Source organism: Schistocerca serialis, chromosome 6, assembly GCF_023864345.2.
Source record: "Schistocerca serialis cubense isolate TAMUIC-IGC-003099 chromosome 6, iqSchSeri2.2, whole genome shotgun sequence".
NCBI classification, from domain to species: Eukaryota; Metazoa; Arthropoda; class Insecta; order Orthoptera; family Acrididae; genus Schistocerca; species Schistocerca serialis.
The window spans coordinates 116,565,000-116,637,088 of NC_064643.1; the positions used below are offsets into that span (position 1 = coordinate 116,565,000).

The window sequence follows — 72,089 nt, forward strand, 5'->3', positions numbered from 1 at the left end:
AAGGACTCTCCCAATGAATCTCAACCTGGCACCCGCCTTACCAACAATTAACTTTATATGGTCATTCCACTTCAAATCGTTCCACATGCATAATCCCAGATATTTTACAGAAGTAACTGCTACCAGTGTTTTATCCACTATTATATAATCATACAACAAAGGATCCTTCTTTATATGTATTCGCAATACATTACATTTGTCTATGTTAAGGGTCAGTTGCCACTTCCTGCACCAAGTGCCGATCCGCTGCAGATCTTCCTGCATTTCGCTGCAATTTTCTAATGCTGCAACTTCTCTGTATTCTACAGCATCATCTGCGACAAGCCGCATGGAACTTCCGACACTATCTACTCAGTCAATTATATATATATATTGTGAAAAGCAAGGGTCCCAAACACTCCCCTGTGGCACGCCAGAGGTTACTTTAACGTCTGGAGATGTATCTCCATTCAGAACAACATGCTGTGTTCCGTTTGCTAAAAACTCTTCAATCCAGCCACACAGCTGGTCTGATATTCTGCAGGCTCTTACTTTGTTTATCAGGCGACAGTGCGGAACTGTATCGAACGCCTTCCGAAAGTCAAGGAAAATGGCATCTACCTGGGAGCCTGTATCTAATATTTTCTGGGTCTCATGAACAAATAAAGCGAGTTGGGTCTCACACGATCGCTGTTTCCGGAATCCATGCTGATTCCTACAGAGTAGATTCTGGGTTTCCAAAAACGACATGATACGCGAGCAAAAAACATGTTCTAAAATTCTACAACAGATTGACGTCAGAGATATAGGTCTATAGTTTTGCGCATCTACTCGATGACCCTTCTTGAAGACTGGGACTACCTGTGCTCTTTCCAATCATTTGGAACCTTTCATTCCTCTAGAGACTTGCGGTACACAGCTGTTAGAAGGGGGGCAAGTTCTTTCGCGTTCTCTGTATAGAATCGAATTGGTATCCCGTCAGGTCCAGTGGACTTTCCTCTGTTGAGTGATTCCAGTTGCTTTTCTATTCCTTGGACACTTATTTCGATGTCAGCCATTTTTTCGTTTGTGCGAGGATTTAGAGAAGGAACTGCAGTGCGGTCTTCCTCTGTGAAACAGCTTTGGAAAGAGGTGTTTAGTGTTTCAGCTTTACCCATGTCATCCTGTGTTTCAATGTCATCATCATCCCGGATGATGGCAATACCGATTGCTGCTTGGTCCCCGCATGTCCTGACTTTGCCTCGCACCCATTGAGGTTGTTGCCCTTTCTGTACTTGCCCGAGGCCATCTAACCTAAAAAAAACCCCAGTCCACGCCACACAGCCCCTGCTACCCATGTAGCCACCTGCTGTGTGTAGTGGACTCCTGACCTATCCGGCGGAACCCGAAACCCCACCACCCTATGGTGCAAGTCGAGGAATCTACAGCCCACACGGTCGCAGAACCATCTCAGCCTCTAATTCAGACCCTCCACTCGACTCTGTTGCAAAGGTCCGCAGTCAATCCTGTCAACAATGCTGCAGATGGTGAGCTCTGCTTTCATCCCGCTAGCGAGACTGGCAGTCTTCACCAGATCAGATAGCCGCCGGAAGCCACAGAGAATTTCCTCCGATGGATAGGGACACACATCATTGGTGCCGACATGAGTGACCACCTGCAGATAGGTGCACCCTGTATCCTTTATGGCATCCGGAAGGACCCTTTCCACATCTGGAATGACTCCCCCCGGTACGCACACGGAGTGCACATTGGTTTTCTTCCCCTCTCTTGCTGCCATATCCGTAAGGGGCCCCATTACATGCCTGACGTTGGAGCTCACAGCTACCAGTAAGCCTACCCTCTGTGATCGCCCGGATCTTTCAGACTGAGGGGCAACCTCTGGAACAGGACAAGCAGCCATGTCCGGCCAAAGATAAGTATCAGCCGGAGACAGAGCCTGAAACCGGTTCATCAGTCAAACTGGAGAGGCCTTCCGTTCAGCCCTCCGGAATGTCTTTCGCCCCCTGCCACACCTCGAGACGGGTGAGGGGTCAGCCTCAATGTGGACAGTATCCCGGGCAGCCACAGCCGTAGTCCGATCGGGGGATGGGTGGGACAAGCTGGCTGTCCCCGACAAATCCCCATCCAGACCCCCACAGTGATACCCATTGGCAACCGGCTCAAGCTGTGTGACCGAAGCCAACACTGCCTGAAGCTGGGAGCGAAGGGATGGCAACTCAGCCTGCATCCGAACACAGCAGTCGCAGTCTCTATCCATGCTAAATACTGTTGTGAACTAATCTACAGAGCATGAACAATTCGACACAAAATTTATTAAAATACAAGATTGCCTAGTAAATGCAGTAATGCTGCTACTTGCGCACTGCTGACACACTGCACGGCGGCAGAAGGAGACTATGCGATTTTACACTACTCAGGTACTAAAACGCGATGCTACAACTCTCAAATACTATAATACGCCCAAAATTTATGAATTAAACAATGCAAGTACCCAGTTGATGTAGAATGGGTTGATACGATCCCTACACATATCGCCTCGGTTGCCAGCACAACTGAATGCGCAAATAATGTGTCAGCACTCTAACCATCAACTGCCAAATTACCCTGTGCACCATCACCACCTACACCATCCCAGTAACAGGCAAAACACATACTATCAAAGAGAGAGCCACATGTGAAATGACATATGTCTGTGCCAGCTGTTATGTAAACACTGTTCAGCCTTTTACTTTGGCATGACTATAACCAAGTTAACAGTTAGAATGAATGGGCATAGGCAGAGGGTGTATACTGGCTACACAGAATATCCTGTTGCAGAACATGCTCTACAGCAATACAGTCGTGATCTCGATGCCTGTTTCACCACACGTACCATCTCGATTCTTCAGCAGGTAACGGGTTCTTGGAATTCCACAGGTGGGAACTAGCATTACAACACATCCTTGGTTTACGCCAACTACTTCATCTTAATTTATGTTATTCTTCTGTCTTGGAATTTCTTCTCAGTAACTATTCCTTTCTCCACTTCACCTTTATTTTCGACCTGTCTACTTTTTCCCTGCCCCCCAACTCTACCATATACAATGGACTTAGCTTTCCACTCTTATTAACCCATACACTATGTTTTGTCAGTAATCTCTGTTTGTGTATTACCCTGTCTTCCATGTTTAAGCTCTCAGGATTTCAAATCTTGCCCAGTGCACTCTCCAACAATCATTCTTTCCTTCTCATCCCATATCACCTGATCCAGAGTTCCGGGTGACTTCCCAAACTCTCCCCATTTCCTTCACCTTACCAGCCCTTCTCCTTCACCCTATTCCTTCCCCCCACAACACTTCTACCAGAAGAAGGAGCCATTGGCTACAATAGCTTGCAAATTTCATTATCTTTATATGTGTGTTCTCCTGACACTGAGTGGCGAGTAGTTTTTCTTATCTATCCAATTACATTATACTACATTTTCTTTGTTGTAGTCCATGGTAGAACTAGGAATGCTCAAAACACAAGGTGCAGAAAGGGAATATCTAAAAAAAATTAAATTTTTGTTTGTTTGCATCCACCAATAGCTGGAGTGTAGCTATATGCACTGTACAGAAAGGTCATACACATATCCACTGTAACATGATTTTGCTGGCAGTTAATTATCATGAAACAGGCAGAATTGACATATCTAGCACTGCCGTTCCCTTCCTGCAAAACAGTTAATGTTGGTTTTTATTGTCATTGGTTTGAATGTATGTATGTAATCTCTGATTTTTCCCTGTTGTTCCTATTGCCTGAAACATAATGTTAAATTTACGAAAATATCATTCAGTGAAGAGGCATCAGTGTGTGGCATGAGAAAAAGCAATTAACAGATGTATTGATTACATTCAGCAAAATAATACAGAGTAAGATGTGCACCATCTAATATTGTTCTGTGACATGTCCTGGACAAAATAGAAATCAAACACTGGTTCCTTTTCCGCTTAATATGGTTGATAACTATACACTGAAAACTATGACCCATTATTTCTATGTACGAGACCATTTATTTCTGCCCTGTGACAGTGACTTGGGGCTATTAAATGGCTCAGCAGGAAGAATGGCAGAATATATAGGCTATCAATGCAATAGTGGCCTAACCCGCATTTTGGAAAAAATGAGGTATTCACACAGAACATCACGCTACACCCTATCATTATGTCCTACAATTGCTGGACATGTATCTGGACACCATGGACAATGTAGCAGCATCAGGTGTTGTTATGCACTGTGTAGTGCCATACGAAACAGGGCGCAATAGTGGCCTATGCCACATTGGCCACTATTGCACCATGTATGCGTAGTGAGTAGGCCAGTGGGACAGCGTACCATACATCATACAGCACATGATAGCTGGCGGAGGACATAGCTGCAGTACGGACTCACAGTATTGTGGTTGACACATCAGTGGACGGTCGTTTGTGTGTGTGTGTGTGTGTGTGTGTGTGTGTGTGTGTGTGTGTGTGCGCGCGCGCACGCACACTACAGAACAACATGTACAGCAGCCCTGGTGACGACATTGAAGTCACATTGCGAGCTAAGGATGGTGTTGTGTTCCCTTGTTGGACTCGTATGGTTTGATATGGACACCGATGCAGATAAGGAACATTTCCATTTTAGACCTATTTGGATCAGACACTACTACTGATGCCTCAGAAAAACCACGAGGAAGAAAATGGGTCTGGAATGCACACCTGTGGGCATGGAAGATTCTAAAAGAAAAACAATCGAAAGAGGAAGAATACATTAACATAAAGGGAAATGTAGTGCCAAAGAAATGTCCCACCCACAGAGCATGCCAGTGTCAGAAGGAATGTGGTTGACATTTTTCACCTGAACACTAGCAACATCTATTTGACTCGTTCTATGCATTAGGTAGTTTTGACCTGCAGTCAGCATACATTTTTGCTATGGTCAAGGTAGTCCCTTTGGCACATGCGTATTCATCTGGTACTACAGAAATGCAATGAGTAACAACTCGCCTATACTATTTCCAGAATAAAGAGGGAGTGGATGTGAAGGTGTGTAAAACGTTCTTTAAGAACTTTTGCAGATATCAGACAGTAGGATTACAAGGGTTCTTTCGCAAAAAAGTGCAGCACCAGACTCCATCCATCGATACGCGAGGTGCATGCCCTGCTAAAAACAAAACACCAATAACAAAGACGGTTGCAGTAGAGAACTTCATAGAACAGTTTCCATCATATTGCAGTCATTATGCACAAATGAATGAAACAGTGGAACATAAGTATTTGTCACCAGACCTGAGCATGGAAAAGTTATACCATTTATATCAAGCCAAGCACGATGATCCAGTCTCGTACTACATGTTTGGTCAGATAGTTAATACAAGACTTAATCTGTCCGTTCATCCCTCTGTAAGTGATTCCTGCCGTAAATGTGACCTCTATAACATCAAACATGCTGCAGCCAACACCACAGAAGAGAAGGGTAAATGGGAATGTGAAAGAGAGTTACATCAACGAGTGCATGAACGAGAATGCACTGTGATGCAACAGAAGGGAGGCATCTGGACAACGACACAACTGTGTCTGCCTTTGATTTAATGAGGACTTTACCGACACTGACGACAGATATGTGTTACTACAAGCAGAAATTGTGGACATACTGCCTTGGAATAATGAGGGTGAAGCATCCCGAGGACCTGGATCGTGTCTCATGCATTACATTAAACATAATGTCCAAACTGATTATGTACTCAGATCAATATGGAGGGCAAAATCAGAATAAAAAAATGGCCTTACTGTGTCAATTCATGGTTCTGCATGCAGACTTCACACCGGATGTAATCCACCATGAATTTCTTGGCAGTTGGCAACCGCGAAAAAAATAATTCAACTGAAACTTATTAATTCATTTTCCCTTAATTTCAGAATCTTATTCTTCTGCACTTTGCACAGGCCTGATTAGTATTCCATGTTTCTTATTATTGGATCTAGAAGAAGAATGCAAAATAGTCGGTAGTCAATCCACAACCAGCAACACATGTTCAACTGTCCACATAAAGCATAAATGTATCATCATAGTAACTGCTCTGATTCTGTATAATGTAACAAAAAATAGATTGAGAAGTGTGTATAACTTCAGAAAAAACAACAGTGAGACACACATTTCCTATTAGGAAGCTAATGCAGGTAATCACTTCCACGGCCTTTTATGCCCCTGAAAATAGAAAAGGGTCTATTACATCACTTTGGGCAGGAACAAAAACTTAAATAGGAATGAGCAGATACAGATTCAGATCCCCTACCTACCACATATAAGTCTAGTATGCTAACCGGTACACCAACTTGTTTGGTAAATGATTTCAACCTTAAGTATCAACATATGCACCATAGTTTTCATTTACAGTGGGTAACAGGACACATATTTCTGTGTGAAATAACCACAGAAATCAGTGTGGGATGTATGACGAATGCATCATTAGGACAGAGCAGCAAAATTTGGCATTAACGGACTATGGCTACAGATGACCGATGTGAGTGGCTTTACTAACAGCTCTACATCCCCTGTACTGCCTCTCCTGGGCTAGTGACCACACCAGTTGGACACTACAGACAACTGGATAACTGTGGCTTGGTCAGATGAGTCCCAGTTTCAGTTGGTAAGAGCTGATGGTATCGTTCGAGTGTGATGCAGACCTCACAAAGCCATGGACTCAAGTTGTCAGTAAGACACTGTGCAAACTGGTGGTGGCTCCACAATGGTGTGGGCTGTGTTTACATGGAATGAACTGGGTCCTCTGACCCAAATGAACTGACCAACGATTAAACAGTTATGTGCAGATACTTGGAGACCACTGGCAGCCATTCATCACTGTCATGTTCTCAAACAATGATGGAATTTTTATGGTTGCGTATGTGCCATGTCGCCAGGACACAATTGTTTGTGATTGACTGAAGAATATTTTGGACAATTCGAGCGAATGGTGTGGCCACCCAGAATACCATCAAACATTTATGGGATGTAATTGAGACATCAGTTCATGCACAAAATACTGCACTGGAAACACTTTCACAATTATGCACAGCTACCCAGAGGCAGCATGGCTAAATAATTACGCAGGGGCCTACTGACTTGTTGAATCCATGCCTAGTCCAATTGCTGCACTATGCCAGGCAAAAGGAGGTCTGACAATATTGAGAGGTATCCCATGACTTGTCACCTCAGAACATATCAAAATAAAGTTACAAATTGTATACACAGGAACAATTTAATTCTTCTGATGAAATCTGAGAGTACACTACAAACACATCAGCCATTTCATCATTCATAATATGAAATATGATAAATAGTGTCTGTAAAGTACATACAAACAGATTTACTATGATTAGCTTAAGTAGCTTCCCTACGTGGATCTTATACAGAGTTCATAGTCCGTAACAAAATTTTTTGCCACTAAGGACTTATTAATGAACACTTGTCTATCACAGGCACTGACTTATGAGCTTAAACTTAGCTCCTACCTCTTCCTTGCAAACTCCATAATGATTCTACCACAATATTGTGGGTATAACATCCATGGGATTAATTAAAAAATTGGAAAGTGAATCATCGTAGCACAAAAATATCAATGAGATGACAACACTTTCTGTTTAGAAGTCTAAGTCCTGCATTGTCCATACGTGAAAATGTTCAAGGCCAATGTACAGTCCGCCAAATAGCATGAAATTTTTTCTTGGTAACTTCAAATTTACATTGTGATTTTTTCATCACACAGTCTTTTCATTCCCTGTCCAGTAAAATCACGAACAATTGAGAACAACATGAATGCACTCAGATTGGTAAATTTAATTAAAACAATAGCATATACCAGTTTAAGTGATTTAAAAAATCACATGAAGCCAAAATAATTGTCATTTCTTTTAGCCTAAGTGAAAAATACATCAACTAAGAGCACTTTGTTGTAAAAATAATAAGTTTTACATCAAAGATTTTGGTCAGTATTTTTTAAGTGCATTTAACTGTTTAGTGAAACTACAGGCATTACAGTGCTGCGAGAATAAGTTTGTATCTGCTGAATATGGTTGCAAGATTTTAAAAGGAGAAATAACTAATACTTAGCATTTTTACGTGAATATGCCTTTAGGTAGGAAATATGATTTCTTTATAACTTAGAGAGAAACAGAACCACATGTTTTTTGTTTTGTTTCAATTTATTTTTATGTACACATCTCTTCCTGATCTCCCGAAACACCAATCACATCCCCCATATGTGAAGCACTGTGATCAATTTCATCTGCAGCACTGTTCAATGTTCTCTTAGATCTTCTTGATTTCACTTCTGTCCACTCACTTTCCTCAGCATCCATAGTTTCTGGTAGAGGTTGCAGGTTTCGCATCTGTTGAAAGAAAATCATACATAATAAACAGATAACATTGTATAGTATTTCGTGATATGTTACCAAATTCTGACAACGAGCACCCTCCTGCCTGGATCATAAATGCTGGCAAATGTAAAAATGTATCTATAGCTACACTTCTGATAGGTACGCAAAATGTCCAACTAAAGGCAGCATAATCTCTTCCTTGCACTCAAAAATGTGTTCCAGTCAAAATCATCTTCTGATTTGGGAAAATAAGGGTAACAGAGGCTGGAAAATGTGAACCTTCTGCAAGGAAAATAATTCCCAGAAAACATTACTTCTAACCTACCTAACAGATGACCTCTACCTAGCCTTTCTTGCTGCATTATTACTAAATTTCGCCTGATTTCTGAAACCAAACCTCATTCGCAGTTACAAATGCGTAAACAAAATCAATAGGATTCTATTTAAAACAAGTCAGTAAACTGCTAAGAAATTCATTTGACAAAATTCTGGGAAAAAGAAAGATTGCAACTTGCCATATAGCAGAGATGCTGAGTTGCAGATATGAACAACAAGTAAACTTTTGGCCAAAAGGCCTTCTTCCAGTGGCCGTGCGTGTGTGTGTGTGTGTGTGTGTGTGTGTGTGTGTGTGTGTGTGTGTGTGTGTGTAAGCCTACTTGTTTGACAGTTGCCTATCAACAACTATCTCCACTATCTCGTGAGTAGCACTGTATTCTTTTCAAAACACTTATTATTCCACCCTGTATTTTCCACTGTTTCTATGAAATTCATTTCATTTTTTGCCAGCATTCAAATAATTAGCCCCATTACTGAACAAACCATTCTTATAATTAATTTTTCACACAAGATGTACAGCACTCTTTCTTATAAAATGCTTATGGTGTTAGTTATTTTGTGCAAATTTATTTGGTAATCATCCAATATTACATTGTGCACATCAAAACTTCATCTGTGGTAGCAATGTTGGGGTATCCACATGTATTAACTTCACAAGGAGTAGGGTATATTTGTAACTCACCACTCATTCATTAAACCATTGCAATAATGGAGCAATTTATAATAAACTTACTTTTCTTCATTGCTTTAGTACAGTTAATTATTATAATTCTTTCTTCTGTTCCAATAATATCATTATTTAATGTAACCACATCATTGTGTGCCCACCATCCTCTGGTAGGAATCGAAGGTACCACAACAGATGCGGACTACATGACACGATTGCACACAACTTGCATCCATTCATGTTTGATGTCTTCCCAAAGGTGATGCCATCTTCTAGCAGGGTAACTGCCCATATCACAAGGCAACAAACAAACATGCTACATTGATTTGAGGAGCATGACGGTTAACTCACATTGATCCCTTGGCTGACAAATTCAAACTCACTGCTCACATTCAAGAAAAAGCCCGTCAAACCTAGACAGCAGCGGAAATTTTGAAGCTTTGTCATACAAATTGCACTTCTTCAGTTGGCCCGTCATATTGGATGAGTGTTGAGTGTAGCACAATGAACCCAAGATAAAGGAACATAGCAACTGGTGGAAATATGGTAGATTTACCACCAGCAAGTAGCCAAGCTTTTGGGATTGCCACAGTGTAGTGCTAACAGATTATGCTCGTAGTGGGCAAAGCATCACAAGACCATATTTTACTGAAATCTCCTGCTAAGGTTACATGAGTTGTTGAGTGTAATAGGTAGCATGCACGGGACAGTCATACACCTTGTTTCTTTGGGCTATCAAATTTTGTCCCAGCCCAACTATTAACGTGTCACCCTGTGACTTCTTCCTCTATCCTTGGATGAAGAAACCATTATGCGGAAGACATTTTGAGACAAACAAGACGATTTTGGAGATGTAACATTTCCTCAACAGCCAAAATGCAGACTTCTAGAATCTAAGTCTCTGCCTAGTCATCCAGTGTTGTGAAAAATGTCACACTAAAAGTCTATATCAGGGCCAGCGCAGTTATGGCAGTGCTTATCTACTGGTCATAGGTTGGCAGTGCAACCGTTTTGCATAGCCAGTGAGTTGATTCTTTGATGTAACCGATGAGAGGCGAGAAGAGACGCAACTCATTTCTAGTGCCAAAATTGAAACCATTGTCTTTTTGCTGTTTTTTAGGGTATTAGTGAGTCTCGAGAGAAATACTTTGTCATTATGACAGTAAGTGCTACAAAGTCAATTAATTTAAGTGATTTAGTTCTGACTGGCGACATTCTCTGTTGGTGCATGTCTCATGGATTAATTGCAGAGGCACAACAGTGTATCTAATGTGTTGGTGAAATGCCTCTTTAAAAGTCAAACGTTTGTGTGGATGAGACAACCAGGATGGGCAGCAAAACCTGCCACTTTGAATAAGTGGATTAATGTTTTTTAATTCAATCATGGGAGAAGCTAGGTGGATCAATGTTCATTAATATAATTGCATGTTTGATATGTTAATAAACAATGATCCACCTACCTTCTCATATAATTTAATTTTTAAAAAAATGATCTTGATCTTTGCACTGGACAATATTTGTACAGAATCTTTTAGTTGTCCCGTTCTCTCTTTTTTCAACTAAGGGAGGAACGTGTTGTTCCAATCATATTGTGACAGAAGCAGTGAAGTAGCACAGTCACCATAATGTAGTGGTTATGATACTAGATTGTTGCATGGAGTGTCGCAAGTTCAAAACTCACCTGACCTGAAACATTTTAATTTCTATATTCGGTTAGAGTACCGTATTTACTCGAATCTAAGCCGCACTTTTTTTTTCCAGTTTTTGTAATCCAAAAAACCGCCTGCGGCTTAGAATCGAGTGCAAAGTAAGCGGAAGTTCTGAAAAATGTTGGTAGGTGCCACCACAACTAACTTCTGCCGTCGAATGTATGTAGCGCTGCACAGGCATGCTTTGCAGGCACAAAGATAAATACTGGCGCCAAAACCTCCGCGTCAGTAAATAAATTTAAAAAAAAAGGTGGAAGACAACATTTCTTCTCCGCCCCGAGTTTCGACCACTGCATTTGATACATTATCCAACGAAGTAAATACAAATTCCGTATTGTTCATCTTCGAATGTAGCAGCATTTCAATGTACTACGAAAATCCGACTGGCAAGACTGTTTGGGATGTTTGTCAATATGGCCAACTCTACATTCTGAATTTTTTCCTACCTGTGAGAATATATGGTTGCAAATAGGGACTTTTATGAATTGTGAAGCATATGCAGTACTCCCTTCGCCATAAGAATAATACGAATATAAACATTTTGCCATGTATTCTTTAGTGTTTGCTGCTATCTCATTTAAATCCTGTCTGCCTAATAAACTACGAAACTAGGGTGAGACAGCAGCAAACGCGGAAGAATATACATATCATGTCATGTTTATATTCTTATGCCTAATAGTGATACAGTCAGAAATGAAGCAGCAATCGACTAGATTTTTAAATCTAAGATGACTCTTAATTTCTGTGCAGAATGTAATGTGCTAAAGAGGTGCCCGCAAAGATTTTCAAACCGACAAAAATTTTCGCTAAACTCTCGTTCAGAACGTCTTCTATCATAAGCCGTCTATTATTTGGTTCTTGTTGATCATTATCAAAGAAAGCAGCAATGTAAGTAACAACCTTCGACCATAGATACTAGTAGACTGGCCTTGCTGTGCGGAAGCTATGGGGTTAGTGTGGCTCCAGCATAAACCACGTGACTGGTGGCAAAACGTGGCGGGATTTCAAATCAGCGGTCTGCCATCCTATATTTGTATCGGATTTTCCCCACATTTCTCAATTGACTGCCAAACACTTCCAACAAACATTACTTTTTTATTTGTGAAAAATTATGCCAGAACTACATTTGACCTGGATTTGTTCAAAGTACCATTTATAAAATCTAACAAATACATCGAACGCCACTCTGGTGGGCAGTGGGACGAAATTACTATAAACTATCAATTATAGTAAAACGTCGTTAAAATTCTTTTAAACAGTAAGAGTGGGCTCGTTTCAACACTTTAAACATTGGATTCGCCACGTTTCGAGCTCTAGTCACTTATAAAAGAAAATGGGCTATGGGAATTATGTCAACTATAGGTGTCAAAATTGTTTACTTTAGGAGCAGGTCCATTTTAGAGTATCAATTTTAGGTGCACTTCAAAGGTTCAGTTCCCACTACTTTTACAAAAGTTTAAACTATCAGTTTAAAAAAATGATATTTTAGATGAAAGGTGAGACTTTGCAGTTTCAGAAAATAATTTTGGAGCCTAGGTTTAAAAATGACAGACACTGCAAATACAAATTATAGATATACATTGTAAATAATAAATAACCTATCAAAACACTTCTCCGCGAAGTGCTTCGAGCAAAGGCGCGTATGTGCAAACGACTTAAAGTTTTTCCGTTTCAGGGCCTGTATCCAAAGCTGCCTTCGGTTTTCATCCTTACGGAACCTGTGAGTAGGAACGCGAAACGATTATATTTACTTCTGTAACCGAATTATCACAGATACTTTCCAAAATGTAATATTAGTCTAACTTTACAGGCATCACTTTCAACACTTTAATTTACGTGATAGTCTATTTCAAGTGTAAAAAACATATAAAAGTCACTTCAGCAGATTTCAATAAACACATCTGCACTATCATAGAAACGCTTACACGTGAAATGTAATGCCTTTTCCCCGACAAAACGCTGAGTACAGCCATAAGCGCAACACGAAACAACCATGTTTTGCCAACATTCACGTGACTTCAGCCCAGAGATGTTGGAGCCACGAAAATGATGTCAGGGCCAGTCTATTATATTTATGGTCGAAGGTAACAACAAATAGCAGTCTCTTGCCATTGTTCTGCTAATGAGACGATTCCTCTCTTTTTTTTTATTGTAAGCAGCGGTAGCGCGCACAAAAGCAAGCCATGCCGTGAGCCGGGACAGGCCGTAAACACTCATTATCAGAATGCGACAAACAATTCATGACACAGTACAGTAATGCATTATTAGCTTAGAGTCACATAAACACCTATAACAAAGAGATCGGCACTTACCAGATCAAAGCAAAATAAGCATTCAATTCAAACCAGACGAAGTACGTGAAAAAAGAAAGGTATCCGTATAAATACGGATGGAGCGCGTGGCGCATAGCAATGGCTACCTAGTAAAGCTGAAGTGCTAAAGCTTACGACTCGAACCTACTGTAGCTGTATCATCATTCATTCCATCTAAATTGTGTCTCATATTACAATGGACCAACTTTGTTTTCATTTGGTGGTGCGGCCTAAAACTTTTCTCCCCCCTTGAATTTCAAGTCTCAAATTTCAGGTGCGGCTTAGATCCGGGAAAAATTTTTTTCCTTGATTTCGAGGCTCATTTTTCAGGTGCGGCTTAGATTCGAGTGCGGCTTAGATTCGAGTAAATACGGTACATTCTAGAAGTATCCCCAAATGGCAAGACTCATTGTACTGGAATTTTCTGTAGCTGTATATGTATATATACCGTATGTGTTCTGGCCGGAGGCAGTTCACTCCACACTCTTGTATGTGCAAGTGCTGAATAAATCTTTGTTACGTGAAGTTAGTGTTCGTCATTCATCTAATTACACCTTCCTCTATGTGACATTATTCTGGTGGAGGCACTGGGTATTGGAACTTGTGATACCGCACATTATTGACAACACAGTGGCTCCCATCAGGCCATGACAGAACCACCATTTATGTGGCAAGAAACCCAAGTTCGAGCCATATTCTACATATCGCAATCTATCAGAGACAGAAGAAGAAGAGGACATCACGATGACAGCAATTGTGTGCCGCCACATGAGACATTCTTCTGGGTACCCTGGTGATGATGGCCAAGATCCAAACAAGTGGCTGAAGATATATGTGCGTATAGCCAAATTTAACAAATGGGATGACACCATGTGTTTGGCTAACGTATTTTTCTACTTGGAGGGCACTGCCATGCAATAGTATGAGAACAATGAGGAGAAGTTCACAAGCTGGGAAGTATTTCAGGCGGAACTGCGCAAGTATTTCAGTGACACACAATAACAGAAGTGCAAGGCTGAAGATAAATTAAAGCGCAGGGCACAGCGTCCAGGAGAAACTACAGCATCCTACATTCAAGACATCTTGGAGCTGTGTAAAATAGTGGAACCTCGAATGAAGGAGGAAGATAAGGTTGCACATATCATGAAGTGTGTTGCTGACGACATGTATCAGGCTCTCCTCCTGAAGGAGGTTCCAACAGTGACGATTTCATAAAATGGTGCCAGTATATCAAGACAATGCATCAAAAATGAATTACACACAAGAAATTTGAACAGCTTCCAAACGTCATATCGATGTCTGTGATGGAGGAAGAAACTGATTTCACAAGTATTCTATGTCAGGTAGTGAGAGAGGAAGTTCAGAAGGCACTTGGATTGCATGGTGAGCAAAAAACCGAGACGCTTCAAGAAGTCATAAGGGAGGAAGTGGAACAGACATTGAACCCAATCTCTCATCCTTCTTTTCCATTTAAAATGGTAAAAAAGTCAAGACACAGGTGAAGTTACATTCCTCCAATGCCGCATGAGGAACCTGTTTGGGCACCAATGAAGACTGATGCCTGGAGGACCCAGGATAACCAAGCAGTATGTTTCCACTGTGGACGATCGGGACATATGGTGAGCTATTGTCGAGAAAGGCAGCGGATATTTGATGACGCCTGTGACAGAAGACAGCAGACCGATCTCAGCTGACGCCAACTCCAGAACGATGAAGATGAATGAGAAGATGTGGGTGCAGGATGACTTAGGTCACCATCGCCGCAAGCTAGCCGCTGGAGAAGATGCCGATCAAGGTCTCCATCGCCATTTAGAAGCTTCAGCCAATCACCTAGCCACCGCAAAATGGAAAACTAAAGTGACCGACCTTCCTTAGAGGTGAGGCCACCGAAGAGAAAAATCCTCCACCGGCGATCACTACAAAAATGATAGGGAACTACATCGCTATCCTCATGGATGGCCGACCAGCCCAAGCACTTGTGGACTCTGGAACATCATATTCAGTCATTTCGGAGAAATACTATCGCCACTTGCAGAAAACCGTATTCGTCGACAACAAAACATCTCTGGTGAAGGTGGCTAATGGGAAATATGTAAAACCTACAGAAAGATGTGTCATTCGTGTGGGTATAAGTGGCCATACACAGCCCTTAGAATTCATCGTCTTACAAGAGTGTAGTCGTGACTTGATTCTCAGATGGGACTTTTTGAAAGCTTCTCAAGCAATTACAGATTGTGGTCACTCGAAGATTATGCTACATGAGATGAGATACTGTGGACAGGAGGATGCGCACCTGAGTGTGTGGAGACTATGTGTTCCGAATGAAGTGATCATTCCTGCAGTCAGCACTAGGAAGGTAGCTGTCATATGCCATGCCATGCATCAACCCATGGATTTTGTAGTGGAATGTAAGAGAAGCACACCACCAAAGAATAACTTGGCTAGTTAGCTGTCACCTAGAACCGCAGATCCTTCCAAGACACATGTGCATAGCAAACACTGAACCATAAATTGCAGAACAGCTGAGCGTCATGGAAACTTCCCATGCAGAGTCTGTGGACGAAATTAGCACTACCACTACGAGACAAGATCTTCTAGCTCGACTATCACCAGATCTCACTAAGGAACAACAGAAGAAGCTACCTACCATTCTTCAAGAGTTCTCTGAATGCTTCAATCCATAGGTGAAGAGCAAATTAGACAAATCGACGGTGAAGCACCAGATTAGCACTGGAGACCCTCAACCAATAAGCTAGAGAGCATACCATGTGTCAGCAAGGGAATGTCTAATAATTCGCGACGAGGTAGAGAAAATGATGAAGAATGACATCATTCAGCCTTCGTAGAGCCCATGATAGTCACCAGTGGTTCTCATCAGGAAGAAGGATGGCAGTTGGCGCTTTTGTGTTGATGACAGGAAGCTTAACAAGATAACTAAAAAGGACGTTTACCCTCTTCCATGAACTGATGATACACTAGATTGTCTGAAGGGGGCTAAGTTTTTCTCAACCATGGACATGTACTCGGGGTACTGGCAAATCGAAGTAGATGAGGCTGATTGTGAGAAAACTGCATTCATCACCCCTGAGGGCCTGTATGAGTTTAAGGTAATGCCGTTTGGTTTGTGTAATGCACCAGCAACTTTTGAACGGATAATGGATAATCTTCTGAGGCACCTGAAGTGGACAATGTGGCTTTGTTATTTAGATGACATTGTGTTCTCAGAGACGTATGATGAATACATAAAAAGACTGAGGGCTGTTCTAATGTGTCTCCAACAAGTCGCACTGAAACTTAATCCAAGAAAGTGTCTTTTTGGAGCAAAAGAAATCAAAATACTCAGGCACCTCGTGTCAAACGAAGGTGTGCGGCCAGACCCAGAAAAGGTGAGAACTATAATGGAATATCCTATTCCTTAAAGTATTAGAGATGTGAGAAGCTTCCTCGGATTGTGTTCGTATTACCGTCGTTTTATCAAAGACTTTTGTATCAAAGCCAGGCCAATCCAAGAGTTGTTAAAAGCCGATGCTAAATTTATCTGTGGTGGTGCTCAACAAGATTATTTCGATGTTCTGCAAAAAGCTCTGACGACTGACCCTGTACTTGGTCTGTATGATGAGAGAGCACCTACAGAACTAAACACAGATGCCAGTGGGTATGGGACTGGTGCTGTTCTGGTGCAGATTTCAGATGGAAAAGAGAAGGTTACAGCCTATGCTTGTAGGACACTTACAAAAGCCAAGAGAAACTACTCAACTACAGAAAGAGAATGTCTTGCTGTGATCTGGGCCATGTGCAAATTTCGGCAGTCTCTCTATGAAAGGCCATTCACAGTCGTCACTTTGTTGGTTGACAGGTTCTAAGGATTCAACAGGACGACTCGCCAGGTGGGCACTATGTCTTCAAGAGTATGACATTACCTGAGAATACAAAAGTGGAAGAAAACACCAAGATGCTGACTGTCTCTCAAGAAACCCTGTGCAAGACCATCAAGACTTTGAAGAAGATAGTGACTGTCTCACTGCACCCCAGGGTGTCTCTGCAGAGCAGGAGGAGGTCGCCAAGATATCTCAAATTATGCTTGCCTTAAATCGGTCAGAGGATTTGAAAGAGCAATTTAAGGTAGTTAATGGATTAATTTGCAAGAAAAACTTTGATACATTTGGAAAGAGGTAGCTACCAGTGATTCCTAAACACATGCACTTAGATGTTCTACAGAAATTCCACGACACACCTGAGGCCAGACATTTAGGATTTATTAAGAAATACGATAGGATCTGCAAGAGATTTTTCTGGCCAGGTTTATTTAGGAGTGTTCGTCACTATGTGTCGCACTATTGAGAGTGCCAGAGGAGAAAGGCAGCTCCTCATGATCACCTCAAACCAATTCCAAAATGCCTTTCCAGCATGTTGGGATTGACCTCCTCAGACGATTTCCAATGTCTGCTAGTGGCAATAGATGAATTATTGTTTGCACTGATTACCTGAGGCGATATGCCATTACAAAAGCCGTGGAAACAGCCAATGCATTCGAGGTAGCCAAATTCATTGTAGAAGACATTGTATTAAAACACGGTGCCCCAAGGTCGTTAATTACGGATTGAGGGAAAGTTTTTCAACTGAATGTTGTGACAGAGATAAACAGTCAGTGCAACATTACTCATCACATGATGACTGCCTACCATCTGCGAACTAATGGGCTTACTGAACACCTTAAGAAAACCTTGGCTGACATGCTATCAATGTCCGTCAATGTTGAGCAGAGCAACTGGGATGAGGTGCTACCTTTTGTGACGTTTGCCTACAACACCGCCAAACAAGACACCACAGGATTTACGCCATTTTTCCTGGTGCATGGGTGTGAGGTGACTACCATGATGGACACTGTGTTTCCATTACATCTTGATGACGTGGACGACAACTACATCGGCCAAGTGTTAACAAGAGCTGACGAAGCTCAGCAGTTAGCTCAACTCTGCACACTGCAGCCTCAAGAAAACGATCACCAAAGGTATGACGCGAGCCACCATCATATTGTCTACCAGCCTGGTGACCTCACCTGGCTCTTCACTCCTGTTCGGAAGGTTGTTCTCTCTGAGAAGCTCCTCAGGTGCTACTTTGGACCTTATAAGGTTGAAAAACAGTTGTCTGATGTTACTTATGGAGTTGGAGATTTCAAACCCGACACAAGATGAAAGATCAGAGATACGGTCCACGTCCATCGAATGAAGCCCCATAAGGATCCTGCAACCCAGGGTAAATTCAAAGCTCCAGCAACAGGCAACAAGAGGAAAGGTACCAAAGAACGTAGCGGAAAGGGAAGTTCTAAGAAGATCACCGCCAGGGCAAACATCAGCGATCGGGAGTCGGAGTATGCAGGACCGATGTCTTGTTCCCGGACTAGGAGGATGTAACACCGAGACGCTGTTCGCTTAAGGAGGGAGCAATGTCTCATAAGAAGCCAAGTAGTGCAGTCGCCGTAGTGTAGTGGTTATGATACTATATAGTTGCACGGAGGGTCGCGAGTTCAAAACTCACCTGAACTGAAAAATTTTAATTTCTATTTTCGGTTCAAGTACATGCCAGAAGTATCCACAAATGGAAAAAATCATTGTACTGGAATGTTCTATAGCTGTATATATACCGCACGTGTTCTGGCCAGAGGCAGTTCACTCCGCGCTCGTGTATGTGCGCAAGTTCTGAATAAACCTTTGTTACGTGAAGTTAGTGTTCATCATTCATCTACTTACACCTTCCTCTGCGTGACAATATGGTCGTGGCAACTCTGTTTTGTGCCTATTTCTGTTGCCCAAATTAGATTAACATTACCTGCACACTGCTGATCACTGCATAGCATAGAATACGTGACATCATTATAATTAGTTACTACATGCTTGTGAAATGAAACAGCAGAAAATGACCATCTCTGCAAGCCACTGTCACATTACACTTGCAGTTTTTGAAAATGAGACAGAAGAAGTAGTGGAGACCTATGTAACTATAATGCTTAATAATACTGAACACTATCCACCCCATTAGGCTATAGCCTTAATAATTGGGCCCTATGATAAGTTTGTACATATTACTATTTTTATGTAAACTAAGGGAAAAGCAACCGCTCACTATATTGGGCTGATGCGCAGTGCCCAGAAGGACTTAACAGAAAACAGGACTTACACTAGTTTTCGAGTTCTTGAACTTTTTCTGTTGAAGGTATGCATATTCATACACGCAACAAAGACACCCAAACACACACTTCCACATTTTTAAGTAAACAAAATAAATAATTAAGTTACTAGTATACACGTTTTAAAAACACAGTAATATCATTTCTTAATTTCATTTGCTGTCTCATTACAACATATCTAGATTTGAAAATTCAACACTCCACAAAAAATATAATTTAAATTATGGCTCAAACAGTAATACTTAGTGGAGGTAAGAAACTGAACCTTCCCGGGAGATTAAGACTGTGTGCCAGATCTTTAAATTCAAGATTTCTGCCTTCTGAATGAGTAATATTTATTAAAGTGTCCGGGTCGGACACATAGTTTTCAGCTATCACAAAGGTTCATACTGGCACAAACTTCAAGGTAGAATGATAGTTTCATTTGTATTATTATGTTTTGAACTCTGACGACAATGCAGAAAAACATTGCAAGTAGGTTTACCTTAACAGGAGCAGAAGTGTCTAATTGTTTACACAGCCAAAGTTGACAAGGTGGTAATTTACTCAGCAATTCCTTTATCTTGTCAGTCTCTCCTACTCTGTGATGTTGATAGAACCTCCAGAGTAGAGCACCAACCTCATCAGGTGAGTTATCCTCACACACTGTTTGAAATAATGAATCCATGACTTCTGATAGCACATCAGCCATTTCTTCACAACTGATATCATCTGAAACATACACACTGCATTTTACAAAGAGAGAGAGAGAGAGAGAGAGAGAGAGAGAGAGAGAGAGAGTGCAATGCCAACTTAGGAGGAAAAAAATTACAGTATTTCCTTATAATTTTATAACTTTAGAGGTAATTGGCAGTCAATGAGAACTAATAATAAAGATAAGCTTCACTTACAGTAAATAAAAGCAACCAGTTTAAAAAAAGCAAGGAAAATAATAATGAGAATCACCTAAAGTTATTACATTAACAATATTTTCTGTAACCAGCACTGCACAGTTTGTGTGTACTTAACCCTCAAATGGTATGGTGCACATCAGATCTGACCCCAACAGTTCAGTTTCCCTCTACACTGCTCTACCATCACGATGCAGGCAGTCCAGCCAGTCAGGAACCCTGCTAGCCAGTCATGTGATGGCAATTGGACTGACTGTAATTATTGCAGAAGTGATCTTAACTGTCTACATGTATTCTGGGTCGTACCCAACCCAACCATACCACTAATGTTACTAATTTTACTACATACTTTTTTTGTAGTTTTGATATGAAAATGGGTTGGAAACAACTGTTACACACACATAAGACCATTTTAGCTGAGTTATGTCACTAGGAGGATCCTTCATACCAGGAGGATGTTGACACTGACCTGGAGGAGTCCATCTCAAGAGTCTCAAAATGGAAGTCTTAGGAACAGTGATATAGAAGAAGACTTTTGCACTGTGATGATGTGGGTCAGAGGCACAAGAGTGAACATGGAACTGAAGATAGAAATTTTGGGTTAAGAATGGACGAGCAAACAATCTGGACTGAGAAGCTTTTACATACAAAATATTCATGGAAACGCTTATTCAAATGTGATTAGTCGCCAGCCTGGACCTGAAGGGAAGGCACAATGGATTACATTATTTTCAGATTTTATGATTCATGAAATGATAGAAAACAATGTTCATCATAATAATAACAAAATAGAACACCCAAAGTTCAAATATAGTGACCCCATCAATTCATTTTTACACTCAACAAACGTAACTTAGATAAAGGCTTTCATTGGTTTCTTGTTCATGAGTGGTGTTTGAAAGATTCTGGCTTATGCTGAAATGATATTTTTTCCAAGGTGTATGGAGCACTAATTTTGTATTGTGCTATATCGCAGAAAAGATTTACATTCCTTCTATAAAATTTGAGATTCGATGATAAAAGTACTAGGGACTCAAGAATGGCTAACGACAAATTTACTGCATTTCAGGAAATATGGGACATTTTCATAAGTCATTGTTTGAGATATTATAATCATCAGTGTATTTGATGATGGATGAAACATTACTAGAGGTACTCAAGGAACCCTCCGCCACACACCGTCAGGTGGCTTGCGGAGTATGGATGTAGATGTAGAAGTTTCCATGGTTGATGTCCCTTCAGAATGTTTATACCATCAACACCTGATAAGTATGCTCTAGAAATAATTTCATTGTGTGACACCAGAACGTTCTATTGCATTTCAGACATGGCATATATTGAAAAAGAACAAACAATAAGGATGAGTCATCCATACCGACTCAGTATGTTCTAAGACTTGCTGACTCAGTGACAGGGAGCAATCAAAAGTCAACAACCGATAAGTGGTTCACTTCACGTAAGTTGGCAGAGAAACTGAGAGAGAAAACTTACATTATCTGTTATACGACATAAAAATAGGCAAGATATACCACTATCCATGTTATCAATGGCCCCAACTGGGATTGTAAAGTTTGTCTATCACAACAACAAAAAGTTAGTTTCTTTCGTCTTTAAAAAGAAAAAAAAAGTTATCCTAATGTCAACAATGCACAAAAGTGGAACAACGAGAAATGACTCAACCAAGCTAAATGCTTCTGAATTCTATAATCTAACAAAAGATGGAGTGGAAATGTTGGACAAACTTTGCAAAGACAAAACTATCAAATGGAAAACTCTACGATGGCCATGGAGATACTGCTTCAGAAAGTAATATGAATGAAGATTCATTCCCAGTATGTGCATGGGCCATGTATCTATAAAATCTCATGTCGGGTTTGACCAAACCCGTGATGGAAAAAAGAATGTTCAACCAATGTATTTTGAAAGCTCTTCATTTGAAAACTGCTAAGTTGTTAGGAAAAAAGAGGAACAATCCACTGTCTCACACAACCAGAATTTGCAGACAAACTGAAGAAGATGCAACTTGAGCGATCCTTTGAAAGACAGAAAGAAATCAATTTTGTGTCATGCATATGTAGAGACCATAAAACATTACTGTGCAGCATTAGGCATGTGACTGATGATTCCACTGAGAAAGCAGAAATATGATATTTCTATTTTATTTCTGGAAACATTTCATTTTTTCTTTATGTTATTGTGCGTTCTGTATAAAAACAGGAATTGTGTTTCACTTTGTGTAGGTGCTTTGATGGCCACAAAGGGCTGATGATTATATGTTATGCCTACAAAAAGGATTTCTCTCGCGTAACATACTATCAGTAAATTTTGTTATTCAGTTTTATTACATACTGTGTATCTATATCCACAATGAGTGAGGTGGAGCAGTGGTTAGCACACTGGACTCGCATTCAGAAGGATGGCTGTTCAAACCCGCATCCAGTCATCCTGATTTAGGTTTTCCGTGATTTCCCCAAATCACTTCAGGCAAATGCCAAGATGATTCCTTTGAATCGACAAGGCCAATTTCATTTCCCGTCCTTCTCTAATTCGATGCTTGTGCTCTATCCCTAATGACCTTGTTGTCAGCAGGGCATTAAACTCTAATCTCCTCCTCCTCTCCTACATCCACACACACCTCATCAAAGATGGATTGGGTTGGAGCCAATCCAACCATTCCGTCTATTTCATCTCCAACCACTGTACCATTTGAGCGTTACGAAATGGCCTCAAAAGTCATCAAAAGCTGCTGTAACATGTGTTTATTTACACTATACATAACACAAGTTTTAGCCATGTGACCTCCTCTAACTTACAGATACAATTACACCAGGCTGAAGTACAGGTTGTGTAATTAACACCAAGGCACCTCCCTTTAACACGATGTAATGGTATCTGCCAGTTAAAGTGGGTCACTTGACTGAAGCTGGTTATCCGTAAATAAACATTGCAGCTCCTTCTAGTGACATTGTTATGCCACTCCTTAAAGTTGTTACATTAACATCTACAAAATTTCAGAGCTAATTTACAACAGAATAACTTAAAACAGAAGTAGATTGAATGCACTGCATTATGAATAGAATATAGCTCTCTCAGTAATTGCATTTCCTTCCCAATAACAAGGATTTCAACATCATTCATTCTTTATGTTCAAAAGAGCCCATCATGAAGGACAATATTAAGGAATGTGAAAAAAGATTCACCAAGTGAAGCAACGACAGAGCAAATAACATTATGCTGCTGCCTTGTGAATTATATCAAACAACTGTTGTGTGTGTCGTATTGCTAGTTTAGTATCTACATGACCATGTACATTTGTCACAGATAACTAGTTCTGTTCAAGAATCATAAAAGGAGGTTGAATACATGGAAGAATCCCGGAGATACTAAAAAGTATCAGATAGATTATATAATGGTAAGACAGAGATTTAGGAAACAGGTTTTAAATTGTAAGACATTTCCAGGGGCAGATGTGGACTCTGACCACAATCTATTGGTTATGAACTGGAGATTAAAACTGAAAAAACTGCAAAAAGGTGGGAATTCAAGGAGATGGGACCTGGATAAACTGAAAGAACCAGAGGTTGTACAGAGTTTCAGGGAGAGCATAAGGGAACAATTGACAGCAGTGGGGGAAAGAAGTACAGTAGAAGAAGAATGGGTTGCTCTGATGGATGAAGTAGTGAAGGCAGCAGAGGATCAAGTAGGTAAGAAAGACGAGGGCTAGTAGAAATCCTTGCGTAACAGAAGAAATATTGAATTTAATTGATGAAAGGAGAAAATATAAAAATGCAGTAAATGAGCAGGCAAAAAGGAATACAAACATCTCAAAAATGAGATCGACAGGAAGTGCAAAATGGCTAAGCAGGGATGGCTTGAGGACAAATGTAAGGATGTAGAGGCTTATCTCACTAGGGGTAAGATAGATACTTCCTACAGGAAAATTAAAGAGATCTTTGGCGAAAAGGGAACCACTTGTATGAATATCAAGAGCTCAGATGGAAACCCAGTTCTAAGCAAAGAAGGGAAAGCAGAAAGACAGAAGGAGTATATAGAGCGTCTATACAAGGGCGATGTACTTGAGGATAATATTATAGAAATGGAAGAGAATGTAGATGAAGGTGAAATGGGAGATACGATGCTGCGTGAAGAGTTTGACAGAGCACTGAAAGACATGAGCCGAAACAAGGCACCGGGAGTAGACGACATTCCATTAGAACTACTGACGGCCTTCGGAGAGCCAGTCCTGACAAAACTCTACCACCTGGAGAGGAAGATTTATGAGACAGGCGAAGTACCCTCAGACTTCAAGAAGAATATAATAATTCCAATCCCAAAGAAAGCAGGTGTTCACAGATGTGAAAATTACCGAACCATCAGTTTAATACGTCACAGCTGCAAAATACTAACACGAATTCTTTACAGACGAATGGAAAAACTGGTAGAAGCCAACATCGGGGAAGATCAGTTTGGATTCCGTAGAAATATTGGAACACGTGAGGCAATACTGACCTTACGAGTTATCTTAGAAGAAAGATTAAGAAAAGGCAAACCTACGTTTCTAGCATTGGTAGACTTAGAGAAAGCATTTGACAATGTTGAGTGGAATACTCTCTTTCAAATTCTGAAGGTGGCAGGGGTAAAATACAGGGAGCGAAAGGCTATTTACAATTTGTACAGAAACCAGATGGCATTTATAAGAGTCAAGGGGCATGAAAGGGAAGCAGTGGTTGGGAAGGGAGTGAGACAGGGTTGTAGCCTCTCCCCAATGTTATTCAATCTGTATACTGAGCAAGCAGTAAAGGAAACAAAAGAAAAATTCGGAGTAGGTATTAAAATCCATGGAGAAGAAATAAAAACTTTGAGGTTCGCTGATGACATTGTAATCCTGTCAGAGACAGCAAAGGACTTGGAAGAGCAGTTGAACGGAATGGACAGTGTCTCGAAAGGAGGATATAAGATGAATATCAACAAAAGCAAAACAAGGATAATGGAATGTAGTTGAATAAGTCGGGTGATGCTGAGGGAATTAGATTAGGAAATGGGACACTTAAAGTACTAACGGAGTTTTGCTATCTGGGGGGGCAAAATAACTGATAATGGTCAAAGTAGTGAAGATATATAATGTAGACTGACAATGGCAAGGAAAGCGTTTCTGAAGAAGAGAAATTTGTTAACATCGAGTATAGATTTAAGTGTCAGGAAGTCATTTCTGAAAGTATTCGTATGGAGTGTAACCATGTATGGAAGTGAAACATGGATGATAAATAGTTTAGACAGGAAGAGAATAGAAGCTTTCGAAATGTGGTGCTACAGAAGAATGCTGAAGATTAGATGGGTAGATCACATAACAGGAGGTATTGAATAGAATGGGGGAGGAGTTTGTGGCACAACTTGACGGGAAGAAGGGACCGGTTGGTAGGACACGTTCTGAGGCATCAAGGGATCACAATTTTGCATTGGAGGGCAGCATGGAGGGTAAAAATCATAGATGGAGACCAAGAGATGAATACACTAAGCAGATTCAGAAGGATGCAGGTTGCAGTAGGTACTGGAAGATGAAGAAACTTGCACAGGATAGGGTAGAGATGGAGAGCTGCATCAAACCAGTCTCACGACTGAAGACCACAACAACAACTAGTTCTGTGTCATATGAAAGTAGCCTTGTTTACAAATGCTACTTGAAATGCAGCTTACAGAAATTGTCAATTCTTCAACCCATAGATTTAGGGCCTCGCTAATTCCTCAAGGTGGCTAATTAGGTGTGTTTTCAGACATTTTTGATTTTACCATTGTTCTCAACTGCTCACTTCAAATCAGACTGAAGAAAATTTACAGCTACCTAATTTCTATATACATACACCAAATGGCTCTGTTTAGATGAGGGGGAAGGGGGCAAAATTCAACTCTTACTAACTCATCAATGGTGTAGACAGAGTTGGTCACAAGTACAGATGGACGAGTGAAATTCTGCAAAATAAGACAGCACCCAAGTCTTCATATGAACCTGATCGTCAAAAAGATATTACTCAGAGCAAGAAGAGTGAAGGGCGTGTGTCCCACAGAAAGCATACTTTTGATCAGTATATAAACACCAAAATAGATATTAATAAATTATAAGATCATATATTTTTTTATTATTACGATATTGTACACTTACCGTTGGCAACAAAGGTTTCTATTACATAGTCCACCAAACTTTGTGCGTTTTCACGTGTCCCCATTCCATGCTCGACGGCAAGCTGTAAATAAAAACCTACATCAAAGTACGGCTAAATTACGAAGCATTAAAGGTTTCTTAAAGCATTTCAACCTGACAGCTGCAATATGTTTCATGTAAGAAGTTAGGCGTTATTAGTTCACTGTCAGCCCTGCAATTTACAACAGCAACGCATTTGTAATGATATAGCAGAATCTTGTCAGCGATTCAAAAAAGTAGGCAACAGTTATATTACCATTGCGTGGTTTTAGTGCAACTAGAAAAAGCACGGAATTATTTACAAATAAAGAGAAACTATTTTTTTTAACTACCTGCAATGCAGTCCAGTTATTTAACACGCTTGTCACAGCACTCCTAAATATATCTGACTCCATATCTTCCACACTTCAATTCCCTATTTACACACATAAACACACAGACATACCATCACAACACGTTCGCAGCTGGACTGCAAAAAAAAAAATAAAATACGGTACACGGCAAAAGACTTGAAGATATTCCAACAACTTACTTCAAGGTTTTGTAATGCAAAGATAAACCATTTAAAAAACAAAATACGCACGAGAGGCGCGACTCCACATGCAACGAAGCCTCTGTATTCATCATGGAGGTAATACCTCCATGGTATTTATAATTGAATTTTAGGAAGTCTTTGTAATAGTATGTAGTACATCACCCATAATCACCACACCCCTAACCAACTAGCCTGTGGAAACATCGTACTGGATCACTGTAGTGTCAGTGCATGTCAGCCACAGTAGTTAAAAGCCACTTGCTGCCGTCAAACAGCGTTTGTAAGGGTAACAGAAACTTTCGGGCCATAGCTTTCAAAAATGCGTCATCTGAAGTAATTCATGACGTCGTTATTGTAGTTATGCCGATTTTAGACCAAGAGCTTGTTGTTTCTAGGGTCTTACAGGCTCATCATATAAGGCACACTGTAAACCTTTGTTTTCTGAGCAAAAAATTATGATAGTAGTAAACCTATATATATGTACTATGTCTTAATCTATACGAAAAAGAAGCTAAACGAAGAGAAAATATACAATGCTACAACACTAGCACGAATAGATGTATTTATACTTCATTTCACAGACTCTCAAAGTCACGGAACAGTTGTGAACTAATGGGGCACAAATTATTTAATAAACTTCCACTAGCTATGCAAGATTTACCAGAGCAACCATTCAAACAAGCACTGTATGACTGGTTAGTTGTCCACCCATTCTACGACATAAAGGGTTTCATTAATTGTAATTTAATACTGTAATAACAAACCGATTACTCGTTTGCAACAAGAATTATATAGTATTATAAGTATGACTCTGTACGATTTCACCAGTAGTAATAGTACACTGTAATAACAAGCCTATTGTTCTTTTGAAACATGAATTATATTTTATTATATGTATGACCTGGTCAATTGTAATATTATACTGTAATAATTGCTCTTTTGCAACAGGTATTATATTGTGTTATAAGTATGACATTGTCTATTGCCTTAATGGGCTAACGACAATAAAATTATTCTATTCATCTCAAGATTGGTTTGATGTAGTTCTCCACATTGGTCTCTCCTGTACGACCCTCGTTCATCCGTGCGCGATTACACACACAAATATCCTACGCACTTTGGTACTCGCTTACTGTATTCAAACCTTGGTCTTGCTCTGCATTTATTATCCCCCATACTTTCCTCGGACAGACTGTGATGCATCAATATGTTTCATATTAGTTGATCTGTGTTGCGCGGACACCACCAAACACTTTGACGCCTCCCTGGCAGCATTTTTTCCGAAAAAATAAACAACGAACTGAAATCAACTTAATGTTTGCAACACAACAAATTACTACGAACTAATAGCGGAAAGTGTAAACTGTGAGTGTGTTAGCTCTACAAATATAGACGTAAATTGAACGAAAAATATACGACATACGTAAAAATCAGTGAATACTGCAATCGTAAATGAATTTGCGTGATATTATAACTCAACTGTCCGGAAATTCGGTCTAGAATAGTGAACTACTGGTATGTATATGAAGTCAAATGAAATGGCTCACGAGTGTGATGTGCGCAATGTTCTACCACACCGAAATACAACCGTTGGAAGTGAAAATATACCATGTAAAAAATGTGTAGCAGATATTGAACATTTAAAACAGTGCATCATAAGTATGCAAGCAGCGATTAACACTTTAAAGAATGATCTAACGAAACTTCGAAATGAAAATACTGAACTGTTGGGTTATCTGAAATCGAGTGCACCAATCAAAACAAAACCTACAAAAACTATAAACAGTGAGAAAGAAAAGCAGAATGAATGGATCAGAATTCAGAAGCAAAAATACTACAGCGAAGGACTCAAGTGCTTGTGTTACGAAGTGCCCTGATAAAACCAACAAGGTTAGTACAAATGAAAATTGTAAAAAAAACGATCGACCAGTGCCCCAAAAAATGATACACAGTGAAAACAAGAGACAGAACGTATTAATTCTTTCTGACAGTCATGGTCGCCACTGTGCAGAAATCATGATCAGTTCTCAAAATCAAAAACACTACATCTCTTCTGTTGTAAAACCTAACACACAGTTAAAGGACGTGATTTGTAACATAGACGGGAAGACGAAAGAATATACGAAAAATGACAGTGTCATCATTCTAGGTGGGACAAACGTCATCCTAAAGAAATTTCAGGATTTCAAATGTGCCTTAACAGATTCTCTTCATGAGACAATCCCCACAAAAGTCTTGTGCACAATTCCATACAGATACGATGTACCAAAACTGAACAACAGAATCTATGCTGCAAACGAATTCTCAATGAGCACTGCAAAAATTATGAGCATGTAATGGTAATGGACGTCAATACATTTCCGCAGTAGAAGCGATTATACAAAGCATTTACTTCACTTGCGAATGGAAGGCAAAGAGAAATTATGTAGACATTTACAGCCAGCAGTAGGTGCCAATCTGCAAATACCAGCTCTAACATACATGCAATGCAAAGACCTTTCACCAAATATGACAGTAAAAAAACAAGAAAAATCAGCAGCAAAAACGGACTTATCCAACTCGATAGTTACGAAAGATAAACTAGGAGCCGCAAAAAATAACTGTACTACACCTTCATCACTCAAAGAAGACACAGCGAAACAAAACTACCATCGACTAAACCAGGCTGTGATACCGGCAGAAGCATCTAGCCCAAAAAAAGCAACTGAACCAAGTTCCACACGCGAAGATATTCAAGATACAACAAGAAGAACTGGGCACTGGAAACTAGAAGCAGCACCCACAGAAGACCCACTAAGGACATCAGCAGATCCAGTCTCAAAAGTATCACCAAGTACATCTAATTTTACATGTACCAGTGAATACCAACAATCAACTACTACCACCCCAGCAACATGAGGAAGTTCACCAATTCCAGTAAGAAGAAATGTAAGGCGACCATGTCATCTATAAGATTTTTTATTCTCAAAAAGCCTCAAGACCAAATTAGGGTAATTAGTGCACTTATCAACACCACCTCTAGTAGGAGTCCTTGCAGGAAAAACACAAACCACCTCAACATCCACCACACAAGTAAAATGACCAAAGAGATGGAGAACTGCCCCTTTTCTCCATCAGAATATTTTCTTATGACCAATGGAAAAAACCAACTCACACTTCAAGATGAAAATGAAGATTTCCCACATAATTTAAATTCAGGAATGAAGGTAAGTGGTCAACCATGTACAATCAGAACAAACCTAAAATCTCACCAGGCCACTCTTCTTCATCAGAATATACAGTCACTTAGGAACAAAGTAAGAGAGCTGGAAATCTTGCTATCAAGTGAACTCAGATATGTTAATATACTTTGCTTAAAGAAAGATATCAGATTCAATAACGTAGACAATGTTGAATCCTTAAACACTGAGAAAGATTTTGAAATATCAGGCATAGAAATTCTAGCACTCAAGTTAATTGTAATATGTTTATATAGATCTCCAGATACCCACATAAAACAATTCAACACTCGGCTTGATACTTTACTAAATAAACTAGTAACAAATTGAAAAAAAGTTCTTATATATGGAGACCTAAATGTAGACTTTAATAAGCAAAGCAATTCAGAATCTGAGCTGATGAACATATTAACAGCCAGTAATTTGGAGATTACAATACACTCCCCTACACGTGAAATGAATCATTCTATTGCTACTATAGACCAAATAATAATTAGCTCCAAAACAAAATATAAATCAGTTGTAATTAAAGCTGGACTGACAGACCATCATGCACAGACTATAAGCTTTTGTGTAAACACTAATCCATCCTATAATTATATGATGAAGACTACACACATGGGCAGAACTTTCAGTAATACTGCAGTACAAACATTCCAGAATATCTCCAACAAGACTCATGGGAGATAATGTATAGTACAGAAAATATTTCTGGTAAGTTTCAGACACTCATGAATATTTTTAAATATTAATTTGGTCTTGCTTTTCCATTGAATGCCTAAACAACCCAAACCACTAAAAGAAACAAGTGGATTACTAGTGTCATAAGGAAATCTTGTGCTAGAAAATGGTACCTTCACAATATTGCAAGAAGCTACAACACAGCTCAGGAGTTTGATAGTTACTTTAAAAAATATGAATCTATCTTAAATAAAATAATAAAGGAGACAAAGAAACGATACAATGACAAATACATAGAAGAAGCTAAAAACAGAACCAAAGCAATGTGGCAAGTTGTAAAGAAAGAAACCAAATCTTACAAAAATAGAGTTAATAATATAGGCTAGTACTAAAGGCTGGCTTGGAAAACATTAATAACCCACAGGAAGTAGCTAATATGTTTAATAACTATTTTATAAATGTAACAGAGAAACTACTACAACAGACCTGTAATAGAAAAAAGCATACAGAAACAGGGAAAAAAGTCTCAAGCAGATCAATGTTTCTGTACCCAACAAATGTAGAAGAAGTACAGGTTACAATAAAAAGTCTCAAAATGAAACACCCTGCAGGTGTAGATGATATACCTGATTTCATTATAAAGAAATGTGGGGACTTGATCACTGAGTCCTTAACTCACCTATGTAACCTATCTTTTGCTACAGCAACTTTTCCTTCGTGTTTGAAAATAGCAAAAGTAAAGCCATTATACAAGAAACGAAACGAAGATGATATTTACAACTACAGACCACTGGCACTTCTGTCTGCTTTCTCAAAAATATTAGAAAGGCTTTTCAATAAGAGGCTAGCGTATTTCTTAGAGGATAATAACATTCTGTCAGCATCTCAACGTAGATTTAGAGCAAACCATTCAACCAAATCAGTAGTTCACTCCTTTCTATTAGAGGCACTGATAGCATTAGACAACAAAAACTTATCATGGGCATATTTTTAGATTTGTCAAAGGCATTTGACACCATAAATCATGACAAATTGCTACACAAGCTAGAAAATCTTGGCATTAGGGGAACAGCTAACAACTGGCTCAGCTCTTACCTTAAGAACAGGGAACAATATGTGGAAAAAGATCAGGAAAGGGATAATGTCATTACAAAATGTAGTTCTAAGCTACTGACTGTTAAATATGGAGTGCCACAAGGATGAGTAATGGGTCCTGTTCTGTTCTTACTCTATGTAAATGACCTAAACATAAGCAATGACAGCAGTAAAATATTTCAATTTGCTGATGATACGAGTGTTCTAATTACAGGAAACTCAGAAGAAACTCTTGTAAAAAGACATAAGAGAAGCCACTGACAGGCTAACATGGTCCTTTGATGACAATGACTTAATAATAAACACAGGAAAAACTGTAGCTATGAATATACATACAGCACAAACAAAAATTCTGATATAACCCAATCTAGAGCCATATGGCCAGAGAGTTGTCAAAACAGCCTGTACCAAATTTCTTGGACTTCATCTACAAGACAACTTGAAATGGAAAGCACATATTGAGCAAATGAACAAAAAATTAAGTACTTCTAGTTTTGTGTTACATACATTAAGAAATTGTACCAGCTAAAACACCCTTCAGTGTGTATATTATGCAGTTGTACTCTCTCACCTCCAGTATGGGATTATGTTCTGGGGAAATTCTGGAGATGCCAAATTAAAAAAAATTATAAGAAAAACGGAAGAGGTAGATAATCGCAAATCATGTAGACCACTGTTTCGAAAAAGGATGATCCTGCCACTTCCTTGCATATATATACCTGAAAATATAATGTATTTAAAGCAAAACTTACATACAAAAAGACCACTCATCACTCAAAATCATACAATACACAGCTATGATACAAGACAAAAATTGGATGTACATGCCCAAAGCAACAACACAAAGTTATTTCAAAACAGCCTAGTATCAAACTATACAATGCCTTACCAGACACCATTAAACACATACTAAACATTGGTCACTTTAAATCTAAATTGAAGTCATACTTGGTTGATCACTGCTTTTAGACAGTAAATGAATACCTACAAAAATAAATTTTTCTATGTTAACCCAATAACATAAAACTCCAAATATCTCTTGCACATTGTGCAGCTGTAGATGAAAATGGATCAATAAATTATAAAAATCAAATCAATTGATACCTTCTTTCAGGCAACGTTGAACAATAAATTCCTTTTTTCCCCAATTCAGTTCAGAAAATACTCAAACGTTATTCGATTTATGCGTGTAATCTTCAGCAATTTTCTGAAGTGCCACAATTCAAACCTATTCTCACCTGTGTAAATTGTGTATCACAGGCGTACATATTCCACTTCTATATAAGACTGAATGCTAAACAAATACAGCATGGTACAATGAAAAAAGACTTCCTAACATTTAAAAGTGTAGGTATTCAATGTTAAAAAATTTCTTTAGTTCAGAAATTCTTTTCTTTCAGTTGTTTTTCTTTACTTCCTCTGCCAGCAGTTATTTTGCTCTCCAAACAGCTCATCTACAACTATTAGTGTCTCATTTCTTACTCTAATTCCTTCAGCATCACCTTTTTAATTTTTAATTCTTTTATTTACGTTTCTTTTTGTGTGAAGTCATCAAATATGACTTTTGCAAAATTCATATTATGTATGATGTTGATTTGCATTACATATGTGTAACAAGGCTTTATACTGATTGTATTTATCTACAAAGTTTAATACATAATACTTACTTATACTGGCCACAGAAACTGCAGCCTATCCTTGGCCTCACTCATTTCCATCTTGCACACCTTCATCTCAGCTGCATCTTCATGTCTTAGATCCAGTACCTGCATGTTTTGCACAGTATTACCCTTCCATCTCATTCTTGGCTGTCCTAGTGGTCTGGTTCCTTTGGCTTCTCCTTCCATCATTGTTTTTATTGCCATGTTCTCACCTCTCCTCCTCACATGTCCTTACCATCTGAGTCTTTAAGTTTTCACACTCACTACAATGTCAGGTAATGTGTCTGAGTTCTCTGTTTTCGCTTATTCTCCACTGTTCTTTTTCTATCACTAGTCTATATATTTTTATCAGTACATTATTTTAAAAAATCATGAGTTTTTTCTTTGTTATTTATTTATTCATTTATTTTTTCAGGATCCCTGTGTAATTTGCATAGCACACTATTGGTTTGATGATAGTCTGATATATTCTTATTTTTGGCTGCCTGGATAGTAACTTAGATCTTATGATGTTATGTATAGCTCCTAGACATCTTCTCCTGTCTTTAATTCGTGTTATGATCTGTTGTTCAGTAAGGTTTTGTTGGTTGATGTTGATTCTGAAGTATATGAATGTGTGTGCCTTCTTTATTGTTAGGTTCATATCATTAGACACTTTGGTTCTAACTGAGCTCTTCTTTCTGTTACCATGAACTTTGTTTTATTTTCATTTATGCTTAGGCGTACTTTCTTAGCTTCATTCACCAGTACAGTTTCCACTTTCTCCAGGTCTTCCATACTCTTTCCTATCACTGTAATATCATCTGCAGAAGCCATAATATGTTATCTTTCTCCCTTTGGTGAATTGGGTTGGCAATATAATATCTTTCTGTCTCACTCCTGCTTTAACCTCATATGTTTCTTAGAACTCCACCCTGTACTTTTATTTTACACTTTGATTCCATCACACTCATTTTAGTGTAGTTAGCTTTATCAGTTTGTATGGTGTTCCATACTCTGTCATTACCCTCCACATCTACTCTCTCACTATACTCTCATATGCTTTGTTGAAGTCTATAAACATACAGAAGGTATCCTGCTTGTGCTCTCAGTTCTTGTCTAGTATTTGTCTCAGTATGAATATTTGGTCAGATGTTGACTTACCCTTACAGAACTGTGCTTCTGCTGTGTCTAATATTTCTTTGTATTTCTGTAGTGTATGAGCCTGTTCCATATAGTTCTTGATGTTAGTTCATAGCATGTGCATAACAGAGATATCTCTCTATAGTTTTGTGTCAACATTTTGTCTCCCTTCATGAATGTGGGATATTGCTTCCTTCAGCCCTCTCACAGTAGTTCTTTGACTAATGGTTGTATGTTCTGATTTTTTTATACCCTGTTTTTGTTATCATAAGTGTCTAATAGGTTGTTCAGTAGTTTTTTGGAGTATCTCCTCCAGTTCTCTACACTTCCTTTAGTTGTGGTGATCAGTTTTCCATTCTCATTCTTCATCATTACAGACTTAGTTTTGTACTCTTATCTATAGCCTCTTAGTCTCCTGCTAAACTGGTTACTTTGTCCTGGCTATACTCCTCTGCTTTCTCTGTTTATTGATGAGTGAATTTTTTCTCTCACCTGATTCTTCTGTTCATTTCTCTCGTGGCTGGCCTGTATTCTGTGTGGTTTTCAAATTTGTTATTGCTCATCATTGCCTGGCCTGAACTGCTTTTGTATGTGTTTTATTGAACCATCTCTTAATAGTTCCCGTACTGTTTCCTTTATAACTGTTGTTATCTTGTTCCAGTTTGTATTGATATCTTCATCTTCTTTCCTACCACTTTTGTTCTCTAATCCTGTGAATCTGTTTCTAAGCTTAATCTTGTACTGTTTATTTACCTCCCCTTCTTTTAGCCTACTCACATCTACTCTCTGGATTCTTTTGCCACTGTTGCTCTTGCTTAGTATTTTTGGTAATGACTGTTTCATCTTTATTAGCACTAGAGAATGGTCTGATCCTACCTGAGCCTGCCTCAGTGTCCTATCATCTGTTACTGCCTTTTCATGTTTTTTCACTATCAACACACAGTATATTTGGCTCCTAGTTAGCCCGTGTTGCTTTATGTATGCCTCAAGGGGAAATGATGTACTGACTATTTCCATGTTGCTAGCTGTGGCGAAGTTGATGAGCATTGTACCATTATCATTTGATTCACTGTTCAAGCTAAAATACCTATAAATTGTAGCCATTGGTGTTCTTGTTCTGTTTCTCATTTAAGTCTTCCAGCACAATTTTGATGTCATACTGCAGTAATCTGGAGAACATCAGGTCTAAGATGTCATAGATGTCATCTTTTATGACTTCCTCCTTGTCCTTGCTTGGGGGCATGGACACTTACTAATGAGATGTTTCTGTATTTACCTTGTCCGCCCCATTAGCTGAATGGTCAGTGCTTTGGATTGCCATACACAGGAGACCATGTTCGATTTCTGGGTGGGGTGGGAGATTTTCTCCCCTCAGGGACTGTGTGTTGTGCTGTCCTCATCATCATTTCATCCCCATTGTCGATGCACAGGTCGCCCAATGTAGTGTTCCACTCAATAACACTTACACTTAGCGGCCAAACTTCCTGACTGGGAACTCCCAACCACTGACGCCATACGATCATTTCCATTTTCATAGTTACCTGATGTCATCACATTGGCCATTATTTCATTATGTACCACAAATACTGTCCCAAATATATGGTGACCATGTTTGTTTCTGCTGTGTATGATTTTATAGTTTTTCTCTCTCTGCATGCCTTACCGTGGCCATAATATCTCCAGCAGGGCTGTAATATCCATCTTGTACTCTGTTAGTTCTCCATCAAGTATCTTTGTCTGTTCTGCAGTGTATAGAGCTCTTACATCCCATGTTCTTATTCATAGTCCTTTGTTTGTAAGCCTGGGTCACTTTCTGTAACATCCATTCCAATCCAAGGCTGGGTGTGAGTGTATAGGAAACCTCCAATTTATTTACAATGTTGAATTGTTAGTCCAACGATTAACCCTCCCACTTTATCTGGGCTTGGGACTGGCTGGAAGGCTATCTTCCTCCCAGGAGTGATTTTTATATACAGAATATAATTTAAATAAATGTAAGTGTTTTGAGAAGATCCAGACTACATGCGTATTTGCAAATATTTATATCTGCTTCAGACTTACAGTTTTTGCTGTCCAGCACAGGTTGTTTCATAGTATAGCGCAGTGAATTTAAGGAGTTTAGAATTCTTTCAGTGAATGTAAGAAAATATTTTAATTTTGTTTTAAATGTGTCTATAGTATCAGCTCTCATAGACACTAGCACATTGAGCATCAGATTTATGGGCTGTTGTCCATTGTTTTTCATTTTGTTATTCATGAGCTAATAGCGATGCTTATTACTTGTGTTGTGTTGTAGTTAAGTGTTTGTTGATGTGTTGCACTCATGGTTTACAAAAAAAGTAATGAGTCTGTATATATACAAGGAGTATGCAGGATATATTAATTGTAATAAAGGCATCAGGACGAGTTTCCCTATTCTCCAGACTATTTTGTGGCTTTTCCACATGTATATCAGCAACACAACAGAATAGTTCTAATCTGTAGCTTATAAATGGTAAAGTTGTCCCACAGTATAGTGTTTTCAGTTTTTTATCACATAGTATTTTGGACATATGACTAAACAAGTAAATGCACTGCTTATTTTTTTGCATGAAAAGTTAACACAGTTTTCCCATCAAAGATCGCCATCCAAGTGAAGACCAAAGAATTTATAGTGATAACTGTCTGCATACAAAATTTCACACAATTTTCCTATACTGGTATTCTGTGGCATGAGTTGCCTGCTTTGAACGCCAATATCTGTGATTTTATGGCAGCGACATTTAGAACCTGGTTAGTGAAATATGTAGTCACATCCGATGTTCCATGTGTTGAAAAATGTATTATCTCCTTCTCTTTGTCAACATAAAATAGCTGAGAGTTGTCATCAGAACATATAATTCTATGGAATAGGAGATTGTACAATATCATTTACATATACAAGGAAAAATGAAAATTTTCCAGTATTGTTTCTGTGAATTACTGTTTCACTCATAAACCGAGTGTTAGTTTGTCTTACTCATACTCTGATCATTTATATTTGCATATTGTTTATGGTTTTTAGGTCTGCAGACAGAAGTTCAAGATATTCTTTTCTCATATTACATGCCCTCAGGTACTGTAAGAGCAGTTTTGAACAATTGAATGCCTTTGTGAGATCCAAAAATATGCCCACATTATTCTTCCACTCATCCATACCATAACAGACTTTTACTAAATATGAGAATAAATTATATTGGTCTATAGTTTGATGCTTCTTCCTTTGATCTTTTAAGTATTGGCCTGACAGTGCTCTTTTCAATGCAGCAAGAAATATTCTTTCTTTGACGCTTCATTTGATGAGGTATGTAATTGGTTTAAACCCAACATTTGTGAATTCTTTAATCACTGTGCTGAAAAGCAACTGAGTGTTTTTCTTTTTTAGCTGTAGTGTTATTCTGATTATATCTATCTCTTATTTCTTCAAGGTCAAAGCACGTATCTGTCGTGTACAGTGTATTGAGCTGCTAACCTGCCCTGTGTCTGGAATAATGGTGTCATTTGGATAGATAAAATGCTTGTTAAGAATGTTACTTTAGTATCTCCACAGACATAACAGACTCGCTGTAGTACACGGTCTGTGCAGACACTTCAGGGGACAATGGTAGCTCGATAATAGCTGGGGAACAGAACACTGTGAGAGGAAAATGAACTCACCATGCTAATCAGTCTACGGTAAGAAAAGAGTCTGAATCTATGCAGAGACAGGCACAGAAATAACTTATCATGCAGAGGCACACAAGGTGTGAATCCTGAGGTGAGATCTGTATTGGTTGAACTCTGCATTAACACCAGCCCAGCTGGTCATCTGCCACCTGTAGGTAAGCACTTCTACCACCGGGTCTGGCCATACTATGCATCATGTGCACCCTCCATGGCTAGTTTCTGCATGATCCTTCTGTGCTACCCACACCAGCTTGTCTGCCTCCAATGTGATACTGGTGGGGACACCAAAATTACAAACAATGTTTGGTCTCGTATCAGTTGACCTTCATGTCTCATATTTTTTGCTTACATGTTTTATGGACTTTGTTAATGAGTTCCAGGGTTGCAAGGTTTACATTTTCTGATTGTGCTAACAATTCACTGTGGAATTATTTCCTAAGATTTAGGGGCTCTGATATGAAACTTCTACTTGAAAATTGTATACTTTTCTTTGAAATGTACTGCCCAGATGACTTACACAATACATAGAAGTCATGGATATTCTATCTGGACTTGAGTATTCTAGATGATAGTATTAGCCTGACTATTTTTGCTACTAAATGGAAACAGTTTTCTTTCAATTGGACAAAATTGAATACTATTTATTTATCCCATTTACTATCTGATCCTTCTGACTGGTAGATCTCTCTAACTAGTGTATACTTGAGAGTGACTTTATTTGCAATGGTTAGATTTTGCCCTTCCAAATTTCTTATTCATTTATTCATTGATAAAACATCTACCATATAAGCATGAGATCCTAGGTTCGAGTCCCGGTGGGGGCACACATTTTCAGCTGTCGCCATTGAGGTATATCAACACCACCTATCGGCAGCTGAGGGTTTTCAGTTAATTATCATTCATTCTAGAGATGCTGCACGGTCATCAGTGGTATCTATTCTTTCGAGAACAGTTACTATCTGCATATATTATTAATTTTCATTACTGCTTGCTCAATGCACAGATTAATGAAACTGGTGATAGGCAACAACCCTGTCTCATTACAGTCTCAATTAATGCTTTCCTGTTTTGTCTCTGACACCTCTAACTCCAATATTCCATGTCTTGCCAGGTAAAATAAATGCATAAATAAATAAAAATAAATAAATAATATTTTAGAAATCTACAAGTACTATAATATAGGCTAGCCATTGCCATGCCGGGTAGCCGTGTGGTCTGAGGCGCCTTGCCACGGTTCGCACAGCTCCTCCTGTTGGAGGTTCGAGCCCTCCTTCAGGCATGGGTGTGTGTGTTGTCCTTAGTGTTTGTTAGTTTAAGTTAGGTTAAATAGTGTGTAAGCCTAGGGACTGATGACCTCAGCAGTTGTGCAAAGCATTTTGTTTCGACTCAGGTCCTCTAGTGCTGTGTCAGATTCTTTACACGGTATCGTATCCCTCATTTCATCATGATCCACTTCCTCTTCTCGTTTCGTAATTCTGTTTTGAAGTTTGTTTTCTTTGTATAGAAATTCTGTGTATGCCTCCCACCTTGAAGCCATTTTATTTTTTCTTAGTACTAGCTTGTCATCTGAGCTCCTGATTCAGAAAGCTGCTTCTCTTTTCTACAAATGTCTATTTAATTTGCCTATATACAGCCTCTATCTTTCCCATAGTGGTAGATTGTTCTACGAATTTGCATTTTTCTTCTTAGCCACTCTGGCTTTTCCATTTTGTACTTACTGTCATCATTATGACCAACCAGTCTGTACTACACCATGTGGTCCAACCCATTGCAAAATTTATGGACATCCCCATCAGATTTGCAACCATGTGGCGTCAATGTGGCCATTAGCACAGCCATACACCAGTGGCATACCTCTACACTGTAATCCATTCCAGCTTTGCCAGTTTGTACTTACTGTCAATCTCATTACTTAGCCAAGACAATAAGTAAATATAGATGTGAGGATTTCACAAGCGATAGTGGCAGCATGAGAGATAAGGCTCTCTGACCGGCGCAGTAGTGGCTGTGAGTGGAATATCCTGAGAGAAGAGTAATGTGATCTGGGCCTTACACCTGTACAGATGCACATGGCGTTGTACTGCTGTAAATAATAAAGGAAGTTTTATCCACAACTGTGCCATTATTAGCTACTGGTTTTATCCTTTCCCAGAGTAAAATCCACACTGGTGACCTGCAGCAACCGCATACAGCAAATTTGAACTTTGCTGCATTCTGTGAACTGGCTACTTTGCACCAATGATGGAAGCATCTTGTAACTATAGTGAATCTGAATTTTGACAACAATACTGTAGATTTTCATATGAATGTATACAGTGTTTCACATCAACGTGTTCAGTGACTGCTGCTAGTGAAACAGGAAAAGACATGTTTCAATGCAATGCTACCAGTCTTGTTATCTACACTACTGAACAATGGACAATCTAATTGTCTGACATTGTTCATGATCATAAGCTGCATGCATATTATCAAGACACAGTGTGACAGACAGCTGTAAATGCAAATTACAGAATAGGCTCCAACGTTTTCATGGCCCCATGCTGCATACAAATCTGATCAACCAGTTCGTAATACACCATGTGGTCCAACCCATTGCAAAATTTATGGACATTCCCACCAGGTTTACAACTGTGCAGGATCTGGAAATTGAGAGCTTATCAACCGTACCTCTGCAGACACTGATGTGTCCACTACCACAGCCATACACCAGTGGCACACCTGTATGTCTTAGTTCACACCTTAAGGACGAAATGGCGATCTAATTCATGATTGCTGAGTGCATACTTGTCACAGATGGCATTTCCGACGACAGTGAAAAATTCATCACTTTACTGTGCCACCTAGGTGAACATGAGGACATTGCCAGTGATATCATTTTGACACCCTTAAGGAAAAAGAAATATGATGCCACGAAGTCAGCACTACTCCAACACCTTTCACCATCGCCAGAGCAACAAATAAAACAAGCCATATACTACGAATGTCTGGGAACCAAGACTCATTCACACCTCTGGTGCCTATTATGTATGCTTGTAGAGATTAATCGCATGCCTGATGACATACTTTGGATTTTGCAGATCATCACACTACCATTCCAAGTGCAACTAGTAATAATTTCACACGAGCATGTACTGGTAAGATATATCTTAGAAAGAAAGTATTGATTACACAAAAGTGAGTAGTAAGAATAATATGTGATGTTTACCCACAGACGTGATGTAGGTGCCTCTTCAAGGAGCTAGGAATCACGATCACAATCAGATATTCACTAATGCAATTTGTTGTGAATAGTCCATCACACTTTGAAAAGAACAGTGGTAGTGGTGGTAAGTTCCTATGGGACTAAACTGCTAAGGTCATCGATCCCTAGGCTTACACACGACTTAATCTAACTTAAACTAACTTACACTAATGACAATACGCACACCCGTGCCCAAGGAGGAACCGAACCTCCGACGGGGGAAGCTGCGCGAACCGTGGCAAGGTGCCTTAGACCGCACGGCTACCCAGTGTGGCAAGAACAGTGATGTACACACCTAAAACATGAGAGAAAAAATTACCTTTATTACCCATTGCTGCCAAAGGCTAAGAAAGGAGTTCAATATGCAGCAAAAAATTTTTTGATCATTTCCCCAATAACACAAAATGTCTGATGGCTAGTGAAGCAAATTTTAAATCTTTATTTAAAATCATTTATCCTGGACAACTCCTATTGCATTGATGAATTTACGCTTAAAAAGACTGGTAGCCAATAAAAAATAAAAATAAAAAAGTAAATGTAGCTGTGCAAGTAGAACTAGTAATAATAACGTGTTCATTAATGTTAACACTAATCGTGAATACATATCCCGTAAACTGACTTGTTCCACATCATTTTGGTAAAAGAATGGTACAGATGATCTATAGAACATGTGACTAACTAATTGTCACGAATCATTGGAGCAGAAATTAATATTGGGAAATAGGATTTTTACAGTGTTACAGTAGAGACAGTGTGTCAGAGGCACCGATGTTACACCACACCAAGTGGCAAGAAGCAGACAAACCAACCTGATCATGCACAACAACCACGGAGCATAATGCCACCCCCACCTCATAGGGTAATGATCTCAAGACAGTCAAACACATTTGCAGCCAGCTACAATGCTCCACACACAGACGCAATGTCAAATCCACAGCTCTGCTCGTTTCACCAACAATTTGGAGATGCAGCTCGGAATTGTAAGCAAGCACCCAAATGAGAAGCAAGATCCACAATAGGCGCACTGGATCGTAACGGCAGTTCAAGGTGTCTAACTCCACTACACATCAAAAAGTCCAGACCGCCACCTCCTCACCAGGGCGGCAGATTTTACTTTCTAGATCACGTTTGAAAGCAGTATTCCCTCATTGACACCAATCTGGGAGTACCTCACCTCCTGAAACTTACTAGTGGCGACGGACATACTTGCCATTCTGTTCAGACTGGCGAATGATTCCAGTATTCCTGTCAATGAATCCTCAGTTCTCATCTTAGATCTTGGCTTCGAAGAGATGTTTCCATGGAACTTCCTCATTTGCAGAGTCAGAGAACCAGTGCTCGTGGCTGATCTTCTCTGTCACTTTCGTCTGTCCACAGATTTAACAGGCGACGCACTGCAACATTAGAACAGCACTTGTTTCATCCCCAGCATCATCAGTTCCATAACTCCACCGCCTCGGCAGTCTTCCACAAACTCCTTCTCAAAAAACAGTCATCTAATGATCCATGCGAATGACACCAAAGATATCTGAATGACTGCACCACATTAGTGTTGGAACTACAACAACTCAGTCAGCATTACCTTGACATAAGGTCAGTGACTTTACACCTATGAGAGGACAATGGTATCGTACTACAAAAGCAAAACGCTTGGTGATGGACGAACTTGTTATTATATCAGTAATTAAAACTTCTGGGCTAAGAGGCCGTGGTCCAATAGTAGAAATACTTCTCCCTGACGTTTCGTTGCGTCGTAGACTCACCTCAGATGATGTTGCCCGCAGCTGGCAACAAAACGTCAGGGAGAAGTATTTCTACTATTGGACCACGGCCTCTTAGCCCGGAAGTTTTAATTACTGAAGACGCCGGCCGTGAAAGCCTACACGCTTGTTATTACATGTTCTCAGTTTGATAACATAACGAGAGAACAACCTCAACTTTCTGATTCCATTGACTTGAACAAGGCAATGCACACAGAGCGTCATCCGACAAGGACACCTACACTACCTGTAACACAGGTTAGTACAGGGCCCCCTGTTCACGTTCCTTCCACATCGACTGAGTGTGCTGCCCTCCCATCAAGTATCAGTGAGAGCAATTTACTCAGAGTGCTACACGAAACGGTCCTGTCCATAAAATTACACAACCTTGGGTCCCCCAATGCCAATGGCCTTGCCACAGTGGTAACACTGGTTTCCGTCAGATCACTGAAGTTAAGTATTGTTGGTCTGAGCTAGCATTTGGATAGGTGACCATCCAGTCTGCCGATCGCTGTTGGCAAGCAGGGTGCACTCAGCCCTTGTGAGGCAAACTGAGGAGTTACTTTATTGAGAGGTAGCAGCTCCAATCTCGTAAACTGACATACAGCCGGGAGAGCAGTGTGTGACCACATGCCCCTCCATATCCACATCTGGTGGCGCCTGTGACCTGAGGATGATACGGTGGCCGGTTGGTACCACTGGGTCCGCCAGAGCCTGTGGCCAGAGTTTACGTTTATGGGTTCCCCAGTCTGGTACAGGGTAAGTAGACAGGCACCAGATAAATTTTTCGTGGCGAAGCAGGAATTGTGACACCTTCCGATAGTCCATGTGCTTCACTTATCAACTGACGCCCAAGAAAGACGGTACAGTTAAGCTATACGGTTGATGCCAGGCCTTGAACTCTCACAAGATCTTAGAGGGTTCTCTAGAATTGGAGAACCCTCATACACATACACGATTTCACCCATAGTTTAGCAGGTGCATCAGTGTTTGGGGCATTGCATTGCAAAAAGGCATATTTTTGGGTCCCAGTGAGTCAGAAGGGCATTCATAACACAGACATCATCACACTCTTTGGATTATACTAATTTCAGTATATGATTTATGTAGTCAAAAACGCGGCCATGGATTGGCGACGGTTCATAGACGGTGTTCAGTTCAAATTTCCCTTCTGCTATACGTATTTGGATGACATGCTTAATTTTCTCTGCTTCGCAGGTAGAGCACGAAGTGCATCTCAAACAAGTTCTTGGATGCTCTTAATTATTCTGATGGTATCATCAATGACGACAAGTGCCAGTTTTGCCAACCTGAAGTTGTCTTTCTCGGCCATTTGGTTAATGCTCCTGGCATTAGAACTATGACCCATTGAACCGAGTTAATTAGGCAAATACCTCACCATCAGGACTTCCACGAATTACGCCGTTTTCTTGCCATGATTAACTTCTATCATCGACATTTCTGTAAAGCAGCTGGCACGACTGACTAAACTCTAGCAGGGAAGAACACAACTAGAAAACGCAAGATTGAGAGGACTCCACGAATGCAACACACTTACAACAAATCAAGGGCTGTCTCACACATGCTATTAAATGAGCACACCCACTATCCAGTGCACAACTGATGATCGTGTCGGATGCGAGCGACTTTGTCATCTGAAAGGTGCTGCAGCTGGAATTGCTGAGCATACAACAACCTATATGTTTCCTTTCTTGTGAACTGATAAACTTTCAGCACAATTGGTTGGCCAGGGGTAGAGAACTGGTGGCAGTGTATGGGACAGCCTACCAGTTTAAAGTTGACAACGAGGGCAGACATCTCATCATATAGACAGATCTCTCTCCTTTGGCAGACACTATATGCAACCCATCAAAGCCTCTGACATTTCTGTCATCTGTACTATATAGTACAATTTTTAATGGATGTCAGAAATCGCCATGGAGTGGACAACATCATACCAGACTGTCTGCCAAGAAAAAACACCCTTTCCATGCATACCGACTACGACAAATTAGGAGAGGCGCAGTGCACATCAAATAACTTATTGACATCCTTCACGATACTACAAGTAGCTTGCGTATGGAACGATTTTCAGTGCCTGGTTCCACTACACAAGTATTACGCAATGTTTCAAAAATCCTGTTTCGGCCTTTTGTGCCTACAACACATGAGGAAGACCATATTTGACCAGTTACACGCTCTGTCTCATCCCAGTATTCGCCCATCAACATGACTCATAATAGACTGGTTTGTATTTTCCAGCATAAAAAAAGACTGCTGAGTGTGGACTGAAACGTGTATGGCTTTCAGTACTCCAAGTTGGCCGACACGCACATTTGCCACTTGGTCACTATGAGGTTCCAAAAGTTTGATTTCAGCATGCCCATCTGGATCTTGTAGGGTCCTTCTCAGAATCTGAGGGCTTTCAATATGTACTGTTCACCATTAACTGCATGGCGTGCTGGATGGGAGTCACACTCCTGAAGGACATAACAGTAGGAACAACAGCAAATGCATTTGTTGATAGGATAAAGATGGGGCAAATGGACAGACATAATTAATAAAATGTGTGGTATCATCTTGTTGAAGTTAAAAAATACTGTTCGTGTGAGCCTGATTGCCGTATTGTGGTGTGTACAAGTGACTGTGATAAATATCAGTTGACATATCGTATTCAGAAGGTCATTCTGGCTTGTAAACTGACGCAACTAAGCAATATATGCTATACAGGTAATGATTTTGTTCATATTATTGTTTGGGACATAAGGATTGCTTGTTTTTCAGTGATTTCAAGGAGGTTCTGCCTTGGCGTGGAAGCAGGCTCCTGCATCACCCATGTGCCACTATAATGAAATGCCTTGTGATGTCATCTGTTGGATTTTTACAAGCACTAACTCAAATAGTGCTTAGAGGGTCAGACGGACACTTGTTCATGGGGGCAAATGGATACATTAGTTTTTTCTTAGTGAAACAATTATGGTGGTCTTGCAAATCTCTTTTACTGGCTACTAATTTTAATAAATGTCAGTAGTTGTGATTAAATACTGTATTTACTTGCAGGATGGTCCGTAGTTGTAAAAGGAACGCAGACTGATGCTCTTGGACAGAAGAGAACATGCAATTAGCAGTGAAGGCTTTAAAGAAGACGGCATGCCCCTAGCCGCAGCAGCTGCAGAACTTTTCGGCTCCATACAGCTGATTAAGAAGACGGATGGTGAAAAATGTTCACATTCCAGAAATCAGGCAGCATTCAACTTTTTCCCGAGTTACAGAATTGCAGTTGGTAGACCACCTCTTGAAACCAGACTCCATTGGATATGGATTAAGGTACACAGACCTGAATAGTGTGGCACATCGTTGGCCATTTGCAAATGGATTAAAACATCCATTTAATAATGTCTTAGAAATGGCAGGTAAGGAGTGGATTTGAGGCTTTCTTAATCAGCACAAGAATCTTAGTCTCCGAGTTTCTAAACGTCTTTCACGTATTCGAGCCAAAGAAATGACGAAAGAGAAGGTAGCTGTGCTTTAAAACAATTTACAGAAATTGTCGGTTGAGTTGAGCGTGTGGGAAAACTTTCAGTCATTTATGACTGTGACGAGAAGGGTTTACAGCTCATTTACAAAACAAAAACAAGCTATATCCCAACGTGATAAGAGAGGTGTTGTTAGTAAACTAATTGCGAAAAAAGTAAAGCAATGCGTGTAATGGCATGTGTTTCTACTAAATGTCAATATGTTCCTCCTTTCATAGTTATGAAAAGGGTACGATACAATGAAAATTATGAACTAAGTATGCCTCCTGGTACAAAAGTAGCTCTGTTAGAGAGGGGCTACGTGAAATGGGAACAGTTTTTTCAGTTCTTAGACCATTTTATTAATGTGACGCCTTATGGACCCGTCGTTCTCGTTTTGGATGCCATGGATGACATTGTTCAGATCCTCCATCTCTGGAGAAGGAATAGTTAACAGTGTGCATCTGTTGTGTTTGCCCTCACATGGTACTCACAGGCTACAACCACTCAATGTCTCTTTCTTCGCTCCATTAAAGACATTTTACAATGATGGTTGCAGGGTGTACGTCAGGAGAAATCCAGGGAGCGAAGTTAATGAAGTAACAATTATAGTAATGTTTGCCGAAGCATGGAACAGCACAGTTACAGTCGGGACGGCTGTAAATTGTTTCAGTGCTTGTGTAATTCGGCCCTTCAACATGAATCGCTTGCCTGAGCAAGTGTTTGCTTCTACAACTGTGAATCAAGACCCCACTAATTCCACAGCACCGAAACCTGACAATCAAACAGCAGACCTGCAAGTGATAACTGTACCAGGAAATAACTGAGTGGAGGAACTGCAGACAAAGACAACAATAGAGATGACCAAGACACTGCGAATGGGGGAAGAAGTTTCAAGGACCTCAGTCCTGTACCATCAGCTTCGAGATCTGCCAAAAACAAACTGAAGGTGGGAACATTATTCACTTTAATAGATCGTACTTTTATTACTGATCTAATAGAGAAAAAGGCTAGGGCTACAAACAAGTAGGTAGCGAAAAATACAAAGTATGATATCTATAAGAACTATGTTGCAATGTGTGTAAAAAACTGTACAAACACAGTGAAAATTGAATACAGTGTCTGGATTGTTTTCTCTGTTTTCATGTTGTGTGTTTAAAATGGACATTATCCTTACTTCGTCTGCCAGAATTGTTCCAGTGATGAAAGTGATTAAAAAGTCAGGTGACCTTTTGCCCTGTACAGAGTGTCCATTTGCCCCTGTAGTTGGGGGCAAAAAGACATTAACGCATCATCATTTATTTCAATATTATTGGTATGACACTAAAATTAAAAAAAGAAAAAACAGGTAAACTTCTATTGTTTCAGCTTGTGGTATAAGTTTGTTATGATATAAAGCAAAAAATCTGAAATTAGATTTTTGTAATAGTTGTTTTGAAAAATCCCCTTAGGCTGTCCGTTTACCACAATTGGACATCATACTTTGGCTATCTGATTTCTGTCATCTTTGACCACGAGCATCACATCAAATCGGAACTGTAAAGTGAACTACATAACCTTCGTGGCACACGGCGTTGTCACGAAATGGCTTATTACATGCAAAGCAATGGATTAATGGAGCACTGGCACCATATACTAAAGGCTGTGTTCACGTGTCGCAGTGGCTATTGGACTGAGTCATTAACCTGGGTGCTGTTAGTAATACACCCCACTTACACATGATAAGTCAAAACATTGTGACCACAGCCCACTGTGACGTTGGATGCCACCTGATGGAGTTGTGGGCAGCAGACATGGATGGGGGATCATCCTAGCGGAGATATGGGCTACAAATGGGGAAATCAATTGAGATAAGCGACTCTGACAAAGGTCAGATTATTATTACGCAGAGCCTGTGAACGAGTACTTCGAAAACGACGAAGCTGGTCGAATGTTCACGTGCTACTGTCGTGGGCGTCCACGGAAAGAGGCAGAAGTACAGTGAAACTCACACTAGGCGGTAAATGGTTGGATATCCACGACTCTTCACAGAACGTGGCGTTCGGAGGCTTGTCTGCTTTATAAAATAGGATAGATGGTGATCTGTGCACCTCTGCTGAAGGAGCACAATGGTGGTGCACACACAAGTGTTTCAGAGCACATGGTTCATTGTGTATTGCTGAACATGGAGCTCCGCAGCAGACCACTCCCATGTGTTCACATGTTAACCCAAATACATCGTCAGTTGCGATTGCAGTGGTCACAAGATAATAGGGATTCGACTGTCGATCAGTGGAGACATGTCACCTCTTTGGGTGAATCACATTTTTGCCGCACTAGGTTGATGGCCTTCTCCAGAAACGCTGTCATCGAGGTGAATGTCGGCTCGAAACGTGTGTGCTATGGATGCAGGCTGATGGGAGCAGTATTATACTATGGGAGACATTCTCCTGCATTTGCATTGGACCTGTGGTAGTAACCGAAGACACTCTGACAGATGTGGCTCATCTGCATCCTTTCATGCTTGACGTCTTCCATGACAGTGATGTTATATTTCAGCTGTATAACTGTCTATGCCTCAGAGCCAGAACTGTGCTGCAGTGGTTTGAGGGCAGTATAGTGAACTCATGTTGATGTTTTGGTGATTAAATTCCCCTGATGTAAATGCTATGGGTCCATCTGGGTCGCTATTGGGTGCCATCATCTTGTACACAGATGAGCGGCCTGTTATTTACGCGAAGTACGTGACCTGTATGTAGATATCTAATGTTACTTAGCTCCACAAACCTATCAACAAAGTGTTGCATCCATAATAAGCAGAATCAGTGATGTACTTCGTTCCAAAGATGGACAAACGAGCTATTAAGCGGGTGGTCATAATGTTTTGGCTCATCAGTGTGCAAAGATGATCTCCACATCTCCCCAGCAGAGGTCCTATATGGCGAGATACTTACTCTGCCCACAGATTTTGTAATACCTGTACAACTACAAAAGACCACAGAGCTCTCTAGTGTCATAAAACGAGTTAAACAGCACATCACATGGCTCGGAATACCATCATTACAACTCTGTAAGACTTTCTGACCAGCTCAGTAGTGACAACGAGTTAAATACTGTGGTGTCACCGCCAGACACCACACTTGCTAGGTGGTAGCCTTTAAATCGGCCGCGGTCCGTTAGTATACGTCGGACCCGCGTGTCGCCACTATCAGTGATTACAGACCGAGCGCCGCCACACGGCAGGTCTAGAGAGACTTCCTAGCACTCGCCCCAGTTGTACAACCGACTTTGCTAGCGATGGTTCACTGACAAAATACGCTCTCATTTCCCGAGACGATAGTTATCATAGCCTTCAGCTACGTCATTTGCTACGACCTAGCAAGGCGCCATTACCAGTTACTATTGATACTGAGTCATGTACAGTCAAGAGCGACGCTCATCATTAATGGATTAAAGTTAAGTATTCCACCAGCTACGTCCTTTTTTCTAAAGTCTAAATTCCTTGTCCTGTTCCAGACCTCACGCCCGCCTGCGTGAGCTAGAACGCGTGCCTTTCGGCTTCCTCTAGTACCCGGTGTTGGCTCTCCTGCCAACCCACAACAAATACCTTGAGAGGAGAGTGGTGTACTATTGTGTTGACGCCTGTATGGAATGCGGATGCATATCATGTTGTACTGCTGTAGATAATAAAGTACATTTTACCAGTAACGATGCCATTATTAGACGTTGGCTTTACCCTTTCCCGATAGAGGTACTCAAGGTACCCTCCGCCACACACTGTCAGGTGGCTTGCGGAGTATGGATGTAGATGTAGATAAGTTAATACACTTGTATTTTCTGCAGTTGTTTCTAGAACTAAGGATCTCTGATAAAACATGTCAAAATACAGTCGCCACAGGTGCACAGCTCACAGCCGCCATGCACATCGTTTCAGAATCCGACACTGCATTGCCCACTCTGAACTCTGACAACAGGTGTGTAGTAAAACTCGATATACAGCAATTTCTACAGGAAGACATCCAGACCAAGCTGGTAGATAACTTCCTCACACTCGAAGGGCAGCACGAGGAATGTGAACTCAACAATGGCTTCATCACCAGACACTTCACTCATAGTTACAAACCCCAGAGTGATGTAGATTCAGCTGTGATACGTCCAGTTCTTCGACTGAAGGTTTTCTCACTGTTACGGCCCTCAGAACACAGATCGCAAAGCCAGTGTCACTCGACTATCTCTTTCCACAGTTCTATCCACTCCTGGGGGGGGTCTGTAGGGACTTTACTGGCTATAGCAGCAGCAGAGGGGGTAACTCTGTAAGACTTTCTGTCCAGCTCAATAGTGACCACGGGTTAAATATCTTGAGAGAAGGGTAGTGTGCTATTGGGCTTAAGCTAGTATGGAATAAGGATGCATATCATGTTGCACTGGATCAGATGGTTTTTGGTAGTCTAGAAACACTGCGTCCACCTCATTTATTTGACTCTTTGACCCATGACCTTAAGAATGTCATTTGATAAAAACGTGTTTCGTTTCACATGATCGATGTTTCCAGAATCCATGTTGGATGGCATGGAGGAGTCTTTCTGCTTGAGATACGTCATGACATATGAACACATGTAGAATATGTTCTAAGATTCCATAGCAAATGAATGTCAGGAATATTGTATGGGAGTTCCGTGTATCACATCTGCTACCCTTCTTGTAAACAGGTGAGCACTGTGGCTACTTCCTACCATTGTGCACTGTTTTGCGTTTGTGAGATCTGTGGTGTATTATGGTAGAGACAGAGTCTGACTCGACGGTTAAATTCGGTATAGAATCTGATAGATATTCCATTGGGCCCTGCATCTTTATTCATATCAAACGAACAAACGATTTCAACTGTTTCTCATTTCCACCGAGACTAGACTACACTATGTATATATGACCTGGGCTCAAATAAACTGTAAGCCTGGCAGACGTCACAAAAATTAGGGTAGCCTGTAAAAAAATAACTGTGGAAACTTATGAGCATTAAGTGGGACATGAACTACAATTACTTTCATTTATCCCAATAAAAATATAGGCGAATAGAAGACAAACAGTGGCAACATTTACATAATGAGGCCTTGGCATATTTGATGCAGGGGTCTGGGGGGAAAGATGCCGCACTAATAATTGCACAAGTGAATTAATTTGCATTCACAAAGCACCCAGTGATTATCGTGAGGTTAACTGAGAACAGATAATACTACAGAAGGGAATATGATGCCTGTGATTGGAGTTGAATGCGGACTGTTCACTGATTTCAAATGGTAGTCTTCAAAGTGAAGCTTGAAGTGATCAAAATGTTACAATATGACTTTAGTTTCCCTAGACATAGTCTCGCAATTGTGGGTCGATCTCGCCACAGTATTTCAGATGGAGTGGCTGCAAAATCACTCTCTGGCGGCACCAACGCCAAAGGCAAAGTGCAAGTCAGCCAGAAAATTTTTGTAAGTTCTTCGATATGTCGTCTCTAGCAGCAGCACTTGGCAGCAGACAAGTCGAAGATTGAGGCGCAGATGCAGTTGATGATGACGGAGAAGATGAAGTTGATTTCTTATAGAATGTTTACCACAACAAAATGTTTCATTGCCATGTTTTACATTTCTTACTGAATTCAGATTGGTTGGGCTCTGGATCTTCTGGGTTTTGGATCTTCTCCTTAGAATATACTAGTCCCCTTCCGTGGGCTCTCCTCCATCTGGTTAACCAATAACATTCGTCCTACCATCTACACAGAAAGCTCGCTTCACTCTTTATCTCTCTGCGACCAATGAGGGCAGTCTTCATCAGCACAGCCAAAATTCTCTGTCTAACCTGTAATTTATTCAAGTGAACCAATCCCTACAAGGTTACATTAGTCAGTTTCTGTCAGTCACTACTACTGCTGTTTATCATATTCCTCAGTGAAAATTACGTAGTACGGTCAACTGCTTTTCATTATGAAATTGGATATGTTACGTGACTGTTTCTGGGAAAATTGTCTTCATCTCCATAACTACTCTACAATTTACACTTAAATGCCTGGTAGACTGTTCTTAGACCCACCTTCAGACTATTTTCTCCACTGTTCCAATTTATGACAGCACGTCGGAAAATTGAATCCTTAAATCTTTCTATATGAACTCTTATTTCTCTTACATTATTATTATGACTATTTCTCCCTGTGTAGGTTGGCGAGTAAAAAGTTGGTGATTCAAATTACGTGAAAATATCTCGCTGCAGCGAGAAACGCCTTTTTTATAATTATGGCCATCCAAACTCGTTTGTCATATCCGCGACATTCTCTCGTATATTTCACGATAACTCAAAACTACCTGATCTTGTTTGAACTTTTTCGATGCCCTACAGCAATCCTGTCTGTTAAGCATCCCCTACAGCACAGCAATAATCTAGCATACGACAAACAGTCGTAGTGTCTTCTAAGCGTTGTCAATAAAATGTAGTCTTTGGTTTGCCTTCCCCACAACATTTTCTTTGTGATCAGTCCAACTTTAGTTGTTCATTCCCTGCCAAGTCTTTTTGCAATATTGCAGAAGAAACATCCAGCTTCTCGTTGCCCTATTACATGACCTCGTTCAAACTCAGTGAGATGTTGTTAATGGCGTCTTTGTCACCTTAAAGATGTTCTTGACTTACATCGACTCATCAGGTCCCATCTCAAAGGTAACTAATGATCGTGACCGTTACAGCGTGTATTTAAAGCAAACCTGATTGGCGTCCTCATAGTGGCGCTCCTAGCGCCACTCTTATGTGACTATCGCGAAATTTCGATAGACATCATCTTTCAGATATAGAAACATGGATACCAACTTTCATTTATGTTGCCCAACTGTTTCTTGGTGCTGCGACATTTTTTGCTTCAATATAGTCTCCTCTCTGGATTATATCATTTGCTAAAATCTCGTTTTAATATCTCGAACCATTTATGCGATATCGGGGATAATACGAATATTTCATTTTGGTCTTACTACTAGCACAAGCAATTGAAAATCTGTGCACTACACAAAATCATTTTTCTCAAGACTGTTAATAGACAGAAACCTCCTCCCAAGTCCCAAGTAAAATTTGAAATGTTAGCTAAATTTCATGTGCAGCAACATACAATGTAATATGAACCAGATACAAAATTGTAGTACGCTCAAATTTTCATTGCAAACTTTTGGAATTTCGTGCAATATCTCACTTAATAGGCAAATATTACAACACTTACGCGATTAACGCAGTCGTGGGTACTTCTACATAGAGCTGACACAGAAAGCTATGAATAACATGAAAATCAATTTCTTTGCTGATTGTTTTCTGTAAAATCATTTGAGAAATGTTGTGTGTGTCGACTCTGATAATGCTCCTTGTCGCCAACTGGCGGGTTGAAAGTGAGCGACAATGACTCGTATGTTCTGGTTCGCCGGCAGGCGTGGGATAATGCCAGTTGGCGCCGCCGCCCCCCACAAACCCGGCTGCCGCATTAGGTAAGATGGGGCTGTTTTCCGTGCTCGTTTAAGCCACTTCGCGCTGGAGATCCCTATGCAGGTTATCCACGCTCTTTCTGTGTGTGCCCTTAGTGTAAGAACAGAAAGAAAGCTGGTAGTCTGTGTGCTGACTCGCTGCACTGTCCAGCACAGAGAACGCTGGTTGTCTTGCTAGTCAAGGTGCGGCAGTGCCATTACAGGTAGAACTTCATTTACAGTCCATTAGCTCTGTAGTCTTTCTCACAGAAAAATTATTCATAAAATATTGATTGTTACGTTACATATAGCTTTGTATGTCAACTTCATTGTGAAGTGTCCATCATCTCGCTAATGTAGTACTTACTGCCACATTCGCAATTAGATAAGTCTGTCTCCAACCTCGAGAAAATGAAATTTACGTAGCACATTCACTTGCAACTGCATGCACGCGGGAATGAAATATTCGTAAGTACCTCATATCTTCTAAGCCCTTAGAGATATCGACACGAGATTTTGGCAAATAATAGTGCACAATGAGGAGAGTATTTTGCCATATGGTTAATATACATAACTTTCTTATCTACATCGAGATAGATCAAGCTACAGTTTTAATGTAACTTTTTTTTCAATCCAGTACGGTCGTTTTTAACAAGTCATTGATAGCGAGTGTAAAGAAATTTTGCTGGTATGGAAATTACCTGAATTTCTTCCCTTATGTTACAAAAATGGTTCAAATAGCTCTAAGCACTATGGGACTTAACATCTGAGGTCATCAGTCTCCTAGACTTAGAACTACTTAAACTTAACTAACCTCCAAGGACATCACACAAATCCATGCACATGGCAGGATTTCAACCTGCGACCGTTGTAGCAGCGCTGTTCCGGACGGAAGCCCCTAGAACCACTCGGCCACAGCCGCCGGCCCTTATGTTACAGCAAACCGACACAATGTGGTTTGCCATAAGGTATTGGCCTCTCTGGGCAGTTGTTTTTTGTTTAAAAGGCCCACTGTTTGAAGATTCTGTCACAATAGCTATTGCAAGACTAGTCTGTGCAATTTATACTGTGTTTTGGCAAAGAACGGAAACTTTAACGCCGAAATTATAGAAATGTATGTGTGGTGTCACCGCCGGACACCACACTTGCTAGGTGGTAGCTTTAAATCGGCCGCGGTCCATTAGTTCATTTCGGACCCGCGTGTCGCCACTGTCAGTGATCGCAGACCGAGCGCCACCACACGGCAGGTCTCGAGAGACTTACTAGCACTCGCCCCAGTTGTACGGACGACTTTGCTAGCGACTGCACGGACGAAGACTCGCTCATTTGCAGAGCAGCTAGCTAGAATAGCCTTCAGCTAAGTCCATGGCTACAACCTAGCAAGGCGCCATTACCATTACATTGCATTTATCTAGAGAGAGTCTCACTTGTATCATCAAGAACGCTGTATACAAATGATGGATTAAAGTTAAATATTCCAGCAGCTATGTACTTTTCTTTACAGCATTCATTACGTATCATGTTTCAGATCTCACGCCACCCTGCGTGAGTTAGCGCGTGCATCTTGGCCGCCTCTTTCTATTAGTGTACGTAGTGTTGGCAAGTCTGCCGACACTACAGTATGAGTTACTCGAAACTCGTTACTAATGACACTTCTTTGAAGAAAAACACTTTAGCAAGTCACATGAAAATAAATCGCCAATTTTGTTGCAATTTCCAAGAAATCCTGTAACGCAGCGTATCTTTAATAATAAACAGCTGGCACTGAAACTTACCAATGATTTTCTTTCTGCACCTCAGTTATATTTTACATAAGGAAAAATGCAGCAAATATTGTACCATCTTTCTATTCCTATCCCTGTACAGAATGAGGGACTGAATATCTACTACAGATATTTTTTAATTCATCAGTGATGTTGACTTTGACGAATACTAGGCAAGGTTCTGCTAGTTGTCACTGTGTTCACAGCTTCAGAATTATGAGAGAGTTTTATTGGGTCAGTCCTAATCTTTAAACAAAAATGCAACATTGTTGTATTAGCAATAGCAAGATTTGTTGCCTGTATATCCCTTGATAACAAGATCATGACAGCATGATAGTGATTACTTTATGAACCGCTTGAGACTATTCATTAAGTTTAAAATAGATTATAATTCATATACTCTGTCTTTAACACATCAAAAAGCCATTGAAACGGACATAACCACTTCAATCTGAATGGCGATATGAACATAAAGATAGTACACTATTTGCTTAAATTATTTTCATATTTCTCAGATGAAGAACAGGGAAAAAAATCCTTTTAAAATTTCCATTTCAGTCGTTCACTATTAAAATTACAATGGGTTATGGGATTCTGCCAAAACTGCAACAGAATTGGCAAGTTATTTTTGTTTGAATTTTTATCCTTTTCTCATTTGAAAAACCAACATCAGTTACGAGTAACGAATATGTGTCTCTGGTTGACAGGTATAACTGTACCTCTTTTGCCAAAACATGGTATAATTTGGATAAACTCGTCTTTTAGCAGCTATTGTGACATAATTCTGAAACAGCGTCATATTAAACAAGCAATTGACGAACAGAGACGTCAATAGTTTATGGAGAACCTCGATTTTTCAGTTTGCAGTAACATAAGAAAAGAAGTTTAGTGTTTATTTTCATACTAGCAAATTCTCTTTTCAATAGCTTTTGACAACTCTTAAAAAAATCCAGTATTGGATTGAAAAAAAATAAACAATAACCATAGCTCCGTCTATATCGTCATAGATAAGAAAGTTATGTATGTCAGTCATGTAGCAAAACAGTGCTGCCACATGCCAAAATCTTGTGTCTACATCTTGAATAGTTCAGGGCATACGAGGTACGCAATGAACCTTTCATTCTCGTGTGGATCTGGTCAGAAGCGAATGTGCAACATAAATTCCATTCTCTTGAGATTGGAGACAGACAGAAACCTCCTATCAACTCTAAAGAAAAATTCATTACATATTAGCTATACTTCATTTGCAACAACACATGTAATATGTATCAATCGGAGCGACATCTGCATTTCATTGCAAACTTTTCAAATTTCGCGCATTGTCGTATTTAAAAGTGAACATCATGTTAAACATGACATTGATGAAGTTTTGGGCGCTTCGCCATGAAACTGACATACAAAGCTATAAGTTATGTGAAAATCTATATTTTTACTGATTAGTATCTGTAAAATCGTATTAGAAAGATTGCATGGCATGCACCTCGATTCTATCAGTACAGCACATCGCCAGCTGGCACACTGAGAGCTGGTAAAGGATGTCACGTTCATTCTGGCTCGCTGGCAGGCTCAGAACTACACTAGCCAGTACCGACACCAGGCTGCCATTGTGTACTGCTTCATTAGATAATAAGGGGATATTTTTCGTGTTGGGTCAAGCGACCTCATGCTGGGCCCCATGTGTATGTAGTCTGCTTTCCTTCTGTGCGTACCCTAAATGTCAGTGAGATGCAGGCACTGCAGCTGCAGCAATCTGCACCACTCCACGCCGACTGAATGTTGTGATTAAATGTCCGACACTGTTACACAGACTGACAATTTTCCCCTACAACTGATACCACATCAAGGTTGCCACAAAATGTTCTCTTTTCTCTGCACTACACTGCAGTTAAATACCATTCTTTACATCATGTTGTAGTTTTGTCTACACCAACAGAATATTGGTACCATTTGCATTGGATAACACTTTCTGGTAGATCCTTCTGTTCCACTGAAACTATCTGCTCAGAGCATTTCTTTTGGAACATGAGATGTTTCTTCTATGTGTGTGGATAACTCTATGGCCATGATAACCTGCAGTATTCTCCTGCTAAGAAATTTTCAAATCAATTCCAATGTTGATTATACATCTCGTTTGAACAAGTTTACTCTTTCAATGGGTCTGGCACTTTTCAGAGGATAAATGCATGACCCATCTCCTTCTCTCTGTCCATAGACAGTGTCACTAAGTTCCCCATACTCAGCGTGTTTTAATTCACAATATGTTCTACAATCTTCCTACAATAAATACCGGTGAGTGATACAGGACGGTATCCATCAATTCTGAGGTCTCGCTTTTTTATATACTGAAAGGACTTCCTATCTTCTCCAATTACTGGGAAAGGACGCTTGCAACAAATTACAGTTAAAGGTGGAGCTGGTTCGTTTGCAAATTGCGTGAATAATCTCTTACACACAGGAGAAACCTCTGCTTCAGTCTATTTGCCATGTGAGTTAGGGAAGGTGTTAGTGCTGCATACTGCCCTTTCATGAAACGAAACTGAAATTTCATTGCGGCACGATGTTTGACATTTTTTTCATATTTTGCGATAGCTATCCAACACAAGGTCTACTTTTACCTGTGAGTTAATGTGGGGATCTAATGACAGAATCATCACACAGTCTTCCTACAGGGTTGTTTTTGAACAGTTAGTTTATGCTTAACTTTACCTGCCTTCTACAACAGCAAGAAATAAAACGAAGATGCCTTCTATACTTCCTGAGAAAAAAACGAAGCATAAGGAAGGGGGGGTGGGAGGAAAGCAAATGACAATTCATGTGCTAAGACGGTATATGAAATTACATTGTTGATTACAAAACTGAGTCAAATTTATAAAGAAGTTAGAAGTATGAACCCATTTAACAGTATGTCGTTTCATGCTGTGGGGACTATATACAAATACTGATTCGGTTGGTAAGGGTTTCATTATGCCATTTTATCTTCTCCTGAGCCAAGCTAGCCCACAATCACGTGTGCCCATACACAGGCGCAAGGGGGGGGGGGGGGGAGGGAAGAAACCTCTAGCTTGCATTCAGGGGTTTATCTTTCAAGAAAGACCTTTTAATACCTTCTTGCAACTCATCATTCATCTTCCAAAAATACTCCATGTCCCCATATCTTGCCTCCCCCCCCCCAAACGTAGTCAGAAACTATCGTATAGGCACTCTTGCCCACGACTACTGTGAATAGTCCGTCATATCCTAAATACTGCCAGTAAGACAGAGTTGACATCCAAGATGATCCCACATATTTTTACTGGCCACAAATCTGATGATATTGCTGGTCACAAGTTTACCTCAACATCACGAACACAATGCACAGAGACACATGCCATTCATGAATGAGTGCTGTTTTGTTGAAAAATGCCACTATGATATTGTCTCAAAGAAGTAAAACATGAAGACAGTGGATGTTCGTGACTTTCTGTTGTGCCATGAGAGTTCCCTGAATCACACTACCAGGTATGATCTAAACACGTACATGATGGCACCCACACCATGATACCAAGATGCTGTGTCTTTATAAAACACTGCAAGAATGGCACTTCACCTGAGGTCACCGCCATAGTCTCCACTGACGGTCACCTGGTGTAGTGCAGAACTGCAAAGCGTTGCTGAACACAATACGACACTATTCATCAGAAAATCCATGCTTCCTATTTATGGTACCAACCTAAGCATAGCCACTGTGTTGTGGTGTTAAGGCAGCCTGCAGCTGGAATGGCTATTGCGACTTCAACTGTTGCTAGCTACCAACTAATGGTGCAGGATCACACAAAATTTTGCAGGCGAACCATTACTTTTCTTGGATAGTAGGGGCAGATGTGAAGGGGTTACAGTTTGCTTGGTGCACATTATGGTGATCTTTAATTGTGGTGGTGAGACCGGAAACCTGATGAGGAGTATGCCCGCCCTCACCTTACCATGCAGTCCAACATTGGGTCACCATCATATCCAAATGCTCCACAAATATGGATATTGTATGGGTTCAATGTTGAACTAAATAAGCCCTCAGTCACAATGTTTAGTCTTTTTGACCAGTTTTCAACACTTCTGTGAATGCCTTAAACAGAAATTAAATATTTAATGTGGCCGATAACATAAGTACTAACAATACAAGAAAGACACAGAACTTACATCTCGAGTATAAAATAAATATCAAGCCAGAAAGGCTTAAGTCATAATTTTTTTTAAAGAATACATGAAAGGAGGGCCACTATGGGCTGCATATACCTATAAATCCACAGATAGCAACATACTGAGGCGCCCACGTTAGCAAATGCTGGCAGGTGAATATTGCACCAAGAGTGCCATCAAGTAGCCATAGATATATACGTAGACTACTTAACACTTAAAATACAGACAGCTGAATGGTAAAATGAACAGTATTTAGTACATGAACTCACAGGCAAAGTTTTATTTGACAACAGCAGACATGGTAACTTTTATCTTATGTAAAAGCATAGAAATACAGTTTGAAGACTGAAAACTGATTAACAGTACAAAAAGAAGCAATACTTACATGTCATGTATAAAATAAATATAAAGAGAAAAAGCTTTAGTCATAATTTTTAAAGTAGAATGCATGGAAAGCAAGCCACTACCGGCTGCTCGCATATGTCGCGCTACAGGTAGCATCAGACTGAGGTGCCTGCATTAACAACTGCGAGCAGGTGAACGTTGCACCAAGAGTGCCATCTAGTAGCCGCAAGTACAACCTGGCTACTTAACATTCAAATAAAGACAGACGAATATTGTAACGAACATTATTCGGTACATGATGTAATGGCTATACTTTGTTTAACAGCAGCAGATAAATTCCTGCATGAAACTCTGAAAAAAATCATTCTTTTTCGAGAATAATTATTCCATCCCCATCTGTCATGCCTTAGTCCATAAAATAACAACGTTGAACCGTTGTTTGCCTTGATGTTGTTACCTGTATGTGTCCTAAGTTCCGATGATGGCGGCTTTAGTTTCGCCGAAACCGTTAATCATGGAATAAAAAGAATTCCTGCGATCTTGGCTACCAGTTTATTGTTTTATAAAATAAAAGATTTAGAATTCAGTTCAGGTAGCAAGTTATTTTCATTAGAAAGCAAATATCCTTAAACTAACGTTCCTGAGCAAGAAATGCTTACAATCGTAGGAAAAAATTTACGTCATTTCAAAAAAAGCTCTTGCAGATAAACAAATCACAAACTTCATGAATCTCATCACAGTCGTAGTCAAATACAACTATTCCGAATTTAATGAACAATTGTACCAGCAATCTGATGGTCTCATTATGGGAAATCCCTTACCTGGTATTCTTGCTGATATTTTCATCAACTCTCTAGAAACCAAGTTTTTTAACTGTTTTTCACCTATAGCACTAGGCATTCTCTCCTATTTTAGATATGTTGATGATATTTTAGTCACCTACAAGGGACCTACTTATGGCATTGACTGTATTTTCAATCTCTTCAATGAACTTCATGAGAAAATATCTTTCAGCATCGAACTAGAAAGCGAGGCTCGCCAATTAAACTTTCTTGACTTGACGCTTACAGTAGAAGAAAATAAAATCTCATTCAAATTTTTCGTAAAGAAACATACACTGATCAGATCGTCCCTGCATCTTCCATGCACCCACAATCTCATAAAAACGCTTTCTTTCACCCTGCTATTTACCAAGCTACTTCTATTCCATTCTCGATAGAAAAATTCAAAGATGAAATGAATTTACTCAAAACGATAGCAGTTAATAACGAATCTAAACCTGGCATAGTAGATGACACACTTAAAAAGAAAACTGTTAAAAGAGTTACTGCTCTTGGCACCCCTATCATTGAATCTAACCCAAAAAGTATTTTTCTATTCCTTTCTTGGGACCCATCTCCTATCAGATCCAACGCCCTCTTCATAATAAATATAACTGCAATGTTGCCTTTTCTACCAATAATAATTTGAGAAAGAACATCATTCATAATTTAAAATCAATTCGTTCCCCTTTGGGAAGTTCTGGCATCTATAAGATTTTCTGCGCACCTACTTCTCTTACTACATAGGACAAACAGGACATGCCTTTACACCCAGACATAAAGAACATCTTTTAAGAAAAAATGGCAGTAGCACCCAAAATTCGTCTTTTGCGGACCACCTTCTGATTACAGGTCATACACTTAAAGCTATTCATGATATCAACATTTGGCACACTGAGAAGAAAGGACGTAGATTAGATATTATTGAAGAATTAGAAATTTTTAAACATATTTCTAGAAATGATAGCCTCATTCTCAATGAGCAGCTACAGTTGTGTAAAAAAACTTTCTTCAACGGTATAGAGCCGTTACTTGTCAATTAATTTCTGGTTTTCTCGTGCAGTTACCGAAATGTTTTTACCATCTAAGTCAACTCATAATTTTTCGTTTACTAAATGATTTATTGGCTGTATTTCATGTTATATCGTTTTCTACAGGCTGTGTCATTCAGCCCTTTTTGTATTTTCTGTGTTTTCATACTTTAAACTGTACTTCTAAGCTCTGATGTAGACAAAATGTTACTTTATCTGCCACTGTCAAACAAGAATTGCCTTTACATCATACACCGAATAATGTTCATCACAGTATTTATCTGTCTTTATTTGAATGTTAAGTAGCCAGGTTGTACATGCGGCTACTAGATGGCACTTTCGGTGCAATGTTCACTTGCCTACAGTTGTTAATGTGGGCGCCTCTGTCTGATGCTACCTGTAGCACGACATATGCGAGCAGCCCGTAGTGGCTTGCTTTCCACGCATTCAACTTTAAAATTATGAATAAAGCTTTTTCGCTTAATATTTATTTTATACTTGATGTGTAAGTACTGCATCTTTTTGTACTGTTAATCAGTTGTCAGTCTTCAAACTGTATATCTATGCTTTTACATGAGCATAATTTACCATGTCTGCTGTTGTCAAATAAAACTTTCCCTGTGAGTTCGTGTACTAAATACTGGTCATTTTAACATTCAGCTGTCTGTGTTTTAAATGTTAAATAGCCTACTTATATCTCTGGCTGCTATATTACACTCTCGGTGTAATGTTCATCTGTCCACACTTGCTAATGTGTTCGCCTTAGTCTGTTGGTACCTGTGGATTTATAGGTATGAGTAGCCCATAGTGGCTAGCATTTCATATTCTTTTCACAACATTTTGTAACTAAAGCCTTTCAGACTTGATATTAATTTTATATGTGACATCTAAGTACTGTCTCTTTCTTGTACCATTAGTCAGTACTTACGCTTTTATATAAAAACATTTCCCATAGATTTGAACTTATTTTATAGGCCACTTCAAATATTTAATTTCCAATGAAGTGTTGAAAACTGGCCAAAAAGACTAAAAATTGTGACTGAGGGCTTATTTAGTTCAACATTAATTTATAAACTGTCAGTGAACCAAGCAGACAAGTTTCAAACTCTGAGATATTGCGTGGTTCGATCTGTCAGCCGTATTGAGACCTACAATTATACCCATATCAGATGCTGATAACGTTGTCTCACTGGAGTTTGCAGTTTCTCTAGATCCTCCACAGTGACCTCTTGACATCTAATGCTGTTCACACTCCTTGTGGACTTTATGGACTCTTCCAGTCCTGATAATGACACTAATCATGAACAACACTAATGCACTGTGGTGGGTGTCACAGAGAATTGTAGCTTGAGTCATTTACATTCCCAACTATAATGAACATTTAGAAAGTTACATTTACATCTGACCATGTCTCCTCTATGGTCCACTTTTTTTATGTCAGTCAGTGTATAGGTGCAGCAAACTCTTAGGTCAGCGACAAAATCTCTCTACCCACTTGAACTTTATTATACATAACGATGATACCAAATTATTCTAAAATTCTCTGCAAGATGTTTAACTAATATTTGGTGATGTATGGTCTTATTTGCGTCGTGAATAGCTCGCCAAATAAAAGGATGAGGTCCTATCAACATGCCCATTAACAGATATTTTTTGTAGGCTGTAGATAATTTTATTCTAAGAAAAAATGTCCATAAAGCGATGTCGTTTTTTTGTAGAAAATATTAATCACAACCTACAGAAAATCAGAAAATATCTATTATCGTACTTCCTTTCAATTCATTTATATATATATATATATATATATATATATATATATATATATATCATTATCTATATCGTACTTCCTTTCAATTCATTTATATATATATATATATATATATATATATATATATATATCATTTTAAATATTTTTTACGTTTTAGTAGTAAGTGGGCATGTTGAGAGGTTGAGAGCACTTGGGGGAGCAAAAATTACAATCCATAGGGGTGCCAGCACAGCAGTCAGTGAGAGTTAAAATATTGGAAAATGGAAGGTAAAATTTCAATTAAACTAAAAATTCCAAATCATGAAATTCATAGTTATCATTTTTTATTTATTTCAATCCATTTATCTCAATTTAACCCATCCACCTACAAAAAAAAGTGAAATCCCAATTAGTTACTAATTCCGTATCTATCTGGTGAAAGAATCATAAATTCATTATTGAGCTCATTACAAAATTTTTCTCCATATCTAGTATTACAATATTTACATCCAGTGATGTTATACAAAACATTTACCTCTAGCTCAATAATTTTTTAACAATGATAATGGCTTACATTATTGAACTTCTTGAGTATGGGCACCATTTATAGTAAAAAATTTGTTAAAATTTTATAAATGAACGACTCAAACACAACAATGGGAATGGGTTTTTATTGTTGAGAAGATTGCAGAAATTCTATGAAATAAACTTGAGCTATATTATTCGTTTTTTAAAGATGGGGAAGGAGATTTCAATGATGAAGATGATGACAGTGACAGATGGTAAGGTACATATGACAATGTAATAATTTTACTTCCCAAAACATATATTTTATCATCATGAGAACACAATGCTTTCTCATTTACCTTGATTGAATAAATTTCATATTTAAAGCTTTGCATTAAATTTATAGATCAGTTTTATTACAAACAGTCTTTACAATCTTTTAAGCTTATTTTATTTTTAAGAACATATTTCTTATCTGCTTTTGATTTTTTTCTACCTTGTTGCCAACTTTATAAACATACATAGTTGCTTTTGAACCACAAAATTCTTTCATTATTTTTCCATTACATTCATTTTTCGTTTTTCCTATGTATTTCATATTAAGTTGTGTCATATTGTATGTATTATCTGCTGGATAATCACTATTATCAAATTTATCAATTATTGATTTCATGCCTTCATAGAAATCTTCAGTCTGTATGTTGTAGATATAACAGTCCATACCCCCATAGCAAAACTCATTATTTTCGCTGTGTTTTAGTTTCATAACTTTATTGTGAAAATCATGCATCAGTTCTTTAGATAAATCAATTGAAGTCATACCAATGTAAACTCGTTTATTAAACATAATTTTTGTTTTATTCATGTGAATTGCAGCAAGATTATCTTTAAAGATTGTTCTTCCTTTGAAGTCCGACTTTGCCACAAGTCTCTCATATTTATCTCCATCTGAAACTATTTTTATATCCACTCTGTTTCTAATATTTTCCATCATTTCTCCAAATACTGAATTATTCATCAGTTTGTAGAAATCTTTTTCAAAATCATTCTTTACTTTCATATTCATTTCTTTATTAAAGTCTACATTTTTTCATTCAATCAGATTGGCTAAATTTTAAAACTCTCTGAAGTCTTGCTATGTTCATTCCTATAGACAGAGACTGTTTAAGACTTCCATAGTGAACTATATAATTATACATTTATTCAGGATTGTTCAACAACTTACTCTTTTGGTTCCAGGCACAGTATTATTTGTGGGAGCTAATGGTGTATCTTTATGTAAATCAGCAGTTCTCTAGGATATCCTAGATCTACTTCAAATATACATCTTGTTTTAGAAGTATCTGACACCTCACTGAAATTTTTGAATTTTGTTGTCAATTAAACATTTTTGATAGCAAACTCTCAAAATTTGCATAAATAACTACTGGTTCGTTAACTAACCAATTTGTGGTGTGACTAATTTTTCTTACTGTTGAAGTTGAGTAAAACATACAAAAAATAAATTTTACTTCTTCGTGTTTTGTAATTCGGCTCGAAATAAATCTAGATAAATTTTGTATACACAATAGTGTGAATGTTCATCATTTTCTGAAATAAAGCAAATTTATTTGCTTCTCTTTGTTACATAACGTAACATTTAATGGTTAAATTTAATATTTTTCATCAAACAAATAAACGGTAATAGATACTCTAATGTTAGAGTCAGTTTTTGAAATATTATCAACCACTACAGGAAATCCAAAATTTTTAACTCTCTAATGACTCTGAAAACCAACATTTTTATGTTTTGTGACTCATCCACAGTTTTATCAACAGGAAACAAAACACATTTTATAGCCCATAGAAAAAAATTTTTATCATTATTTTTCATACTAATGCAAAGTTTTTTTTTTTTTTGCTCCTGGAAAGTCAACTTAAGATAAGCCTCTGAATTTAACATATCCATTAGTTCTAACTAGTCCTCCTCTGCAGTGCAGTGGTAGCGTTACTGCCTACCACACAAGGGGGCCTGGGTTCGATTCCCAGCAGGGGACTGGGTGTTGTATGTCTGTCATCTTCACTTTCATCACCATTGACATGCAAGTCACTGAAGTGGTGTCGACTAAAAAGACTTGCAATACGGCAGCTGAACCCTGAAAGGGATATCCTGGCCAATAAATGCCATATGATAATTTCATTTCAGTTCCTAACTGTAAGCCACTACTTTTGTTTAGTGACAAACCTGATCCTCTTGCATGAAAATTTTTGATAAAATAGTTTGTTTACCATATTTTAATCAACTTTCTTTCTCTCTGATGATTCCTTAGTTCCATTTCTGAAATATAAGTTTTTTAATGCTTCCACTTGTTTACAAGTTTTAGTCACTTTCAGTCTATCATGAATTTTGAGATAATTTTTCGTTATTTTCATAATTTTTGCTTTCATTACATTAAAAAATGAGACTCAGTTTAGATTATTTTCGAAATTTATAGTCTGTAGTCTGTTAGCAAATGCATTATTAACTAGATAATCTTTAACTGGTCTTCTGTTTCTTATTTCGCTAATACATAAGGAAAACAATGAAATATTTCTTTCATTGGTTAGTTTCATTATTTTGAAAAATTTCATAATCACTTCGAATTTTAGAAGACGATAATTGTTTCTAAGGATATCTATTAGTAAGTGTAACAATATCAGCTTTTTTTATTTACTGTATCCAGTCAAATTATTTTTTGTATTCTAATCACAAAGTCGAACAATCGTGAATTCTCCATTTTAGTACCTTATTTAAATGAATTAAAATTAATTTTTTAAAATGAAACTAATTGGGGAATGAGCATGATCATCTTGATTTTTGATAGTAGATTTCTTATTTTTGATATTTTTCAGACATTTCTTACATGTTCTTGAGTACCTGTCACCAACAGAAACGACTATAATTTCTTGACAACAGATGCATTTTCTCCTTGCTGTTCATCATTTTTCATCAACAAGAATATCTTCATATGTTCATTACTCAGAATTCGTTTCAAGTGATTAACACTATAATTTGCAGGAACATTTTTCCCACATTCACAAGGTATTCGTTTGCAATATTCATTTGTACAGTGTCTGCGTATTATCCTGAAACTATTTGTTGTAAATTTCTGCAAAGTAAAATTATTAGTTGAATTCTCAGTTTTGGAATATATACACATGCTGTATTTAATAAAGCTTGATGATTGTATTTAAATAGAAAAAAGTTTAATAGTGAAGAGTAAAATAAATGCACTAGTAACATTTTCTAGCTTATGCAGTGTATCTTTTAAAATATTTATTACTTAGGAACTAATGATGATGATTTATTGGGATCAATAGCAAATAAAGGTAAGTCAGCTGTAGCAGCTCAAACAAATTTTTTGTGAATTTATTATATTCACAGAATGTACTATCCTTAAAAAATGCAGTATCCCATTAATGAATCTGAATGCAGAATTTATTTCTGTAGTCAATCCAGCAAATCATCTGTTTATAGTGCTATACATTTTATTTTTAATATTATATTCATCCATATCTAAATGGAAAAAAATCATTAAGGAACATATATGTTCTAGCTGAATGTGTGTTAAATTTCGTTGTGATATTGCATTCCAGTTTATATTCTCTTTAAATTTTCTTATATAATCTAGAGATTTATTTGGTGTAGTTGATGTAATATACCAATTAATTTTATTTTTAAATTCTCTTTTGAAATTTTAGTTAGGTTTTGATATGATATAGTATCCCAGTACAATTTGTCTTGAAATTCTCTTATTAAATCTACTGATAAATTTTGTTTAGTTAGTGTAGTATGGCAATTAACTTTATCTTGAAATTTTCTCATAAATCTTCAGATTATTTGTAATGTCCAGGTATAAATGTTGATCCCATTTTATTAAATGCATCATGTTTTTTAATATAATCAACAATTTTATTTCTATGTGTTTCGATTTTTTGAATACAAGTTGTCAATTTATATAATTCGTCAAGACACAAATTTTCATAATCATTATCAATCCATGCAGTAGGCTGTTCCTTTTTAGTCTGGAATATCCTTCAATTCCTAGTTGGTTTTGCTCTAGCTTAAATCTTTTAAAATAGAGTTCATCTGTTTATTATTGTTGTTGATGAGATCAATAAATGGTTGTTTTCTCACTTTAGAATATCCTCTATATCCTAATTCTTTTGTTGTAGCTTTAATTTGGTAACTTGTAGGGCTAGGGAGTCACCATTTATCAGATTATTTCTTAATAAGAAACAGTCTATTTCAAGGTGTTAAATATTTACCGACTGTAGTAATGAATATTTTTGAATTAGTCATAAGAACAAATACCAATTAAATATGATATTCCATTAGCATTAGTATATGATTACAAACAAAATTAACTAAAAACTTTAAAACCAAATAATATATCTCAAAACAAATTGATTTTACTAATAGTTGATAACTTCAAAGACTCAGTAATTACATTCAATACAATACAATGCAAAGAAGTGAGAAAATTTATTTTTACTATTGAGAAAATAATATTTCATCAACTGAAGTATACTCCAACTGTTGAAAAAATGGTCTCTAAAAGTTATTGAACAATAAGCTACAGAATTCAAAAAGAGGCTTAAGATAGGACAGAAACAACAACTTATGACACAACTAGAAGGAGAGAAAGCAAACAGCGAAAAATTAAGACAGGTAACCTATAAAATAGAGCTGAACAGTAGAACCTACATCATCACTACTCACGCATTATAAAAAGGTCATTTTTTAAACTTGCTGGAACAAAAAGCAACTTAATAAAAACTAGACACAGCGCAGGAGAGCATCCAGATTATAAATTTTGTTATGTGTACATCAAAGAGCGTATCAACTACAATGTGATTGAAGAAAATATTTAATCTGCTTTTAAGTGTTTCACAAAGATCTATACTATATGAAATCTGATGACATGAAATATTACATAGGTAGTTTTTTTGAGGAAGAAAATAATTCATAACTACACAAACATGACTCAATAATAACGAAATTAAAAACAAGTTATATGACCATATTTTAACATTGACAGAATATATACAGCCTGTTATCATCACTAAAGAGTGCACAATTAAAGCAAACAACAAGATAATTCATAAAATTGTGTTAGATAATCTGCCTAGAGAGTAACATGGTAGAACAACATTATAAAAACTTCTTGAAACAAAAGGTATACGATTATTGGAATCAAGGAAACGATTTAGGATGAGGGAAAGAGCATTTTAAGTGTAGATAACTCACATAAAAATTTTAAGTACTGGTAGTCTGTTTTTTAACTATGGGCTGCCCTCACATTTCGTCTCCATTTAGATGGAATAAATAATTCATATTCTGTGGCAACAGAAGAAGCCTTTAGGTTGTGCATAATCTGTTAATAAGTTGTGAATGTGGTGACTCCTGAAGCAGTCTTCAAATGCATATAGATATATCTTCAGCATAAAGATAAAACACTGATAGAAAACGTGAAAGTGTTAATTTCCTCGTTCATGGTGTACACATTTATATAGATGAACGTTCTTTATAATATAGTTTTATCTTTATTTACTCAACTAGTATGTGAATTATCATATCACAACCATTTAACATATAATCTCCATTCTTTCCCAAAACTTTATCAACAAGATACATATCAGAATAATTTGTTTTCTGTAGTACTTACTCATAAAAATTTGCTTTCATTTCTTCTCCATCTAAAGCTGTTGATTTGTGTGTGATTGGATTAGAAAGAGAACACTTTCAATTTCTAAAATTTCTGTTGAGTAACTGGCTCTGTATCCTTTTTCAAAAATTCCCTTACATACTCTGTCTTCGTCTCCTATCTCAAATTTTGGTTCAGCATTAGATACAATGGTAGTTGGTTTATAAAGTTTGTTATTCACATTTTTAATTTCATTTTTATTGTTGCATATTTTGTAATGGTGTATTCATCAAAGTCAACCCATTTACAATTTACTTGAAGAGCAAATCACTTCCTCATCTCTTTCCTTTCAGTGTTTTATTGAATCTATCAACAACATGTGCTTTTAATTTAGTAAACGTTGAATATAGATTAATATTATATTTTTTCATATGTTTTTAAGTTCTTTACTATAGAGTCCTTTTCTGTTATCTGTCTATAGATTTCCCAAATTTCTCTCTCTACATAGTTTTTCAAAAGCATCAGCTATATTTTACCTGATTTGTCCTTGGCTGGAATAGCCCAAGGAAAATTTTGAAAAAACATCTATTACAGTTAATAAATATTTACATCCTTTATTTTTTTAATTCTTTTCACGTTACCTGAATCTATTTCTACTTAGTCAGCTTACTATAAATCATCCAACTGAATGTGACAACACTTCTTCTTTTAAATTTTTTTCTCATTGGTTTATGTAATTAATTAATAATTTCTTTATTAATGTTAGCAGTATTGGATTGGGTATTTGAAGGGATGAATGATTTGTCCACTATATCATCTACAAAATTTTTTAAACAAATGTACTCTTTATAGTTTTACATACTGTGCAAAGGGCTTCCTTCCTCTGTCTTTCATTTTTAGTTGTTGTTCTGCGTGGATTAGGTGTTTCAGTAAATTTTCTGCACTTCAGGAACCAAAAATGATTGTCCATTACAGATTCAACAAACATGAATAATTCACCTGAAGCAAATAAAGTTTTAATGTATTGACTTTGCAATATAAAAATTTTGAGCGGTGGTTTATTGAGTTGAGTGGGACACAAAATTTGCAGTTCATCAACATTGTATTTCTGTATCTCTATTTTAATTCAGTAGGTGACAGGCCACCATTTACATTTGTCCCAAAAGTAAAAATTCTCTTAATTTTTAATCATACTCAAATACACATTTTAATAATTCGTCACCAGTTACAAAATGAAATTTCATGATACATTTATCACACTCACTATTTTGAAGATAGATTAATTGGTTTATGAATGGAGTTAAATCTGTCATTGCAGACAACCCACTAAAGCTTCTTCTATGTTTTTTGTAACCAATTGTTTAGGTTAGCTTTTTGAACCTGATTAATTTTTTCATTGAGATGTGCTTCAGTGACAGAGCT

General features: G+C 38.6%; 1 protein-coding gene across 1 annotated transcript; it reads right to left on the reverse strand.

Moving 5' to 3' along the window:
* Positions 1 to 8,159: 8,159 nt before the first annotated feature.
* LOC126484460 (uncharacterized) lies at positions 8,160 to 27,142 on the reverse strand. The gene is made up of 4 exons (XM_050107987.1): positions 26,984 to 27,142; positions 26,613 to 26,694; positions 20,050 to 20,276; positions 8,160 to 8,366 (listed from the first exon to the last, which is right to left on the reverse strand). Exons 1-4 carry the CDS (start codon positions 27,044 to 27,046, stop codon positions 8,187 to 8,189), a joined length of 552 nt encoding a protein of 183 aa, XP_049963944.1. The 5' UTR covers positions 27,047 to 27,142; the 3' UTR covers positions 8,160 to 8,186.
* Between the last annotated feature and the right edge of the window lie 44,947 nt (positions 27,143 to 72,089).

Coding starts and splice junctions, on each gene's coding strand:
- LOC126484460 (XM_050107987.1), bottom strand. CDS start 27,046: ATGGAGTCAGATATATTTAGGAGTGCTGTGACAAGCGTGTTAAATAAC. Junction 20,277..26,612: donor AGAAACCTTTGTTGCCAACG/GTAAGTGTACAA, acceptor TGTATGTTTCAG/ATGATATCAGTTGTGAAGAA. Junction 8,367..20,049: donor ACACTTCTGCTCCTGTTAAG/GTAAACCTACTT, acceptor TTCTTTCAACAG/ATGCGAAACCTGCAACCTCT.